Source organism: Coccinella septempunctata, chromosome X (genome assembly GCF_907165205.1).
Source record: "Coccinella septempunctata chromosome X, icCocSept1.1, whole genome shotgun sequence".
Classification (NCBI taxonomy): Eukaryota; Metazoa; Arthropoda; class Insecta; order Coleoptera; family Coccinellidae; genus Coccinella; species Coccinella septempunctata.
Genome location: NC_058198.1, coordinates 23036812 through 23108900, shown reverse-complemented (window position 1 = coordinate 23108900; position 72089 = coordinate 23036812). Strand labels below are relative to the sequence as shown.

At 38.9% G+C, this 72089-nt stretch overlaps 3 protein-coding genes and 1 long non-coding RNA gene across 4 annotated transcripts; 2 read left to right on the top strand and 2 right to left on the bottom strand.

Annotated features, from left to right (window-relative positions):
- Nucleotides 1-12070: 12070 nt before the first annotated feature.
- Nucleotides 12071-13970, bottom strand: LOC123321826. Its single transcript, XR_006538948.1, has 3 exons — nucleotides 13257-13970; nucleotides 12991-13162; nucleotides 12071-12131 (listed from the first exon to the last, which is right to left on the bottom strand). It is a non-coding gene; the product is annotated as an uncharacterized LOC123321826 (long non-coding RNA).
- Nucleotides 13971-31101: 17131 nt separating this feature from the next.
- LOC123322406 (M-phase inducer phosphatase-like) lies at nucleotides 31102-31890 on the bottom strand. The gene is made up of 2 exons (XM_044910353.1): nucleotides 31424-31890; nucleotides 31102-31345 (listed from the first exon to the last, which is right to left on the bottom strand). Exons 1-2 carry the CDS (start codon nucleotides 31888-31890, stop codon nucleotides 31102-31104), a joined length of 711 nt encoding a protein of 236 aa, XP_044766288.1.
- A 4924-nt stretch (nucleotides 31891-36814) lies between these two features.
- LOC123321605 lies at nucleotides 36815-38022 on the top strand. The gene is made up of 3 exons (XM_044909291.1): nucleotides 36815-37411; nucleotides 37513-37618; nucleotides 37701-38022. Exons 1-3 carry the CDS (start codon nucleotides 37355-37357, stop codon nucleotides 37973-37975), a joined length of 438 nt encoding a protein of 145 aa, XP_044765226.1. The 5' UTR covers nucleotides 36815-37354; the 3' UTR covers nucleotides 37976-38022.
- A 15026-nt stretch (nucleotides 38023-53048) lies between these two features.
- LOC123322203 lies at nucleotides 53049-65211 on the top strand. The gene is made up of 2 exons (XM_044910074.1): nucleotides 53049-53999; nucleotides 64574-65211. Exons 1-2 carry the CDS (start codon nucleotides 53846-53848, stop codon nucleotides 64948-64950), a joined length of 531 nt encoding a protein of 176 aa, XP_044766009.1. The 5' UTR covers nucleotides 53049-53845; the 3' UTR covers nucleotides 64951-65211.
- Nucleotides 65212-72089: the final 6878 nt, after the last annotated feature.

The following is a 72089-nucleotide window of genomic DNA, read 5'->3' as shown; positions in this document are numbered from 1 at the left end:
TTCTGTTATACACAGCGGATCTACCGCTTCTCCTGCAGTCTTCCTGTTCCCAGTTCGCAGATGACACTGTTGTGTTTCGTATCTCTTTATTCACTGTCCTCTTACATCAATCTACAATATCATTGAACTGGGGATCATGCGTATGATTGATCCCCACTACATCTTCCCTTTCTTAAAAACGAAAACAAAATTCGAATGAAAGTTATTCACATATATACATATCAGGTTTTTTAACAATTCGACCACTTCTTGTTACATTTTTATCGTTGGACAAAATACAAGTATTTTCTTGTTTCGATTTTTCATTTTCATCAGTAGTATCATTTTCCCTATCTGAATTAACATTATCAGAACTATTATCCTGCTATTCACAGTCCCTATATGAAGTAACATTGTATGAAAAATTATCCCGAAATTCACAATCATAATCGGATTCACAAATTCCAGTTAAACCTTTCAAAGCTTCTAAATTTTTACATATATTAGGAACATTCTGCTCACTTTCGAAAACAACTTTTTTATTTCTACAAATGTTGTCTGTATCATTATTGTGAGATTTGAATGAAGAATAAGCAGGTCTTAAAAATTTTCTATTTCTTACATATGTTCCTTTTCCCTCCACACTAACTCTATATCTTCTATCTTCTAATCTTTCCAATACTAACCCTGGCTGCCAAATTGATTTCGGTTGTAATTGAACCCAGACTCTTGTGTTTGGGGCTAAATCGGACAATTGTCTAACCCCATTTCTATTATTGAAATGACTTTGTTGACTATTAACATTATCATTCAAAAATTTTTCATATATTTTCTTTTCTATTAAATGTGAATTCAATTTATAAGTATTAGTAGGTAATAAAGGATTTCTTGTAGAACGAGACATCAAAATTTCTGCAGGTGAACTATTCCCGAATAATGGTACATTTCTCAATTGTAAAAGTGCAAGGTGAAAATCTTCATTATCTTCTATAGTTTTCTTTACCAATCTCTTTGCAGTTTGTACATGACGTTCAGCCATTCCATTGGATTGGCTGTACGTTGGAGATGTTAAAATATGTTCAAAATCCCATTGCCTCGCGAAACTCTTAAATTGTTCTGATGTGAATTGAGTTCCTCCATCACTAACAAAATACCTGGGGACACCGAAACGAGCGAAGATTTTCTTTAAACTTGTAATGACATTATTACTACTAATATTACGATTCAATTGTTCAACTTCGATAAATTTGGAGTAGTAATCTACTGCTATTAAATAATGTACCCCCTTCCATTCAAAAAGATCACAACCTATTTTGTACCAAGGAATAGAAGGAACATTATGAGATTTTAATGGTTCTGAGGGAAGAGAAGCTCGATATTTTTGACATACTGAACAATTATCAATCATTGATTTAATTTCATTTCTGATTGTAGGCCAAAATACGGATTGCTCTGCTAAACTTATAGATTTATTATATCCTAGGTGACTGTAATGTATTTTTTGTAAAATTTCGTTTCTCATTTTGATAGGTACAACAGCACTTGCATTACGATAAATAATTCCATCATCAGTCATAAGTTCATTTTTATATTTCAAATACGGTCTCAGATAGCTCACAATAGATTTATTATTATTGGGCCAGCCGTTCAATATATATGTTTTCAATTTTTGCAATTCAGTATCGGATTGGGTAGCAAATTTGATTTTTTTTAGACATTCATCGGAAATATTGGCCTCAGTGACTACGCAAATAACATCTTTCAAATCGATTTCGTCACTTGCTGTTGAACTGATACACGCTCTCGAAAGTGAATCAGCTAAAATAAGATCTTTGCCACGTTTATAGATTAATTTAAAATTATATCTTTGAAGATATAAAAATATACGCTGAAGGCGTGCGGGAATTTTATTCAGTGGCTTATTCATCAAAGAAATAAGTGGCTTGTGATCTGTTTCAACAATAACTTGCCTTCCAAAAACGAAATCATGAAACTTCGTGAGTCCAAAGTAAACAGCTTGCAGTTCTTTGGTAATTTGGGCTTGAGATGACTGGGAATCAGTTAAGCTTTTGGATGCGTAATAAACAGGTAAATTCTGTTGAAGCAAACAAGCTCCGAGACCATTCATACTAGCATCAACTGAAACAACAATTTCTAAATTAGATCTCGCATAAGCACACGGTTTACCTTCTTGCATCAACACGGCACCTAAACCAAATTGACTTGAATCAACTGACACTGTAACAGGTAATCTTGGATTGAAATATTGAAGTGTTGTGCCTTTTTTTATTTTTTCCTTCAGTTTATTGAAAGCTTTATCATGTTCCGAATTCCACTGAAATAGTACATTATGATTTGATTTAAACCAAAATTACATTTATTTAAGTTGAATTTGATGCCATGCCTACGCGCAGTCTCCAAAGCTTTCCTCAATCTCAAATCATGTTCATCTCTAGTACTTCCAAAAACACAGGCCAACAAAATGAAAAAAAAATTTGGTGCCGGAAATCTAACATTTGATTTTAGATGTTTTTAATGTGCTGATTTCAAAAATGCCACCAGATTTTTTCTATCAGCTCTAGTTTCTGAGATACACGTTACAGGTTAAATGGTATATTTTTTTCTGATAAAAGACAAAACGTAGTTTAAAATGTGTTCTTTTACATAACGGTTACAAATATGGCTCAATTGCTATTGGTCATTCTACCACCATGAAGGAAGAATATGAAACAATAGCATTATTTTTGAGAAAAATTAAATACGAAGAACATCAGTGGTCAATTTGTGTTGATTTAAAAATGATTAACTTCCTCCTTGGACAGAAGAGTGGTTATACAAAATATCCTTGTTTTTTGTGCCTTTGGGACAGCAGAGCTAAAAATGAGCACTGGGTTAACAAAAATTGGCCTTCAAGAGATGTCATGATTCAAGGAATACAAAACGTGATCAACGAACCTTTGGTTTCAAGAGAAAAAATCTTACTTCCGCCCTTGCATATCAAGCTAGGCCTAATGAAGCAATTTGTGAAGGCTTTAAATCGAGATGGAAATTGTTTTGTGTATTTGTCACGTAAATTTCCTGGCATTAGCACGGAAAAACTAAAAGCTGGTATATTTGATGGTCCTCAAATAAGGCAACTTGTTAAATATGCACAATTCGCCACATCAATGAACGAGACTGAATCTAACGCTTGGAGTTCATTTGTTCAAGTAGCACAAAATTTTCTTGTCAATCATAAAGCAGAGAATTACGTAGAATAAGTGGAAACTATGCTTTCAAATTTTAATATTCTCGGCTGTAACATGAGTATAAAAGTTCACTACCTCCACAGCCACCTAGATCGTTTTCCAGAAAACTTAGGTGATTGTAGTGAAGAACAGGGGGGAAAGATTCCATCAGGATATTAAAACTATGGAAGATCGTTATCAAGGACGATGGGGTAGCCACATGATGGCGGACTACTGCTGGAGCCTTCAGCGAGACTGCCCTAGTAAACTCCATTCTAGAAAATCGTATAAAAGGAAATTTTTATGTGATTAGTGACTAACCTAATTATGCAAATTAAGTTTTTGCAATAAATACTTAAATCCATATGTCTTTGTTTTTTTTAACTGTCAATAGTAATATTATATATTATAACAGTTATAACGTAAATTATATACACAATTTTTTTTTAAAATCTCAAAAACTAGATCTGATAGACAAAATCTGAGAACTTTTTTACATTCTGCATCCAAAAATTACTCAGGAACAGTTAAAAAATCGCAGGCACCAAAATGTGTGTTGGCCTGTGTGATGGGCTTTTTCTCTCACCCTGGACGCTCCTTACCTTTGCTCGGGCGCCAGTAGGGCAATCAGTGGAACCCCACGTCTCTCACAGAATCTCCAAAAATTAGAGAGCCCGGGTAGACTTGAATGATCAGTGGAGAAGGGTAGCAGTGAAAACTAGGGTGGTAGCGTCTTCTTTGTCTCTGCTTTCTGACGGTTTTTAATCGTTCAAAAAGAGTACCTACCTCTTCTGACGAAAACCTAGTTCTAACTGATTTAGGGAACTGTCTCTCACTGGCAAAAATAACTGGCATCAAAATAAATGTTAAGTCCTTTATTCCTACTGGATTAAATTATATACAGAAATGTACAAGTCTCAACAAATATTGATGTCAACCGGCGTCCTGGTCAGTGTGGGGGCGGCTGATGAAACACGGTCTCTCCAGGACAATACGGTTGAAATAGACGGTAGATACGGTTAAATTTTGTACGGTCACTCCAGAGGAGTCAATTGTGGGCAACTTGAAGTATTCCCTTTTAATTGATTTATTTAATTCCTGGGGATCTAAACATATACGCAAATTACCATTTTTTCTTTAACTCCTTCCACTGGTTCAATGATTTTTTGCATAACTAATTGTTCTGAAGTCTCTTTATATTTTGATTCAATCGCAAATGGAACTTTTCGAACAGGATGTATACATGGTACTGCATCGTCTTTCAATTCAATATGATAATGCTTATTTAGTTTTCCTATTCCTTTAAAAATATCCTCATATTCGTTAATTAAGTTTTTATATTCTTCATTATCTAAATTATTATTTTCAATAGCTTCAACCTTCTTAATCAAATTCAATTTTAAACAAGTGTCTAGGCCAATGATCGCTTGGTATTGATCACCCTTAACTACTAAAAATTCTGAATTGTACAATTCATTTCTATAATTTATATTAAGAAAACATTTACCAATAATAGGAATTTTGTTACCTGTATAAGAAATCAGTTTATTATCAGCCCTAACTATTTTTGTGTTTAGTTTTTTCTTCAGATCATCAAAATAAATGTTAAGTCCTTTATTCCTACTGGATTAAATTATATACAGAAATGTACAAGTCTCAACAAATATTGATGTCAACCGGCGTCCTGGTCAGTGTGGGGGCGGCTGATGAAACACGGTCTCTCCAGGAGAATACGGTTGAAATAGACGGTAAATACGGTTAAATTTTGTACGGTCACTCCAGAGGAGTACGGTGGAAATAGACGGTAGTTACGGTCTGTTGGGATCCTGGCAAGTCACTCCTTCTGTCGGCGGAAATCGGTACAGTGGCTGGTCTCAGTCGAATGGCAGTGCACCCTGTCTCTCTCTCCTTGTCTCTCTCTCTCTGTTACCCTCTGTCGGCGGAAATCGGTACCGTAGCTGGCCTCAGTCGAATGGCAGTGCTGTCTCTCTCTCTTTGTCTCTCTCTCTCTCTCTGTGGTCCTCAAAAAGGCTGCCAGTCAGACAACAGGTCGGAAGGAACTGTCAAACCTGTAACTTGATCGGTCGGAAATCGGCAATATATTAACAAAATAAGCACCAAAAATACGGTAGAAACTCCAAGTCCCACGGAGACCCCACGGCGGTCGCACGGACACAGATGGCCGGCACTCTACACAGTCTACGATCACTAGGTCAAGTTTAAACGGTAGGTAAGTATTCTCAGCCAGTCCAACAGACTAAAGAAAGCGGAAAATGGCTATTTTCAGGTATGCACTACGAAAGGAACAATAATGCTACAAGTGTGTAACGATACTTGATTGTTTTTAATAAAAATCAAGCCTCGTTTTATATATCCGTTTCCCTGTATTTTCCAGTTGAAACAATGCAACACCGTCTGATGGAGATTTCAGTTTCAATATAGTTATTCCGTTTCATTGTGGAAATATTTTTCAGAATCCTGATTAATAAATTCAAATTCCGTATAATTGAAATTTCCATCCTTAATCCGCCGTAAGAATCCAAAATAAAGAAAAAGTGTCTTTCTGCATTCGGCGTTGTTTTTCCGTCCACAAAAACACACCGAATTCAGTATAAAACAACGTGGATTGCAGATAACGACAGTTTCTTTTACCGATAAAGAGATAACCGCCACCGAGAATATTTCTTCTGGGGAGAATATTCGAGAATTCCGAATTTTGAGTGCAATTTTGATCACGTGACCGTCCACATGTTGGAGAGTTAATAAATAGGACCGCACCACCAGACGAGAATTAATTCATTATTATTCATTCGGTAGTCATTCGTTATTGAATTCATGATTATTCATTCGGTAGTCATTCTGCGATTCTGTTTTCAGTCTTGATTCGGTAGTGATTCTTTTCTTGATTCCTTCGTGATTCTTTAATTTTTCCGCTTTAATTAAGTCTGTCTTCGTATTGGAGTTTTCCTTTGCTTTTCTTTATTTTTTTCTGCTAAATGGTGGTGTGACCGTACCGGAACAAACTGTAAGTCTCTCCTTGATACCGCATACTTCGTGATTCAAAGTTGCATTCTTTTATTTGTTAAATTGTGTTAATCCTTGTTGTTAATCCTCCTGTTTAACGCAGACTTCTGTCGCCTGGTTCTCTGGTGAACCAAGACCAGTCGACGGAAATCTCGAAGTTTTTCTACTGGTAATGCTTGGCGTGTGACACCCAAGGTTGCCACAGAAAGACCACAGTAACCTATCCCGTCCTACCCCATTTGTGTTCCGTTTAGACTTCCCGTTTAACGCAGACTTCTGTCGCCTGGCTATCTGGTGACGGAAACCAATCGGCAGAGGTCTCGAAGTTTTTCTACTGGTAATGCTTGGCGTGTGACACCCAAGGTTGCCACAGAAAGACCGCAGTAACTTATACCGTACTACCCCTGTTGTGTTCCGTGTAGATTTCCCGTTTACCGCAGACTTCTCTCGCCTGGCTATCTGGTGACAGAAACCAATCGGCAGAAGTCTCGAAGTTTTTCTACTGGTAATGCTTGGCGTGTACACCCAAGGTTGCCACGGAGAGACCACGATAAACTACCCCGTTATCCTGTAAATTGTTGCATTGTGTTTCACCTGTATCAGCCCCGTCCCGTTTATTAAATAGTTTCAAATTCTGATTGGCCTGTACACTGAAAATCACTGGAAGTGCTCGGGATCAAACCCATTGCTAAATTAACCGATTACAGAGACTTGGATCTTTCTGAGACACCCGGTTGCTGTAAATTTTGTGTAAACCCCGTACATCCGTTATTGTCTCAGAAGGAATCAAAGTGACTGCTATGAATTGTTTGCTTTCTTTGATACCTGATAGTTTGACTGAATATAGTTGATTAGAATATTCTTTGATTCATTGATTTCACTTTCTGATCACCGTGACAAGTTATTACATTTCTGTTTTCCTTATTTTTGAACTTGGTCATCAGCTGAATATATTTCTTGACTTGGAAATAACTGTATAGTTCACTGTAATTTAGATTGTTGTAATAAATTCGGTTTTAAAGTACTTGTTATCGCTACCACCTTAGATAAACCCAACTCTGTCTCCGACTAGTAGGTACCTGGGTGGGTTTGCTATTTCTCCCTATTGAAAGAATAGCTGGCGCTCGAGATTAATCCTTTTCCCGACCAAACCCGTTACAAAATTGACGCCCGAGCGTTGGGACTCTTAAAACCGGGTTCAGTTTTGGAATAACTTTTTTTTTTTATCTAACCGAGGAGAATAGTTTTGAACGGTGAACCATACAAACCAATTTATTCAGCTGTTGACTTGCAAGAAATTTTATCCGGCTTATATTTCTGAAATATAATTTATTTAGATCAGTTCAGTGACCGATTTGCTGATTGCGTTGAGTTAACCTATCTTGAGTTATAATAGAACATCACTGGTAACCTATAAACAGAACCGAACAGTTAACCAGCTATTTCTGATAACCGCACAATATTGAATTGACTTATGATTTTCACACGCTTATGATTTTCACTTGAATAATAAAACTGACTGTGTTTTCTTTTCCCTTTCCCCCTTTGATTTATTTGCTGGTTGACAAGTGTTCATTATAACTCTGATAGTTTATTGTGATTATAACCGCATTGGACTTGTTGTTTCTCTGATTACTTTATTTTATTTGAAACCGTTGAGACACTGTTGGTGAATTATTCCCTTTGAATTAGGTGAGCTCGAACTGAAAATAGCTTCAGAAAGGTAAAACTGTAAGTGAACTTGAACCGAAATAATTTTCTTGGCTGTTAAAACCGATAGTGGACTTGGTCTGAAATATTTTGTTGACAGGTAACCTATTCCTTCGAACAAGTGTTAGGTTAACAGTGAGCTGTCAAGTGACCGATAAATAGTGAGTGATAGAATAATAGGTGCTTCCTCGATTGGACATTGATTATTAATCCGGGTTTCAGTGAATTTTGTTGAGTTAATGATTCATCCGGGCCTCAGCGAATTTTATTGAGTTAATTATCCATCCCGACTTTAGTATTCATCCGGACTTCAGTGAATTTTATTGAGTTAATTTTTCATCCGGGTTTCAGTGAATTTTATTGAATTAATTATCCATCCGGACTTTAGTAAATTTTTTTTTTTTTTAATTGATTATTCATCCGAGCTTAAGTGAATTTCATTGAGTTAGTTGTTCATCCGGGCTTTAGTGATAGTGATATTTAATCGGACTTAGTGATACTGAAACATTATAACCAGTGTTGAATTATTCCGTGTGTTAGCTTTGAACTTCAACTTTACATTATTTCATACCAGGCATCGAACTTATTGAGTGTGAGTTACTGGATCGTGAGTCGGGTGGCAAGATAGTTGAACGATATGTCATTGAACATGGATGTGAACAGGCTGCTCAGTGATGAATTGACTTATGAACTAGAACTGAGAGGACAGTCAATACCAAGCACTGTGATGACAAAGCGGAGTCTACTACGACAAGTGTTACAGTCAGACATACCGCTACAGCCTTGCACATCAATGAACCCCACACTGGATATCGACATTTGCCAAAATAAACTCACCGATCTAGTGGAAGCACTTCAGAATTTCAATCACGCTAATGCGACTAACGAATTTCCGCGAATATTCACAAGATTAACACACATTCAGGGAAGACTGAACTTTATTGTCACTTCCAATGAAGCACAGTTACAACTGATCGAACAACTGAAGGCGACTACAACTAAGGCCTTGGAGACGCTGGAGCAACTGAGTAGTAGCAACACCCGTGGACAGCCATCCAGTCAGCAGGAACGGTCCCTCTTGGATGTGGAGGTTCCCAGTTCACCTGGGATGTCCCCGATCCAACCGGAAAGAGCTGAAACATCCCTGATTGATCTTGGAGATGGGGTCAATCTTCCGATAGCTGCTGGTGTCTCACATCCTGGTACACCTGTAAGGAATAAAACATTAGAACATGTCATGAACGAGACAAGGCGGACATGTACAGCATTACTGCGGCAGATACCGGCATTACCTGTCACCCAGTCACAGGACTGTGGGACAGCATCACCTGAAGGTCCGACACCAAGAAGATGGATTAATTCTACCCGTAGAGTATCTTTTCCACACTTACCTGCATCTTGTGTGAGCTCTGGCAGGACCATGTCCAGAGAGAGAGTACCATTAGAGCCGGAACCTCGACCGTCACCGGTGCCAACCATTCCTGTCCACAAATGGAATATTTCATTTGGTGGCACAGGTAGTGTGAGCGGCTTCATCGAGGAGGTGGAGAGATTGGCCGAATCTCGTAAGGTGCCCCTAGAACAAGTGTTCGAGTCAGTTTATGAACTACTGCGGAAGGATGCCAGGGATTGGTTCATCCCCAGGAGGGGTACATTCAGGAACTGGCAGGATTTCAAGGAGCAACTTAAGGAAGCATTTTTACCGGTGAACTATGAGGAGAACCTGTTGGAAGAAATAAAAAGGAGAACGCAGGGCCCTGATGAAAAACTGCTGATGTACGTCACTCGAATGCAGAATTTGTTCCAGAAGTTAACATACAGTAGACCAACCGAAACGGAACAAATCCGAATCATCAGGCAGAGGCTGTTACCGACCCTACAACAGGCCTTAGCATTCCAGGAGACTAACACCTACGATGAGCTCCTGCGAAAAGGAAAGGTTTTCGAATTAGTACAGTGGCAAATGAGCCAGTACACCAGGCCACCGTCGAAACCAGGTCTTCTTGACGAGCCCCACCTGACGTATCGTCCATCCCAACAAAACCGGCAACAGGCCAGTTTCTCCTTGGACACCGAAAACATAGCAGGAAACTCAGAACCACCAGTACCAGTAGGTCACAACAGACCACAAACACCGCTGTCACCGCCTAGAAACACCCAGCCAAGACCGGATCGACCAACGGCACGAGTCGACAAGCAAAATACAGGTTCACCCGACCGAGCTCCATCACCTATACCAACACGACGATCAAACCAACAAGGAGACCGACAGGAAACACAGGGAAACGGGACTGATCCACCGACGAGGAAATTATCTTTCCAAACACAGTGCTTCCGATGTGGTGAATACGGCCACATGCGACGAGAATGTCGAGGACGACCGAGGTTGTTCTGTTCTCGTTGCCAGAGGAAAAACATTCTCTCACGAGATTGTCCCTGCCGTCCGGAAAACTAGACGGAGGTATGGAGAAGGAGTCGACCATATCTCCCAACACACTGACTCCCATGACATCGACTGCCTGGAATGATAACCGACCGCTTGTCAAAGTTAAGATAGCCGGAGAGCACTACAAAGCATTAGTTGACACTGGAGCCACGAAGAGTTTCGTAAGTCGGAAAGTGGCAAAACAATGTGAAAGCAAGGGAATCACCGGACAACATGTTGAGAATGGTTTCGTGGTGGTCGCAAATGGTCAACCCACGACAACACCCAAACTCTACACTACCGCCGTCCACCTGGCTGATTATTCCTTGACCGACATTAAATTTTTGTTGGTGCCTGATTTACCAGTAGACCTCATACTAGGAATGGACGTACTAGGAAGATTCAATTTTTCCATTAACCTCAGTACCGCCGACTGTTACCTGGAAGGTCGACTGATTGCCAAACCAACACCGGAAATTGGAAAAGCTGTTGAGGTACAGGGCCGGAGAAAATCCCTGAATACACCTGCTGACAGCCCGTCTCTCAAACCGTTACCGTCCGTAGATTCCGTATACCTGGCCAAAGTGGAAATTCATTGCCGATGGTACAACAGGAAACTACAGGAGGTTCAGAAGGACCCAAGAAATTTCCCAGATTATGCCATAATCGATGGGAAACTGTTCCGACATTTTTGGGATCCATCAGACTTCAAAGAAATTGGAACTGGACAACCCTGGAAATTATGCGTACCCACCGAACAGCGTTCCGAAGTACTGAAGGAGAATCATGATTCGGAACTAGCCGGACATATGGGGATCGCCAAGACAAGTTCCAGGATTGCCCGGAATTACTACTGGCCTGGTATGTTCCGAGACATTGCGAAATATGTTAGAAACTGCACTTCGTGCCAACGCTACAAAGTTTCGCAACAGAAAACTGCTGGGAAGATGCAACCACACAGGATGGCAGATGCACCATTCAGGGAAGTATCTACAGATATCGTCGGACCGTTACCCCGAAGTAAAAAAGGTAATTCTTACATTGTGGTCATGCAAGATCGCTTCACGAAGTGGATCGAGTGCCGCCCGTTGCGAAAAGCTACAGCCAAAACCGTTTATTCTGCGTTATACGAACAAATCATCCTGAAATATGGATGTCCGTCCGTTGTTATCTCCGATAATGGAGTACAGTATGATAGTAAGTTATTTAAAAACAGCCTTCAGGAACTGAATATAGCTCACAGATTTACCCCACCGTACTCACCCCAGTGTAGTCCGGTAGAAAGGGCAAATCGAACCCTGAAAACTATGATTGCACAATTTTGCGAAACCGATCAGAGAAACTGGGATGAAAAGTTAGGGGAATTAGTTTTTGCTATTAACACCGCTAAACAAGAGTCTACCGGGTTTACTCCGGCTTTTCTGAATTTTGGTAGGGAACTAAATGTCCCTAGGGCGATTTATTCGACAAAACCCCAAAATGAGGAAACCAGTAACCCAACCGAAGTAAATAGAGACATGACTCACCGTACAGAACAAATCCGGCACCTACAGGAAGCACATGAGTTTGTGCAAGCTCGGTTGTACAGGGCTTTTGAACAGCAGGCTCATCATTACAACCTACGCCGTAGAGAAGTTCGCTTCCATGTAGGTGACAAAGTTCTCCGTCGCACAAATCCGTTATCATCCGTTGTCAATATACTGTCATCTAAAAAGTTCGCCGGACCGTATACCGTTATTAAGGTAGTCTCTCCTGTAGTGTATGATCTGAAAGATGAAAAGGGTAAGAAGGTTACCAACATCCATATTAAAGATTTAAAACCGTTTCACTCAGGATAGATATTTTTACTGTTCACCCGTTAATCAAACATGATCCCCAGTCATGTGAAATTTCGTTTTATTACCGTTCCGTTAACCATCACACCGGTGATTTGAAAAACCCTTTGTCAATATCCTGACAGCAACCGTCACCGTATAAGATTTCATATCCTATTCACTTCACCGAACAAATCAGTATCTACCATGTCATCTAACTAGAAACAATACTTTCTTTCTACATTTTGTTCAGTGGATTGAATGGATTCATGATACCGTTCAAGCTTTGCAATTACAATTGGAAAACATTATCAAATGGTCAAATTCATCTAGATATAGACAATCCGTTCAGCAGCACCGACATGTCAATAATTGTCAACTGTCTGTGTTTCTGAAAGGTATGTCCTGTAGACAGAACAAAGCACAGCTTGAAATCCGTTAAATTATTCTGTGAATTCACAAGGTTCCGAGACAAACCATTGCTTTAAATATTGTATTCAGAGTAGTTAAGATGAATAACGATTAACAAATACTAACCGTACTACCTTAAAAACTGGATAGATAGTCTGAATTGTATCTAGTTCTCTACTACTGTTCTCCTGTGTAACTTTTTCTATGAAATTGTAACACCGATACTGGTGAAAGTGCATATCCGTGATCTGTTCAATTAATTCTACCCGAGAAAACTGGAAAAAGCTCTGTATACTGTCAATGTTCTACTGTTAAAACATAACCTATGTGGCAGTTAAGTCTGTTCTAGGATATCAATTACTCCAACAAGATTTAAATGAAAGTTCAGCTGCTAACCTACCTAACGGGGACTGTCGGATCAGAGAGCCTCCACCATTCCTCCGTCAGGGATTACGTTCCAACTCCGAACAATATTCTGGCACACAGTGAATGTCCACACCCACCTCCAGTGTTGTGAGAGGATCCAATTCACCTCCAACAACGAGTGATTTCAAGCTTGGGTACATTTCCACCTACAACGAGAACACAAGTTAGTGAATGGTTCTTCCCACTTGAAGTACTAATCGAAAGAACTTTGGTTTGATGAAGAGGTTATTCCAAACTCACCTGCTTGACCCATCTTCGTAGCCAAATGATGCACCGAACCAACATCCAAGAAGGAAACAGTGCCAACAAGTGGTCAACATCAAAGATGCCTCATCAGCCCATTTCATCGTGAATGATAGTTCCCTAAAATCCAACCGTTAATATGAAATGGAACAATCGATATGGAGTACTCACCGTTTTATGTTGCCATCGATTTCATTTCCCAATTCTGGAGTAATTTCATTCCACTAAAAGCACGTTGTTTCTGACAGATACCACCGAACCAACGACAGTCATAGAGTGCCACGGAATAGGTTATGTCAAACGTCTACCGACAATCGGATCAAAGATCACACGCACTTCGGTCCATAGCTAGGGACGACACCGATCACGGAGCGTAACGCAGAGCGCAGAGTATGGATCATGGATCATGGATAGGAGGGAGCCACTATACATGGAAGGAGCGCACACCGGACGATTACTGAACAACGCCTGTGAGCAGATCCGGATATCACTTCTATTGTACTGTTTAGATTAGGATGAGAACTCTGTAAGGGTGAGATAGCGAGCACTTAACCGATTTGAACTTCCGATTAATTTTATTTTTTTTTTTTTTTTTTTTGATGGGCCAGTTACCCCTTATTAAATTGAACTTGTGTCTTCAACGCAACTTCAATTTTTCCCAGGGGAGGGGGATGTAACGATACTTGATTGTTTTTAATAAAAATCAAGCCTCGTTTTATATATCCGTTTCCCTGTATTTTCCAGTTGAAACAATGCAACACCGTCTGATGGAGATTTCAGTTTCAATATAGTTATTCCGTTTCATTGTGGAAATATTTTTCAGAATCCTGATTAATAAATTCAAATTCCGTATAATTGAAATTTCCATCCTTAATCCGCCGTAAGAATCCAAAATAAAGAAAAAGTGTCTTTCTGCATTCGGCGTTGTTTTTCAGTCCACAAAAACACACCGAATTCAGTATAAAACAACGTGGATTGCAGATAACGACAGTTTCTTTTACCGATAAAGAGATAACCGCCACCGAGAATATTTCTTCTGGGGAGAATATTCGAGAATTCCGAATTTTGAGTGCAATTTTGATCACGTGACCGTCCACATGTTGGAGAGTTAATAAATAGGACCGCACCACCAGACGAGAATTAATTCATTATTATTCATTCGGTAGTCATTCGTTATTGAATTCATGATTATTCATTCGGTAGTCATTCTGCGATTCTGTTTTCAGTCTTGATTCGGTAGTGATTCTTTTCTTGATTCCTTCGTGATTCTTTAATTTTTCCGCTTTAATTAAGTCTGTCTTCGTATTGGAGTTTTCCTTTGCTTTTCTTTATTTTTTTCTGCTAAATGGTGGTGTGACCGTACCGGAACAAACTGTAAGTCTCTCCTTGATACCGCATACTTCGTGATTCAAAGTTGCATTCTTTTATTTGTTAAATTGTGTTAATCCTTGTTGTTAATCCTCCTGTTTAACGCAGACTTCTGTCGCCTGGTTCTCTGGTGAACCAAGACCAGTCGACGGAAATCTCGAAGTTTTTCTACTGGTAATGCTTGGCGTGTGACACCCAAGGTTGCCACAGAAAGACCACAGTAACCTATCCCGTCCTACCCCATTTGTGTTCCGTTTAGACTTCCCGTTTAACGCAGACTTCTGTCGCCTGGCTATCTGGTGACGGAAACCAATCGGCAGAGGTCTCGAAGTTTTTCTACTGGTAATGCTTGGCGTGTGACACCCAAGGTTGCCACAGAAAGACCGCAGTAACTTATACCGTACTACCCCTGTTGTGTTCCGTGTAGATTTCCCGTTTACCGCAGACTTCTCTCGCCTGGCTATCTGGTGACAGAAACCAATCGGCAGAAGTCTCGAAGTTTTTCTACTGGTAATGCTTGGCGTGTACACCCAAGGTTGCCACGGAGAGACCACGATAAACTACCCCGTTATCCTGTAAATTGTTGCATTGTGTTTCACCTGTATCAGCCCCGTCCCGTTTATTAAATAGTTTCAAATTCTGATTGGCCTGTACACTGAAAATCACTGGAAGTGCTCGGGATCAAACCCATTGCTAAATTAACCGATTACAGAGACTTGGATCTTTCTGAGACACCCGGTTGCTGTAAATTTTGTGTAAACCCCGTACATCCGTTATTGTCTCAGAAGGAATCAAAGTGACTGCTATTAATTGTTTGCTTTCTTTGATACCTGATAGTTTGACTGAATATAGTTGATTAGAATATTCTTTGATTCATTGATTTCACTTTCTGATCACCGTGACAAGTTATTACATTTCTGTTTTCCTTATTTTTGAACTTGGTCATCAGCTGAATATATTTCTTGACTTGGAAATAACTGTATAGTTCACTGTAATTTAGATTGTTGTAATAAATTCGGTTTTAAAGTACTTGTTATCGCTACCACCTTAGATAAACCCAACTCTGTCTCCGACTAGTAGGTACCTGGGTGGGTTTGCTATTTCTCCCTATTGAAAGAATAGCTGGCGCTCGAGATTAATCCTTTTCCCGACCAAACCCGTTACAAGTGACTTGCCTTAAACTTTCAAACTTCTTGACGTAATTTCCAACTCACGGCAATAACACCTTACGCACTTTCCTCGGCAGCTCGATCTCCACTGACCTCGCTCTTGACCTTCCGCGCAGGGCTCGAAGAAGTACCACTCCTCGGGAAAACTGTCCCCCACTATCGGTAACTCATTTCCCCATTGGCTGCACTCAAATTGTTCGGTCAATCAGCCGGCTCGGAAAGAAACAGAAACAACTGAAGAGAAGGAAAAAAACTGAACAAGTTGAAAGACCGCTCTCGATTCAGAAAATGTACGGTTGAACGGGAATAATTATAAAATATATGAATTCTGAAAACAAAAGACATATACGGTTTCCGCTACAAATATGGGACTGGTCGGTGGAAAACAATGACATAATATCAATCGGTAAAGACCCCCTATGATAACATAACGGTTTTCTTCGAAAATATTTCGGTTGATGGGTCTTATTATACAAGTATAGGTGAAGAAATTTTCTTTTAGTGGCGGGGCAAAATCTGCCTCATCACACCTGTGAAATCAATAAATTATCAATATAAACTTCAGTATCCTGACCGTCAAAAATTTCTTTAAATCTTTTCTGAAAAACTTCAGGGGCTGATTTAAGACCATACGGCATTCTCAAAAAACGGAAACGACCAAATGGGGTCCCAAATGTACACGATTCACTACTAGCTTCATCTAAGGGTATATTCCAAAAACCACTTGCTGCGTCTAACACCGAAAAGTAACATGCACCATTTAATTTCGAAATCAACTCGTCAATTGTGGGCAACTTGAAGTATTCCCTTTTAATTGATTTATTTAATTCCTGGGGATCTAAACATATACGCAAATTACCATTATTTCTTTTACTCCTTCTACTGGTTCAATGATTTTTTGCTTAACTAATTGTTCTGAAGTCTCTTTATATTTTGATTCAATCGCAAATGGAACTTTTCGAACAGGATGTATACATGGTACTGCATCGTCTTTCAATTCAATATGATGATGCTTATTTAGTTTTCCTATTCCTTTAAAAATATCCTCATATTCGTTAATTAAGTTTTTATATTCTTCATTATCTAAATTATTATTTTCAACAGCTTCAACCTTCTTAATCAAATTCAATTTTAAACAAGTGTCTAGGCCAATGATCGCTTGGTATTGATCACCCTTAACTACTAAAAATTCTGAATTGTACAATTCATTTCTATAATTTATATTAAGAAAACATTTACCAATAATAGGAATTTTGTTACCTGTATAAGAAATCAGTTTATTATCAGCCCTAACTATTTTTGTGTTTAGTTTTTTCTTCAGATCTAAAAAGTCTTTATAGTTAATTATATTTACACAAGCCCCCGTATCAATTTTAAGTTTAATTTTTATATTTTCCATTTGCAGTGTAATTGTCCAATTCTTATTATGATTATTATTTTGATGTAACTCATTAATACAATTTATAATAAAATCACCTTCTTGTACGTTGGAATCATCAATAAAATTTATATTTCTCATTTTACAGCAAGCAGCAAAATGATTCAATTCGCCACCCACATTTCGAACACTTTTTTTATATGCAAGGCGTTTATTTATCGGATGTGAATATCCACAACGAGTACAATTCTTTATGTTTTTATTCATACCGCTCTCATCTCGCTGGTATCGTCGGTGTTCTGAAAATTTCATCTGGGCCGCTGATTTGACCTTGGATGTCGATGCCTGCAGTCGATGTTTTCTGGAATTTTCACCAACATCATCAACTTTGGTGGAACCATCCTCGAAAAGGTTTCCATTCTTCATTAATTCGCACTGCGATTTGGCACTTTCATACACTGAGCACAATTCTACTACTTTATTTAATTTCAAGTCAATGTTTTGTTATAATTTCTCTCGTAACGATTCACTTTTCACACCGATCACCAGCATAGTTTTTATGAGTCCATCTTCATTTTCCGGATGAAATTCACAATTCTTAGCAGTATTTTTCAAAATGTTACAAATTGTTCAATTGTTTCGTGATGTTGTCGCAGGGTAAAAAACTTATATCGCTCAAAGTCGACTTTTTTCTTTGGTACGAAATACTGCTCGAATTTTGCAATTAGAGGTTCAATTTTATCTTTTTCGGAGTCAGTGAATGGGAACGTATTGTAAATTTCCAGGCCCTCATCACCAATGAAGTGAATCAGCTTGGCACATTGAACAGCTTCCGGTTTTTCCGATGCTTTTGTTGCTATCAGATAATTTAAAAATTTCTGTTTCCATACCATCCAATTATGTGATGAATTTCCCTTCATCGGAATTGGTTCTAATGCACGAGTGCATTGTGAATTGTTAATTTTCCTTGAGTCCACTTATTTATTTATTTATTTGCCGTAACAATATTCTCACTTATTTAGTTTCACTAAACTCTACACGGACTACACGACTGTGCCATGTTTTATAATTTATTGATTTGGTAGGTTCAGGTGAGAATATAAAAGACATCGATATCGACTGATTCATTCCCCCTTGCTAACCACGTATTCTGCACATGTATACATTAAGACAGACAAAACATAGAGCAATATACACTATTAGAACTAATGAATATACAACACTGGCCTGAACGGTAAGTGAAATAGAACATGAAATTTGTATCTCCTTATTAAAATTACCGACCGTACTTACCGCTTCTTCCGAAATTCCACCGTACACCCTGTTATCCCTCTGCTCAAGAATATCAGTGCACTAAGTGCTTTTGTCTCATTTTTATGCAACCTACAACTGCTGCCGATTCCAACGCCCTCGGAGAAGTTCACCACCGTCACAAGGGGAGTCAACGACGCCCATTGTTGTTCCAAACTACCCTGGTTGGATGATATTGGCAACTGTTAACCCCCATGGCATGTACCCGGAGACGGCTTTGCGAGGTCCACCCTAAAATGGTCCAGAAATAACACAACGAATGACAAATCGAAATGGTACTCACTTTGAAGATTTCATCCTGCACTGTTTTCACGATTTTCCGGCATTTCTTTCACCGATGGAAATGGAAATTGAAATTTGGAACCACCCGGCGGAACTTGACAATTGGAGGTTAGCTGATAGACTACAGAACTTCGTCACGTCACCGACTACCGACAGCACCACCGAAGCGGACACACGTCAACGCGGACCATAGAGTGGGGGCAACCGAGATAGCATTAGCCGAGTATACGCCACCTGGAGTAGATAAGATGAACTTGTTTAATGTAAATCCAATCTCAATCGTTTTGCCGTGAATAGTCAAACCGTTAACCGGACTTAGTAGATTTCATCGTGAAAAATTTAATCCCCTATTTCATCGTGGATTCAATTTTTATACCGAAGCCCAGGGATGTAACGAGAAGGTAGTTTTCAAACCTACCCCCTCATTTTAGAATAATTATTTTAGTTTTCATTTCTGAGTAATTTTGGTTTTGAATTAAATCAAAATCAAGCAGGACAGAAGAAATTCAACATAAACGAACTTCAATTTCAACGCCAATGTCGAAGATGTGGTCAGCAATATCAACGTGGGGAATATCCAGCATATAATGCTAAGTGTTATAATTTTAATAAACTAAATCATTTTTCTAAAATGTGTAAATCCAAAAATATTAATCTTTTATAAAAAAAAACTTTTTCAGGTTCTTTAGGGTAAATTTATCGTTTAACGCCCCCTCGGATTTTTGCATTAAAATTTTTTTCAATGGAAAATATGTGTTTTAGTATGATTCTTAGTAGTTTTCAATGATGGCAAATTAGTAATAATAATAATAATAACTGTATTTACGGCAATCGACCTAAGTCCTTCAGCCAGATAGGTTCATACTACAAATGAAGAATTGGTATTTTTGGAGTTTTTTTAACGGGATCAGGAAGTGAATAGGGGTTGAAATAATCGTTATCAATTTTTAACTGATTGCAGTCAAAAAAAAAATGAAAAAAATATTGAAGGTCAATGACCTCAATATTTCAAGGCTGTAACCTTAAAAAAATTGGAAATTTTCGAAAAAATATAAGAAAAATTTGAATTTTTCTCAAAAATTACCAAGAATTTGTGAGTTTTTGAATCCGATGTCCTTGGATTTGCTTTTATGTGTGGCGGAAATTGAATTTACTAATATGTGACCTTGGCGAAAAATGAAAAAAAGTTAAATATTAAATGAAGAAATATTATGAGCATGATTCCTTGAATTCGGTATCGTATCTTAAACGAAAATGAGAGAAAACAATGAAAACAAATATTGATGTCAATATGAATTTGTTGTGAATTTGAGAATAAACGACCCTGAAGCCAGGACTGGAAACAGGTGCGACAGGAGTTGGAAGTATGAGTAGACGCACAGTGTTGCCGATGTTGACATCATTTTCCTAGTCTGTTTGACGTTAAAATAATCAACCTTATATCTAAAAATCATATCTGTTTTTCGCAAGCATGAAGAGATTATTGAATTTACCCTATGCCAGAGGATGCTCTGGTGAGTGGATAGTTGCGGCCGCCTTCCAGAATATGTGCCTTCGACGACCGTAGCAAGGTTCCATCCGACGAAACAGAACATCAGATAGATAACCCCAAAGATGCTCTTGCCTGAATCCAGCCTTGGGAACATTGCGACGAACTTCAACACAGAGTCTCTCAATGGTCTGTGTGTAAGCACCAGTTTCTGGATCAACGAAGTTTAAAGAATGTTGCACGGTAAAATGGCGGAAACCCTTAGTCTCTACAGCATCATACCCCCTCCAACAATCGTTCATAATCGTTGTGCCGGGTTTCACATAACGTTTAATGATACCGATTAATGTTTCGGAGGAACGATCCTCTACAGGAACTAAAAATGCTTTGCCTTTTTCATCTTGCTCCCATCTTTCAACTCCACCAAGAACCCATTGCCTAGTCAACAAACGGCCTTGATTATATTTCCTTTTGCCCAACTCAGCTTCGTCTATCTCGACGATTTTCCCAACCCCCCAATGGATTGAGAATTTCGCGGGACATAGTCGGCAACTACTTCCCGGCAAAAGGAAAAACAAATAAACAACCGTATTAGGACTGCACTTCAGTTCAAACATGCTATCACTAACTTTCGCATTTCCGTTCGACAAAAATATGTCGACCAAAAAACATTTTTCCATCAAACTTCAATACGATCGCTCAAAAAACGTACCTTGAAAGACACCGCGTTAAGTTTCGCATTTCCTGTTAACTCTTCTTGCTTCAAAAACAATTTTGCGGCATTTATACTGATTTCTTTCAAAATCAGATCGAACTCTCGATCCGCACGTTTCACACAAAGAGTGACACGATAATGCCCCATGCTTTAAAAGGAATTCTCGTGCCAGCTCTTCATTCGAAATCATCCGAATAAACTCAATGTGCGCGAAGGAACACTCTTGGCAAACGTTATATCCACAACTCTGCATTATTGGATTGAGATCCTCCATGGCTGATGTTGGTACTGTTTTCTGTATTCTCAAAACTAGCTACACGTAAAAAAACAGATTCACAATCAAAAACACAATCACAAGAAATTTTCACCACAAGATATCCATTCTCAATAAATAATATCCGTAAAACACTTACGTTTCAATAAAATTCGAGCGATTCGGAGTAGCTTGGCTTAGTTGGCTTTCTATTTCGACGCTTGCTCTGTAATGCTCGAGCTACAGAAGCAACGAAGCGGACGGAAACGGAAGTTTCTAAGATGCGCATGTCATAGATAGACAGATGACCCATGTTGCCACATCAGTCGGTTATATTGATTGATACAATGAATAAATTTTTTTGAGGTTTAACAAAAATCGATATTAGCATTTAGTTTGTTAATAATAGTAATGATTAATATTATTGACTGATCTAGCCTAACATAACCTAACCCTCAGAACAAAGGGAGAACATCCCCCTGGCCGTTCCTATACGCATCGATATGGCTCTATCTAGTAGGTAGATCCATCATTTCCAGTGGATCTGCCTTCTCGCGTAATTCGGGCCTTCGGTCCTCAGCACTAAGGGAGAACATCCTCCTGGCCGTTCCTATACGCATCGATACGGCTCTATCTAGTATTCTAGTAGGTAGTAAAACGTTCTAAATTGGCCCCGAAGGCCTCCGAGGAAATGAGCTCAAAGCCTAAGTTCTTGAGTCCATGGAACGCCCTTTGCATAAAGCATGCATAATGGTAAGAAACGTCCAGATCGAAGCCCAGGAAGTCGCCTAAAATAATTAGGGCCTATTACAAAATTTTCGTAAGTTTGGCAACGCTCACCATTTACGCATATTGTCGTTCATGCTCGTTGGTCGAATGCAATTACAACTCGTAAGCTCATTCGGATATTTTCGGTGTTTCTCGCGATGGATGGACGTCAAATATCAGGTACGTATTCAAGAGAAATATTATGAAGTTGTGACTTTTATTTTAATGTTTCCTCCTAAACTAATGATTTGCCAGTGCTCAAATTTTAACTGTGGCATCACAACATCATGTAGAATCACCACGCAAAATATTTTGAAAATCGGTGAGAGGGCGTTAAACTATAAATTAACGCATACTACTGGAGCGAAAGGTGTTAATATATTACCATATCATGAATTTGAGAAATTGAAAAATGTCAAATTAAGAACATTTAATGAAAATATCAATACTTATGGAAACGAAACAGTAAAAATGTTGGGAATTTGTACTTTGAAAACAAAATACAGGGTGTCCCGTAAAGACCACGTCAAACGAAAACGGAGAGTAGATCAGAATGTGCTCTACCTGATGTGAAAAAATCGTTCATATGAAAGTCTCACAGTTTTCGAGATATTTGATGTTTTATGAAAATGTTGAATTTTTTCGCTTAAAATGCTTTGTCTCTTGCGGAAGCTACAATTAAATATTTTTCGTATCAGTTTTTTTTCCGTAAATTTTGCTGAATGATTACTTCAATTCATGCAATGAAAAATAACACAAAATATTATACAGGGATTGTGAAAATCAAAAATTGAAATTCATGTTCTGAAGGAAGTGTTTTTTTGTGCTGAATTCTATCTGACGTGGTACAAAAAAAAAAAACACTAGACCTTTTCTGCATAATACGTTGAAAAGTTGCCCATTTTGTGAGGATTCCGAAAAGGTAAAATATAGGTGAAAACCTTCTTCACGGAAAAAGATATTTGAATGTTTATCGAAAATGGAACAGATTTGTGAAAAACTGATTTTGTCACCCTTTCCACAAATTCTTTCATTTTGCAGATTCTGCTGTAACATATTGAATAATTCTCTTGAAAAATGTCAGTTAGTCCTTAAATTACTTATAAAATGAAATTATTCATTAATTGCAATGATATAATGTAATAACGCAAAGGACCTTCAACATCAACAAATCTATTGTGAAGAAACTTTATAAAAATATCAATAATAAAAATTCAGGATTATTATTAGAGCAAATGCTCAAAATAACCACCCCCTTCGCTAATACATGCCCTGCATCTATTGAGAAATAACATTTTCAAACCATACAAACTTCTCCCGCTATTTTGGCTGCTGAAATACGAAAGCGGTCCCTAACTTGTGCTTCATCTCTTATGGGATTCGAATAAATTTAATTTTTTAAAAAACCCCAATAAAAAAACTCCACAGGATTTAAGTCTGGTGAACGGGGAGGATATGTTTGGTGTAAATATTCCCTAACATGACGGGTGTAGTGTGCTGGGCACCCGTCTTGTTGAAACTATAGATTATGTCGCATTTCCAGTGGTATATCTTCTAAGAGTAAGGGTACACTGTTCCTTAGAAAATTCAAATAGTTGGTGCTGTTTAATGAATGCGGCAATTCTGTCGGACCGAATATTTTTCCAATGTATATTCCAGTCCATAAATTCACCGTGAAGTGGTTTGAAAAGGTCATTTCTCAATAGAGGCAGAGCATGTATTAGCGAAGGGGGTGGTCATTTTGAGCATTTACTCTTATAAGAATTCTGAATTTCTATTATTGATATTTTTATAAAGTTTCTTCACAATAGATTTGTTGATGTTGAAGGTCTTGTGCGTTATTATATTATATCATTGCAATTAAAGAATAATTCCATTTTATAAGTAATTTAAGGACCAACTGACATTTTTCAAGAGAATTATTCAATATGTTACAGCAGAATCTGCAAAATGAAAGAATTTGTAGAAAGGGTGACAAAATCAGTTTTTCACAAATTTGCTCCATTTTCGATAAACATTCAAATTTCTTTTTTCGTGAAGAAGGTTATCACCTATGTTTTACCTTTTTGGAATCCTCACAAAATGGGCAACTTTTCAACGTAATGTGCAGAAAAGATCTAGTGTCTTTTTTTTATACCACGTCAGATAGAATTCAGCACAAAAAAACACTTCCTTCAGAACATGAATTTTAATTTTTTTTTCCAGAATCCCTGTATAATATTTTGTGGTATTTTTCATTGCATGAATTGAAGTAATCATTCAACAAAATTTACGCAAAAAAACTGGTTCAAAAAGTATTAAATTGTAGCTTCCGAAAGAGAGAAAGCATTTTAAGCGAAAAAATTCAACATTTTCATAAAACATCAAATATCTCGAAAACTGTGAGACTTTCATATGAACGATTTTTTCACATCAGGTAGAGCACATTCTGATTTACTTTCCGTTTTCGTTTGACGTGGTCTTTACGGGACACCCTGTATAATGATTTGATCGAAAATGTAGAATCTCATATAATGAATACTGATAAATGTGCAATATAAGATTTACAAGAAATAATCAAATTCACAAAATATTGACTAAAAATAATGGAGACCATATTATTTCTGGAATATCGAATGAAAATTAGGCAAAATTTTTTTTCTAATTATAGTGATCTGTTCACAGGTATCGGATGTTTGAAAGATGAATATCACAAAGAAGTTGACCCAAATATAACTTAAATAATTCAACCACCGCGAAAAATTCCAGTTAAACTTCACAAAAACTAAAAGAAAAACTTCAGTAAGTTGAGGACGAAAATATTATAGAGAAAGGATCGGAGCCCAGCGATTGAGACTCAATCGAGCAAGGCTAATGTAAGTTTTTGGTCTACTCGCAGAGTGCTTGGTAAAAGATGGGGCTTCAAACCACACAGTATGCACTGGTTGTACACTATAGTGGTGAGGCCTATCCTTACCTACGCATCACTGGGGTGGTGGACTTTCATGGGGAAGAACTCCAGCCGCACCATTATGACTTTATAATAAAGCAACAACTTTTATTCAAATTGGAAATTCTAGATCTAGAAGTATTAAACCACGTCGAGAAGTGAGGCAAGGAGACCCGATGTTTCCTCTCCTGTTTAATATCACAATGAATAAAATACTCGAGAAATTACCTGCTGAGGTTGGATATGATCTGAATGGAGCGAAGATCTCTGCTCTAGCCTTTGCCGATGATCTGGTGATAGTGTCCAGCTCGGAGCTAGGCATGACAAAAGCCTTCCGAAGCTTGGTGAAGTCTGCCGATGAACTGGGTATGGCAGTGAACCCTAAAAAATGCTCAGTTCTGTCGATGAAACCTGCTGGAAAAGATAAGAAAATTAAGATTGTCACTGCACCTACCTTCAAGATCAGGAGAGACTATTTAGAACAAGTCAGCGTTCTAGGAAGGTGGCGTTACCTTGGTGTTAACTTTGACTCCAGGGGGACCGTGAAGGTGGAGAATGACTTGAATGAGGTGCTCAACAAGATCTCTAAAGCACCACTCGAACTACAACAACGCCTTGAAATCGTGAGAGCTTTCATAGTCCCGAAGCTATATCATGGGCTGGTGCTTGGCTCGGTGACGCTGGGAAGGCTGAAAAATATGGACTAACAAATCAGGAAGTACATAAGAACTTGGCTACGCTTACCTGATGATACTGCACTCGGCTTCTTCCATGCTGCTGTACGGGATGGTGGACTTGGGATACCATCCACGACCATCTTAATTTCTAGACTGATGTATGGTAGGTTGACAAGGCTTGAAGATTCCATCTACGATGCAGCTAAAAAGGTGTCAACAATGCAAGTCACTAAGAGGAAAATCTTATGGGCTAAAAGAATATTTGGCGGTATGTGCTGGGCTGAGTTCACGCTATTTGAGGAAATGCGTGCTCTTGGGGTGATTGTTTCGTCCCACTGCTAGGGTCGGACTCATCAGGTAGGTTAATGAACCCTAGCAGCTACCTACTACAATCGCCGAAGCAGCGTAGTTTGTGCCTGCTATAAACGCCGGTTACGTCGAGGGTATAGAGTGTTGCGTCGCCGGTGGCGCCATCGTTTGGCGTATGCTGCACCGCAATAGACGTATAATCTACCCTGTGATCGCAACCGTCGTGCGCAGTGATGCCATCGTTTGGCTACCCTTGGTACCATCATGGTGAGATGAAGTATTCCTCTACCATGGGTACAACTACGCCGCCACAAATACTTACCAAGAACGGTATTGAAACCTCCAGCAAACCACAACCCTCACGTAGGTACTGGGCAAAACGCTTATATGACTCCTCTGATGGCAAAGAACTGAAAGAAGCCTCAAAATCCATCCTAACAACAAGATGGGTAAGGAAAGATGCAGATATGATACCTGGTAGAGATTACATACAGCCTATACAAACCAGAATAAATTGTCTGCCCACCAGAATAAGAACGTCTAGGGGAACCAGAAGAGCCATAAGAGAGATCAACTGCAGGGCAGGCTGTAGAATGACCGAAACAGCTGCTTATGTCATCCAAGGTTGCTTCAGGACACATGGGGAACGCATCAAGAGACACGACGCCTATGTGAGAACAGTTTCTGAAAAGCTGAAAAAGAAAGGATGGTCTGTTGAATGCGAGAAAGTCTATGAGACTGGCGTAGGGAACAGAAAGCCTGACCTGATAGCCTGGAAGGATGATGTCACACACGTCCTTAATGCCCAAATCGTCTCGCTAGCTGGAGACCTGAAAAGAAGTCATACTTCAAAACTTGACTACTACAAGAAGAACAAAGACCTGCACACGAAAATCAAAGAAAGAACAAACACAAATGATTCAAAATTCTCCTCCATAACACTAACCTGGAGAGGAGTATGGTGCTCCCAATCTCATGAACATCTGAATGAAATGGGCCTTACCAACAGAGTCCTGGCGAAACTGACTACAAAGGTGCTGCAGGGTTCTCATACCAACTGGACAAGGTTCAACCAGATGACGACGATGGCGACGTCGGCGTGGCTGGACCAAAGGTGCCAATGAAAAATTATTTTGGATCCCACACTGAACCACTATAGGGTTCCGAGGCCTGTTTCTATTGTTTGCACCAATAAAATACGGGGACATGGGCTGGTAATCCATGCTCCCAAAAACCCTCTGCCGATTAGGGTACTACCATCCTATCTATGGTCGGTCAGAGGAATATGGGGGGGCTGCCCCCCTTCCAGTAGGACCCTGAGGGACGCAGTGTTCATCCATGGGGTTGCGGCTCAATGGCACTGGCCTTAGTCCTGTATTTTCCTTACTAACATGGTTACAGGACTCGTTAGTAGGTAGATCCGTCATAGTGTAACGCCTTTTTCTCCGGTATCTCGAGCGCCAGCTATTCTTTAAAGGGAAAATAGCAAACCTACCCTGGTAGCTTCAAGCCGAAGACAAGGTTCGGTGTTATCTGGGGTGTTATCGATAACCAATGAAAGTCAGAATAGGATTTCACAATTTTATTCGTTATCTCGTGGTAAGAAAAACAATCGGCACAATTATTATCGTTTCGGTCGAGCGAAAATCGTAATACAATAGAATAAGAATCTACTTTACAACACTAAGGAGGTTTCTCTCGGAATCATATACAAGTACACAAAATGGTGGATTCGCGGAATGAAACGGACGGAAAGAAAGAAAAAGGGAGGATCCGATCTCAAACGTATCGCGGATGTTATAGACTCGGTCGCCAGCCAGAACCAAAGATCCCTGAGCAGGCAAGGTAACTAGGGCTCAGTTCCAAACTACGGGACTGTAAGAAACTTACAGCATCGATAAAGAGAAAGGGTACGAGCTGGGTGACCACGCGGGTTTAATCCAGAGATTTCCCCCAACGCGGAGAAAGAAAACCGGGTAAAGGGTGTACACCGAATGACCACGCTAGTTTCCGCCTCTGACGGAGTCAGACGGCCAGAAACTTCCCCCAATGCAGAGGAAGGGTAGAGGGGTGCACAAACTGGTTACCACGTTGGTTTCCGCTTCTGACGTGTTCGCACGCCGGCCAGAAACTTCCCCCAACGCAGTGAAGGGGAAAAGGGTAATGTTAGACAACGGGTTGGAACTGTGGTTCCCAAATAAAATACAGAAGGCTATCTTACCTCTGAACTCGGTAACGGATGATGGTTTTGGATGGTCTGTCGACACTAAAAACTGTACGGCGGATATTCAAGAAGCAAAAAAAAAGATTAATCTATCAGTCGGCGTTACACTATTCGGCGGCGAAGAAAACTGCACACGCATTCAACTCGCTGCGAATCGTACCAATTTTCACTCAGGCGGCGAACTATATCAATTCAATTCAAGCGGCGGACTATGCGAAATTAATTACGAACTTATTTCATTCAACGAATTATACCAATTAATTGACCAGCGGGGGCACATCTGATTTTATATCGGCCGGGGGGGGTGCAGTAACGGGATGTGCCTCAGATGTCAAAATCGGTAATATTCGCGTCGATAAAGATCTGTTTATCGGTGCCGGCAGAAAAAACTCGGCTATCTCTCTATTCAGGAGGTTTTTCACGGTCCGACATCGTTTTTTGTAACTTAAAACGGTGCGGACTGTATACAGTTCCGAACGATGTCGGAATCCTGAATCGAGAATTGAAATTGATTAAAAATTATTCAAAACAAAAGAATTTCTGTAAGACAGAGGTGCATTTTTCATTAACAAAATGCTTCTTCGTCACTCTCCTCTCACGTGCGACAGAAAAATTCAATCCACGAAGAAAGTGGAGTGAATTTTTCAATTTAGAAACTACTAACTCCGGTCCGGGATTCTAATAGTAACGGCAAGACGATTGAGATCGGATTTACAATAAACCAGTTAACCTAACCTACGCCTATGTGTCGGTGCGATTGTCGGATTTATTCCGCGTACACCGTGGTAGAAGTCCTCCTCTCTATGATCCCACGCGCATCTCCATCGGTGGTGCTACTTCTGTGAAGTTATCCACGGGTTTCCAGCCACGGATTATGACGAGCGGTGCGATAAAGGTGGGATAGAGGCGATTCGGCCGGCGGCGATGCCACACCTTTCCGGCCTTCTGATCACCAGGAATTTGTGTTGATCTCTGAATTCCTGAATTGAACAAGTATACTGGAGCAAAAAAAATGATATGTATTTTTTGTAATCACAACTTAAATCATTGACCAACAAAAATTTATTATTTTAATAAACATTTCACAAAACATTATGGAGTATTGTTCCGACTTATAGATAGACGACAGAAACGTTTATAACTCCGAAAATAATTCGTGCTCCAAGAAAATTCTTTTAGTGGAGTATTTGTATTAATGTGCTCTATCAGAATATATCATAAAATGAATTTAGCCCGCCGTCCATAATAATGAAAAATCGTATTTTTCACCCAGCAACGATTTTCTCAAAGAGAGAAATGTTTATAACTCCGAAAATGATTCGTGCTCCAAAAAAATTCTTTCAGTGGAGTATTTGTATCGATGTGCTCTATCAGAATATATCATAAAATGAATTTAGCCCGCCGTCCATAATAGTGAAAAATCGTATTTTTGACCCAGACACGGTTTTCCCAAAGAGAGAAATGTTTATAACTCTGAAAATAATTCGTGCTCCAAGAAAATTCTGTCAGTGGAGTATTTGTATCAATGTGCTCCATCAGAATATATCATAAAATGAATTTAGCCCGCCGTCCATAATAATGAAAAATCGTATTTTTGACCCAGCCACGGTTTTCTCAAAGAGAGAAATGTTTATAACTCTGAAAATAATTCGTGCTCCATGAAAATTCTTTCAGTGGAGTATTTGTATTAATGTGCTCCATCAGAATATATCATAAAAATGAATTTAGCCCGCCGTCCATAATTATGAAAAATCGTATTTTTGACCCAGCCACGGTTTTCTCAAAGAGAGAAATGTTTATAACTCTGAAAATAATTCGTGCTCCAAGAAAATTCTTTCAGTGGAGTATTTGTATTAATGTGCTCCATCAGAATATATCATAAAAATGAATTTAGCCCGCCGTCCATAATAATGAAAAATCGTATTTTTGACCCAGCCACGGTTTTCTCAAAGAGAGAAATGTTTATAACTCTGAAAATAATTCGTGCTCCAAGAAAATTCTGTCAGTGGAGTATTTGTATTAATGTGCTCCATCAGAATATATCATAAAATGAATTTAGCCCGCCGTCCATAATAATGAAAAATCGTATTTTTGACCCAGCCACGGTTTTCTCAAAGAGAGAAATGTTTATAACTCTGAAAATAATTCGTGCTCCAAGAAAATTCTTTCAGTGGAGTATTTGTATTTATGTGCTCCATCAGAATATATCATAAAAATGAATTTAGCCCGCCGTCCATAATAATGAAAAATCGTATTTTTGACCCAGCCACGGTTTTCTCAAAGAGAGAAATGTTTATAACTCCGAAAATAATTCGTGCTCCAAGAAAATTCTTTCAGTGGAGTATTTGTATTAATGTGCTCTATCAGAATATATCATAAAATAAATTTAGCCCGCCGTCCATAATAGTGAAAAATCGAACATTTTCCTCTACTCAGCCGTTATCCTTTAATGCATGTTGCGGAAAATCAACTTCCATCAAAAGATAACGTTGCCCAGCAAGAACCACGTGGAGGTGTAGAGGTATCTCTTGCCCGGGAATGGGAATAAAGGAAAAATTATCATGAATTTCAGATAAAGGAGGGAACTCTATAGGAGAATATGGGATAAAGGATAATATTCACCAACGATTATTTATACCTTTCATATAACTGCAATGTGTTCAGGGAATATGTAAAAAATACACTTATTCACGAAAATTGAATAATCATGATGAAATAGACTGTTCGAAATCACAAGGAATCATAATGGTCAGAATAGTAGATATCGAATCGCATTGGTGATGTAAAGTATTTGTATTAATGTGCCCTATCAGAAAAGATCATATACTTATTTTTAAATGTAATATCACCCCCAGAAAGCTCGGTACACATTTTTGATTATTATTTATTACTGAGCTTAAATTAAGAGGTAATAATGAAGATTTCCAAATAAAAACCATGAGCTCCAAACAAAATTCTATTTACACTTTTTTACCGTTTTTCATTTATTTCGTGTTTGTCTCTATTCCACATCTCCGATTGCATTTTATAATGTTGCAGCTCCTCAGCGTATTCCGGCTGCAACATTTCTATATAATTTTGAGGACTGCACATCCCCGCGTACTCCCTGAAGAATTTATTATGTCCACCCTCCAAGAGATAAAGCTCTGGGTAATCTAATGCAGGGTATGCAGTCCCGTTTTTTTTTCTATCTATCTCCCGTAGATATCTGCAACTGGAAAAAATGAGATAAGTATTTTCTTAGCTTCAGGTTGCTATAGAAAATTAATGGAAGGGACGTTTGAGTATTTACAGGTTAGGTCCACGTTCACTTGAAAATTCACAGTGGAAAATCAAAAATTTAATTTTTTCTCTTTTCTTGTATGATTTATTGAGAAATCCAGAGATTTGCTGTCTCATATAAAGATTCACGGCACCACTTATATGGCCGCCATTAAACTCATAGGGATACCGGCAATCAATTATTTTGAATTCCACATTTATAATTCTGCCTGTAATTAGGTCGGCCACAGTTGAGGCAGTTATGGACTTTAGGTCCTGATGCCTCCCTTTCGTAATAGGCAGGGTATAGGGCCTGCTGAAGTCCCCTATAAGTTCCTCCTCAGTTGACCTTTGCACGGCAGTTATTACTTCGTCTCCAGAGAAGGCGGGTTCAAGTACAGGCTCTTTATTATTCGCAAGCTTAATCCTCTTAGTCTTCACCGGACTGGTGTCGATTGGCCGCTTGATCAAATTTTTCTCAATTTCCTGGTGCGACATCTTTCTTATTTCGTTCTGATGAATGTAATCCTTAAAAATGCAATTTCAACATAAAGTATATTTCTTTTCATCAGCTCTTAATTCATCAGCAGATGAAAGCTCTGGAAAATTGCTTCAAAACAAATTCGAATGAAGAGAGTTATTATGTTCGATATTCAACGGAAATTAGTTTACTGTGGTGACTTGCTGATTTATGATCAGAATGCAAAAAAATTAAAATTTTTCACACTGAACATCATACTGAGGATGGGGAAGCGGGTGAATATCCTTAAAGTGTAGAAAATGATTCGGTAATTAAAATCAGACATTCTGCTCTTTGGTTTTTCAGAAAAAGTCTGCCGTTGACTACGAGAGAAAATCCCACCACAAAGAAAATATCATGGAACATGAAAAGATGCTCAGAATTATGTTTTCATCTTTAGTAAGGAGCAGCACAGAATAATTTAAGACAACCGCGATGTTATATTATACGGGGTGTTTCATTGGGAAAAGGAAATACTTAACAGGCGGAAACGTGGCACCGAGGTGGTTCTGGAGATACCATTTTTATTGGTCTTACTGTCTTCGTAGTCGAGATACAGGATGTTTTATGAATTTAGCTCATTTCTTCCTGAGAACCACCCGGTATATTTTCTTCATATCTTCATAGTAGATATTTGCTTAAATATATTCAATAAGAATAAAAATGAGTTTCAAGTTTTCCCAACTTTACAAGGCACAAGAATATTCTTACATGGTTTTGGTGAAAACCACCCTTCACTTTCAAATGTAGAGTTCAAGAAAGATGTTTTAATATTTCCAACACTTCAAAATTACTCCGATAAAATGGATCGCTCCAGTTTCCATCATTTTTGTTTGGCTGTTGTTAATATAAAATCTAAAAGCTTTTGTTTTCTAAATCCATATGGCAGCACAATAGAAGAATCTTCATTATATCTAGGTAATTTCCTTAAATATGTAGAATTTCATAAAACAAATATTTGTACAAATGTTGATGAGTGGACCATCGAACTGAAGCAACATGATAAACAAGACGACAGCTATAATTGCGGAGTTTATATTCTATATTATTTTGATAAATTAGTCAATGGAGAACGTTTGAACAATAATGTCAATATTAAAAATTATAGGGTAAATTTGAAAGATGACATTATTAATTCTTCAGATAATATGTCCGAGATATGCTTATTTTGCGGAAATAACGTATTGTTTTCATGTCAGTCAGTGCGATGCGGTAGTTGTTGTAGGCATTTTCATGAAAGATGTATATCTGAAACCATTTCAGATACTTCATTTACAGTCTGTCAGTTGTGTGCGATAAATTAATTGTTGAGAGATTCTTTTAATTAAATTTTATATTTCTAATATATTTTATTTAGGAACATTGTGAAACACATTATCTTTGATGTAATCGATAAATGCATGTCTGTATTATTTTTTCACTGTAAGTCGAAATATGAATTTTGGATAGTTTAATTTTTTGATTTAGCGATATGATGAACGTATTTTTTTAAGCGAGTTTCTTCACCTTAAGATAAATAGTAAATTGTGATCTTGTTCTTGGGATGAATAATTATGTTTGTTCGGATATTATGCTCTGTTAGATATATTTCAATTAGTTATTTTCTGTTAAATGTTTTTGTTCACAAACGAATCCCCTTGAATTTTATAAATGAGACAATATATATGGTGATGATATGTTCTTTAATATAAATAAATCCAGTGTGAGGTCATGATTTATTGGGATCGATACATATTTTTATTTTCTCAATTATCTGATAATAATTTCATTTTAGCAATGTCCCTTATATGTTTATTCTATTGTATATGCTCATTTAAAGGTACTGTGCATAATTTGTTACATTTTAAAAGAGATGTAGGATTTAATTTGATTTTACATGGATAGTCTTTTTATGTTTATATTTATTTCTGATTTCTTCTTTACATCACCAATGCGATTCGATATCTACTATTCTGACCGATATGATTCCTTGTGATTTGGAACAGTCTATTTCATCATGATTATTCAATTTTCGTGAATAAGTGTATTTTTTGAGATTTATTTCATATTCCCTTAACACATTGCAGTTATATGAAAGGTATAAATAATAGTTGGTAAATATTATCCTTTATTCCATATTCTCCTATAGAGTTCCCTCCTTTATCTGAAATTCCTGATAATTTTTCCTTTACTCCCATTCCTTGGCAAGAGATACCTCTACACCTCCACGTGGTTCTTGCTGGGCAACGTTATCTTTTGATGGAAGTTGATTTTCCGCAACATGCATTAAAGGATAAAGGCTGAGCACGAATTATTTTCGGAGTTATAAACATTTCTCTCTTTGAGAAAATCGTGGCTGGGTCAAAAATACGATTTTTCATTATTATGGACGGCGGGCTAAATTCATTTTATGATATATTCTGATAGAGCACATCAATACAAATACTCCACTGAAAAAATTTTTTGGAGCACGAATTATTTTCGGAGTTATAAACATTTCTCTCTTTGAGAAAATCGTGGCTGGGTCAAAAATACGATTTTTCATTATTATGGACGGCGAGCTAAATTCATTTTATGATATATTCTGATAGAGCACATCAATACAAATGCTCCACTGAAAAAATTTTCTGGAGCACGAATTATTTTCGGAGTTATAAACATTTCTCTCTTTGAGAAAATCGTGGCTGGGTCAAAAATACGATTTTTCATTATTATGGACGGCGAGCTAAATTCATTTTATGATATATTCTGATAGAGCACATCAATACAAATACTCCACTGAAAGAATTTTCTCGGAGCACGAATTATTTTCGGAGTTATAAACATTTCTCTCTTCGAGAAAACCGTGGATGGGTCAAAAATACGATTTTTCACTATTATGGACGGCGGGCTGAATTCATTTTATGATATATTCTGATAGAGCACATTAATACAAATACTCCACTGACAGAATTTTCTTGGAGCACGAATTATTTTCGGAGTTATAAACATTTCTCTCTTTGGAAAAACCGTGGCTGGGTCAAAAATACGATTTTTCACTATTACGGACGGCGGGCTAAATTCATTTTATGATATATTCTGATAGAGCACATCAATACAAATACTCCACTGAAAGAATTTTCTCGGAGCACGAATTATTTTCGGAGTTATAAACGTTTCTTTCTTCTATCTATAAGTCGGAACAATACTCCATAATGTTTTGTGAAATGTTTATCAATAATAAATTTTTATTGGTCAATGATTTAAGTTGTGATTACAAAAAATACATATCATTTTTTTTGCTCCAGTATACTTGTTCAATTCAGGAATTCAGAGATCAACACAAATTCCTGGTGATCAGAAGTCCGGAAAGGTGTGGCAACGCCGCCGGCCGAATCGCCTCTATCCCACCTTTATCGCACCACTCGTCATAATCCGTGGCTGGAAACCCGTGGATAACTTCACAGAAGTGGTGGTGCTGACATTGACAAAGTTCGGTGGTCCATGGTTGACCTCCAAATGTCCAATTGAACCGGGCACCGGGCAGTTCTTCTTGACCTCTAATTTCCAACTTCATCGGCGAAAAGGAACGTTGGAAAGTCGTGTAAACAGCGTAGGGTGGAATCTTCAAAGTGAGTACCATCTCAATTTTCCATTCGTTGTGTTATTTCTGGCCATTTTAGGGTGGATGTTGCAAAGCAAACCCCGGATACGTGCCGCCGGCGCAGCCGCTCTTAAAGGGGCAGTCTGAAACATCTTTGGAGACCCCTCACGTGGCGGTGATGGACCCCCTCCGAGTGTGTTGTCATCGGCAGCAGTTGGAGGTTCCAAGAAATAAAACTGAAAAAACTTTAGTGTACTGAAATCATGGAACAACTGAATAATCGGACTTTCAATATGTTTACGGTGGAAATTCGGAAACATAGGTAGGTACAGGCGGTCAGTTCAATAAAGAGATACAAATATAATGCTCTATTTCACTTACCGTTCAGTCCAGCTTACTCTGGTGTTAGAACCCTATTGTTATTTTCTTTTCGGTTAGGAATATTGTTGTTAATAGTAACCGAGGAGTGAAATAGAGACAGATAGAACGGATGTATCTTATTTATTGTTTCTTTCTTGTCTAATATTATTATAAAATAACGGTAACGGTTCAATTTAGTTGTGTGTTCCTAACGGGGTTTCCTTTTGCAGGTCTTTGTCACGTAGTGACACCTTGGGCAGGCCTGGGACGCCACCGGTTTCCTGGACGTCTTCCTGGGTAGCGATATTTTCTTCAGGGCTGATGAAGTTCGGAATTGTTCTGGTGCTGGGTTTCTACTCAGTGCACCCTTAGAATGGCACGTACAATCCCGGGAGAGGGTACCCAACAAGCCACAGTGACTCCAAATTGCACTTGCATCCCAGTACAGGCTGCTCTAGTATGCTCCCCATGGCCACATCTCCAACACATACCAGGTCTTATCTCGAGATACACGTTGTGGCCCATGGTCCCTACAGTTCGCACCGACGGAGGTGAGTATTTGTTCTGAGTTGGCTGTAGTAGTTGTCGTCTCTGGTTCAATTCCCTGTTGTGCAAGTAACGTTTATTGATTTTTGTCTCTTCCCAGGATGCCACTTCCATAGGTTGAGTTCTCTCTTGGGGCGGTGTCCTCCCCTGGGGTTCGATTCCATGCGCTGCGTAAAGTATACGAGCCGCGGCGCATGGATGAGGGCGCATAGAACCCATTGGATCTATTCTCGAAACCATCGGCAACGTATACGTTACGGAAATGGGCGACTCGCACGATACATTTTGGCAACATCGCAAAATTGTGGGTTGTTCTGAATTGAATGAAGGTGCGCATGTCGCTCAGGTTATATTTTGAATTAAAAATGGTTCAGTTCAAGCTAAGAAAACTTTTGGGAAGAATAAGAGCAAAATCATTTTAATTACTTCCCGTCACGTGTATTGCTGAGAATTTCTGAATATTACATTCTAAGGTGAGAATAGTTAGAATTATTTGTGTACTGTGTAGTGAAGGGTGAACAAGTACGATTTTAAAATGACGACTCCATTACGCACAGGTTAAATAAGCGAGCAGCAGAAAGCGGCTCTTATCGATTACATCACACAAAATGAGCAATTAAAGAGTGGTAAATTCACTCAAGAATTCACGTATAAAAAAGCTCAAAATTGCTGGAAGGAACTGGCGATAATACTCAATGCAATTCCTGGTGGTGCTGAAAAAGATTGGCGCCAATGGAGGAAGGTGAGAAGAGAAACACAATGTTTCACATATAGATATTTAGTTGTAGATCAGATTCATATGTGTATGAAAGAAATTATTAATTTACATATTCACACTATTCTAAACATGGCATGATTTGCGAACGAAAACAAAATCTAAAAGTGCTGCTATAAAGGCTCACAGAGAGGGCACAGGAGGCGGTGAAACTTTCAAAGAATGTCTCACTGCAACGGAGGAGAAAATTGTGGAATTGATGTGCCCCACTTCCATTGCGGGCCTTCAGGACACTTCAGAGTCGGAGGTGGTAAATGTAAGTATATTTGAACATTGTGTATACAAATTGTCACAGTATTTTATGAATCTTAATCAATTCGGTGTGTGTTAGCATTATATTTATTTCAAATCATACAGATTTCAGTCGACCCTGATGTGCTTACAATTTCACATGGGGATTGCGGCATTAATAGTGAAACAACTATTAGTGTGGAGACGGAAGATAATAGCAGTTTTGACTCAGGTATTCATACTTTCGAAACAATAGTGCTGATTATATAATAAAATTGATCAATTATTATTTCATTCATTTTTATATTTTTCAGTTACCAGAAAAACCAGGAGGGAGAGAAAAAATTTGAGAGCTAGTGTGGAGGCCACCAAAAACTTAATTCAGATTGGCCAAGACCAAGCCAAAATGCAGCAGTGGTTCTATGAGAAAACTGTTGAAATCATGGAACGACAGACAAGTATCATGGAACGACAGACAACTGCCATGAAACAGATGGGAGCAGACATGGCAAAAATGGGAACCAGCATCGAACAACTCGGAGCTAGCATCGAAAACATTGCTGCCTCTGTTGAGCAACGTCTCAAATAAAATAAATAACATTTAAAAATAAAGTTTTTTTATTTCTTTTTCCATATTAATAATTAATTTTATAATAACACTGCCTATTAATTATTGACTCTGCTTTTAATGCTGGAAGCATTAAAAATGTTCAATGTGAGCTTGTGAACTTTGCAGATGACACCAATATCTTGCTGAAGTCGGTAGAAGTTAACCTTTTGACAGACCTAATGGAAAGATGCATGCAAAACATTAAAGAGTGGATAGCAGGAAATGGACTAATTTTAAATGAAGACAAGACCAATGTTATATATTTCAAGACATCCAGATCGAGGCAACAAACACCAACAACAGTGACAATCGACAACAAGGAAATCAAAACAGCCAAACAAGTAAAATTCCTTGGACTTATGCTAGATGAACATCTTAACTGGGAATCACACATCGACATGATTACTGGAAAACTAAATAGTACATGGTATTCAATGAGAATAATAAAAAAATACGTTGACATCAAAACTATAAAAAATGTATACCATGCTGGCTTTGAGTCTGTCCTCAGATACGGTGTGATCTTTTGGGGTCAGAGCACAGATGTCGAGAGGGTTTTCAGAATACAAAAGGGAGTCCTCAGAACCATCCTAGGGTTGAACCGAATATGCAGCTGCAGAGGACATTTCAGGAGTAACAATATCATGACGCTCTGCGGACTTTATATATATGAGCTCCTAATTTTCATGTTCAAAAACAGCGATTTATTTGAAGATCTTAAAACAAAAAGCCTAAGAAATGAAAATTACATATACCCAAGACACCGATTAACTATATATGAAAAAGGATGTTTTTACACTTGCATAACTGTTTTCAACGCACTGCCAGCAGAATTACAACAAGTGAAGTACTTCAGAAGCTTCAAAAGCAAAATACATGATTTTCTGATTAGATTAGAACCTTATACAATACAGGAATATTTAGAAAGGAGACGATAGATCCAATTCAATTTGATATTGACAATTCCATATTTAGCATTAATTGTACAATTGATGTAATTTATGGGAAATAAATATTACTACTATTACTACTAAATAATTTCTAATTAGTTGCTGTTGCAGTCGACGGCCTGTTACTAAATCAGGATTCACCCTACTATTTGAATTGATATTTTGAGTCCCACCGATACTCAACCCAAAATAAATATCTTCATCGGAATCTTCTAACTCTGGCTCTGGAATATTGCTTTCTATACACATATTGTGCAACACAGCACAAGCGTTTATGATTTTTGAAGCTACTCTTGGTTCATAATGTAGAACCCGATGCTTCAGTAAACATCGAAATCTCATTTTCAACAGACCGTTACATCTAGGCAATATAAATTTTCGTTCCCAAAAATTTTACTTGCTGTACAATTCTGGGTGAAGGAACCAATAAAACTTTTTGTTCCAAAGCGACGTTTCGATGAATTTTATCATCTTCTTCAGGCTAAGAACACTTGACAGCTGATGAATTCAGACTCGTTAAACTTTTCATTATTTAAAAGAACATCAAAATAAACAATCAACAGTGTATAGGGAGGCAACATCGATGATATACATTCTTTAGTTTGTCAAGCATACAATTGAAACTCAGTTTCAGAATATTCGTATACTCCAGAATAGCTATTTGTGAATTCTGTGCGTTACGCCGTCGCAAGCGTATACGTTGTCGAGTCGCCTGATTCGAGAATTGCTCGCCAGACGGTGGGTAAGGTATGTGGTAATTCAAACGGTTGTCATACAGTATACTTACTATGGGTCTGACGGATGAAACAGTTTTAAATATTTCACATGAATGTTGGTGATTCTCTTACCACTGTCCTCTTTCAGGTCATAAACAACGGGTGAAATTACTTTCACAACGGTATACGGACCGGAGAATTTTGGAGCCAACTTGGCTGCAAAGCTATCAACGGCAGATGACAACGGATTAGCACGGCGCAGAACTCTATCACCGACATGGAAACGAACTTCTCTTCGACGGAGGTTGTAATGGTGAGCCTGTTGTTCAAATGCACGGTACAACCTGGTATTGACAAACTCATAGGCCTCCTGCAGATGACGGATTTGTTCTGTACGGTGAGTAAGATTTACTCTACTTTCTTCAGGGCTTCTGTTTGTCTCCTCTGTATCTTTGTCTTGGGTGTTGGTAGAATAGATTGCTTTTGGAACTGTTAATTCTCTTCCATAGTTCAGAGATGCCGGTGTGAATCCTGTAGATTCACACCGGCTGTAGAGAAGGGTACACAGAACTGTTCCTGGTACGACCGGAAAATAGAGGAAGTCCGACAGCAACCAGAAAACTATCCAGAATATGCGGTCCGAGAAAGAAGACTTTTTCGTCATTTCTGGGACTCTAGCGACTTAAAAGAAGAGGAAGATGCGGAACCCTGGAAATTGTGTGTACCGACCTATCAACGGGAAGCTGTCTTGAACGAAAACCATGATCAACCGACGGCAATACACCTAGGGATCGCTAAGACCGCCGCTCGCATAGCCCGCCACTACTACTGGCCCAATAAGTATCGAGAAATCAGCAAGTACGTCCGGAACTGCCCCACCTGTCAGGCGTATAAACTACTGCAACAACAACCACCAGGAAATATGCAGCCGAGCCCAGTCTCCCAACCATGGGAAACTGTGAGCACAGATCTGATAGGACCGCTACCCCGATCATCTAAAGGAAATGTTTACCTGGTTATGTTCCACGACCGTTTTACTAAATGGACTGCCTGCCGACCTATTCGCCGGGCCACCGCAGCGGCCGTAACCAAAGCATTCCATGAAGAGATCATCACTCGCTACGGATGCCCTAAAACAGTCATCTCCGATAATGGATCACAATACACCGGCAAACTTTTTCGTGGAATGATGGACGAAATGGGTATTGAAAATCGAGTCACACCAGTTTATACACCCCAATGTAAGCCCGTAGAGAGGAGAAACCGAACCTTGAAGCCCATGATGGCGCAGTTTTGCGAGAACAATCATAAGCATTGGGACAGCCATCTGCATGAACTCACTTTCGCCCTCAATAGCTGTAAGAAGTGCTCGTCGAGTGGGACTGGTTCTGGCAATGTTGATGTAGCTAAAAGGCTCGACAAAATTGTGTCAGATTTGGCTGTTATCACGAGTCAACAGGCAGAATTCATGAAATCGCTCAATTTTTATGGTAGTAAAATAGATGACTTTGAGTCTAAATTGGTTGCATTGGAAAATATGAATATCAAAGTAAATAAATTTGAAAGCCGTGTCCTGGCCTTGGAAGGTGAAAATACTGAGCTTAGGCAGGAGATTAATAAAGTTCAACAGCAATTAAAGTCAAGCAACTTGGACATTATAGGAGTTCCTGAGAGGGTGAATGAGAATGTGTTGAGCATTGTAGAGAAAATTGCACAGAAGCTCGGTGTTCCTGATATAAAGGAATTTATTCAGGGGTGCCACAGAATTCATTTCATGCCAAGGAAAGATAATAAAAGCAGGCCTATAGTAATAGATTTCAAAAACAAGTATTATCGTGATAAATTTTTGCGAGTATACAAGGATAATAAGGGTAGAATTGTGGCTAGCGATCTTGGTTTTGAAGGAGCCGAAAGTACTATTTACGTTAATGAGAGTCTTTCCTTGAATAACCGAAGGCTATTGAACGCAGCAAAGCAATTCTGCAAGGACAATAACTTCAAGTACTGTTGGGTTCAGGATGGAAGGGTCCTGGTAAGGATGAGCGATGCCTCCAAAATCTTTCGCATCTCTGCCGAGGGAGATCTAACCAGACTGCATGGACAATGATTGGTGTAGTTTTTTCTTTGTTTTCATTTGTGAGTAAAAAGTTTTTTTTTATGGCGACTTCCCTTAGCATGTACTACCAAAATTGTCGAGGTTTACGAACCAAGACGACTGACTTTTTGACATCTTCATTGAACAGTAATGCAGATGTGATATGTGTGACGGAGTCGTGGCTTAAATCAACGGTGGCAACTTCGGAATTTATGTGTGGAAGATACTGTGTTTTTCGTAGGGACCGTTCCGATAATGAAGGTTGCAAGAAGGATGGAGGTGGTGTTTTTGTTGGCGTCTCAAAGCATCTGGATTGTGCCCTGGTTTCCGGTTGTCGTCACTCCACCCGAGTTGAGGACATATGGATCAGGATTGCGCTCAGTGGGTCAAAGAATCTTTTTGTTGGCGTTTGTTATGTCCCACCCGGTATATCTTCGGGTGAATATGCGGGTTATTTTGAGGCAGTGACGGCTCTAATTGACAATCACGGCGGTGGAGACTTCATTCTGGTTGGAGATTTCAACCTTCCAGGTTTTTCTTGGTCTGCGACCGACAGTGGAAATGTGGTTTGCGATATGATACAAGGCGACTCGTACACTGCATTCAGAGACTTCACATCCTACAACGCCCTTAAACAGTTCAACTGCAACCTTAATGCTAATGGTAAGGTTTTGGATTTAATTTTGGCATCTGGTATTGATGTCGTCTCTACGCGAGCAGACTTTCCTTTTGTTGGCGAGGATAGTCATCATCCCGCCTTGGATGTTTTGATACAGGTCTCACGGGAAAGAAACAAATCTAAAAAATTAAGATCAATGTACAAGTTTTTCAATGCGGATTATTGTGCCATAACCGATGAACTTTTACGCGTGAATTGGAAGGTGTCTTTGGGGGATGATGATGTGAATGTTAACGTGGAGACTTTTTATAATATAGTCAATTGTATAATTGAAAGGTATGTACCAACTAGAGCTGTTAAGGGTGCTGGATTTCCAACATGGTTTTCTCGCGAGACGAGATCACTTGTGGATCAAAAGGCCAAGATTCACAACATATTTAAAAAGTTCCGGAGAGTTGACGATTATAATCAGTTTTCATTTTTGCGTAAGCGTTGTAAAGAGTTAATTCGCAAAGACTACTCGGACTATATTGCACGCGTCGAAAATAATATTGTAAAGAATCCCCGGAATTTCTGGTCATATGTTTCGGACAATCGAAGTGGTGATAATCTACCTAATCTGATGACTCATAATGGTATCGAGTATGATGTGGCTCAGAATGTTGCGAATGCATTCGGTGAATTTTTCGCAGATGTTTTCGAAGACACATTTAAGCCAGTCATCGACAAATCTAACGTGAGTGATATCTCAACATGTGTTCGTATAGATTATATTAGTTCAGAGGAAATTCTCGAAAAGGTCAATAACCTGAAGGAAAGTAAGGGTCCAGGTCCGGATTTGATACCGCCGGTATTCATTAAATCATCGTCTGCTGGGCTCGTTTTACCCCTTCATATAATTTTCAATCAGTCCTTGCGTGATGGTGTCTTCCCTGACCGTTGGAAGATAGCGAAGATTACCCCGATACACAAGGGTGGAAAAAATAACGATGTGTCTAATTATCGACCAGTTTCTATTCTGAGCCATTTCGGAAAATTGTTCGAGGCAATTATAACCGACTTTCTATTTAGGTCGTTGAAATCCACGATATGTGTTCGACAGCATGGTTTCTTTAAGGGTAGATCGGTCCTAACGAATTTATCACCCTACATTAATTTTGTATCTCAACATCTGGATCGGAGTACTCAGGTGGATGCCGTTTACACGGATTTTTCCAAGGCTTTCGACAAGGTTCATCACGCGACTCTTCTGAAGGTTTTGTCCGAGTACGGTGTGGGGGGTAATCTGTTAACGTGGATTGGGTCTTATTTGTCTGATCGGTGTCAGTATGTAATTGTAGGCGACGCTCATTCTCCTCCTCGTGTCATAACGTCTGGAGTACCTCAGGGTTCACACTTGGGACCGGTTCTCTTTTTGTTGTACATAAATGATATTTTCAAGTGTTTTAAGCATGTATTGTTCGAACTTTATGCGGATGACCTTAAAATGTACCTGGCGGTGGAGAGTGTGGAGGACGCGCGGAAGTTTCAGGACGATCTTGACAGACTATCTAATTTCTGTGACAATCGCTACCTATCTCTCAATGCTAAAAAGTGTAAACATATTATATTCACCAGGAATTTCAACGTTCTGAGGAGTCCACTCTCGCTGAACGGTTTGATTATCGAGGAAGTAAATACCATTAGGGACCTCGGAATTTTGCTCGACTCGAAGCTTTCATTTCAGAATCATATAGATGATGTTGTTTCCAGGGGTTTTAGAATGCTCGGGTTTATTTTGAGGATTTCACGGCCGTTCAGCAACTCTGAGACCTTGAAAACTCTCTTTTTTTCGTTGGTGCGCAGTATCCTTGAATACGCCACACCGATTTGGACTCCTTTTTACCATAAATATATTGATCAGATAGAGAGAGTCCAAAGAAAGTTCACTAAGACCTTGTATTATAGATTTGGCAATCGTCAGGTTGAGTGCCCTTACGGCGCTAGACTCAGATTATATATTCAATTGTGTGTCGTATGTCTGGCGAGTACACACGCGTCTTGGTTGTTTCTTCGATTTCGTCTTAATTTGCAGTGAAATATTGGTGAAAAGAACTTTTTTCGATTTTCTAATACGTTAACAAGATATTAGAAGTCATCCTGAGGCCCCAACAACTGAAAATTGCAATTTCAAGACCTGCATTTGATTTCGATTTAGGGGTCAGCATACATAACACGATAAATATGTCTAATACTTGCAAGTTGTGTAGCGACAACTTTATTGTCAACACAAAGTCTATAAAGTGCAGTTCCTGTCGACTTGATTTCCATCCAAAGTGCGTTCAAATAAAGGATACCGTCCTGAAAGCTTTGGCCGAGTCTGTAAACATCTGCTTTTTTTGTTTTGATTGTTTGGATCGTGTGAAGGCCAAACTGGAACACGAGCCTGAGAACGTTCATGGCATGGGAAGTGATGGAGACTTATTGAGCGCTTTGATAGAGAAACACACCAAAGCTATAGTAGAAGACTGCCAGATAAAGTTTAATAGCCTTAAGGAAGAAATTGTGGCTCTGAAGGATAGTAATAAGGATTTAGTTCGATTAATGAAAACAGGGAAAACATTTTTTTTATCTCCCACAGACAGATTTGAAATAGAAACGATAATGGAAACGTTAAAGGAAAGAAAAGCTCCTGGGCACGACGGTATTAGGACCGAGATCCTTATTGAAATGAAAAAGGAAATTTCGGAACCCTTAACACATATCATAAACCATTGTTTCGTCACTGGATGTTTTCCGGACATATTGAAGTTGGGAGTTATCAAACCCTTATACAAGAACGGAGATAAGCTTGAAATGGTCAATTATAGACCCATCTCATTGATATCCAACTTTGCGAAAATAATGGAAAAAATAATATACAAACGCATGATGCAATTCCTTCTCGAAAATAAAATAATACATGAAAACCAGTATGGATTCATGAGCGGTAGATCTACTGAGGATGCTATCAGAAAATTAACAACCAATATTTATGAATATCTAGACAAACAAATTCCTTCTCCTTGCATCTTCGTAGATCTTGCTAAAGCATTTGATACCGTCTCACATGAAATTCTGTTGGATAAACTTGATAGATGCGGATTCCGGGGTAAGATTCATGAGTTATTAAAGAGTTACCTATCGAATCGTAAACAAGTTGTTGAGATCGATGGAAAAAGAAGCGAAGAGAAGTGTGTCACTTACGGTGTTCCGCAGGGTACGGTGTTGGGGCCACTCTTATTTCTAATATATATTAACGACTTGTTTAAGGTTCCCTGCAACGGAAATATTCTCGGTTTTGCAGACGACACCGTGATCATATTTCAAGCAAACTCCTGGGATGAACTGAAGAGTAAAACGAAGAACAACTTTATGCTAGTGAAAAATTGGTTGCAGTATAATAAACTTACTCTGAATGTGGATAAAACAAAATATGTTCCGTTTGCATCATATGAGAGTGGCTTGCCAAAGTATGGAAACATCGACATAGACACAAATACAAGTATACCAGCAGCAAAAAGTGCAAATTACCTTGGTGTGATAATTGATAGTCATTTGAGATGGGATAAACATGTGGAAAACTTGACCAGAAAATTGAGAGGAATAATTTATAAATTCAAAGCTTTAAAAAAAGTCTGCATGCAAGAAAAGTATTTGATAATGATCTACAATGCTCTTGTTGAAACACTAATTGGTTACGGGATAGTGGGATGGGGCGGAATTTACGATTGTCATTTAGAAAGTCTGAATAAAGTTCAAAAATGGATACTAAGAATCATATATAGTAAAAGAATAACATACCCTAGTGAGCCTCTATTCCAAAAATCCAAAATACTCAACATCAGGAAATTATTCATTCTAAAAATGGCCGTAAGCGTGTTCAAGGGAAAGATACCATTAAATAACGTAGATTATGAATACGAAACAAGAAATAAAGATAGAACCTACTATACCTCAAAATGTTTTAAGCGAATAGGACAGAGATCAGCTCAATTCCTTGTTTCTAAAGTATATGCAGTGATCCCAATTCAGTTGAAAAAAATTAGAAATTATAAGAAATTTAAGAGGACAACCAGGGAATGGCTAGTTCAGTTGAACATAAGAGAAGCAAATGATTTAATTAATAAATTCAATGAATGAAACAAAATACATCAGAACATCCAACTATAATACCAAATACTCACCGATTATGACGAAACATTCTCACCGATTAGGACAAATATACTCACCGATTAGGACAAACTACTCACCGATTATGACAGGATAATTTCACCAATTTGAGCAACGTAAAACCCGGTTTGGACTTTTGAATAAGAGCCAGGAGTGCCTTCACAGTGAAGTGAATGTTAGGAAAGATTTATTTATGTTTGAAATTATATATTATAGAATTAAATTAAGTTATAATTAATAGTTACACACAGATTATACTATATCTGGTATGATCTCTGTAACGTAAACCATGTTTATAGATGAATAAACATTATTATTATTATTATTATTATTATTAATGTCATCCAATGAATACAATAACGCTGGGACATCCAGATCAAAGGAAATTACTATAGTCGAGAAAGACTCATCATCCAAATTGCTGTCGGTACCATCAGATCTGAAGCAGAAAACAAGCAATAAACGAGGTGTCCTCCAGTCTGACAAAAAGGAAAGAGTGGCGACTTTGGATCCTGTGAAAGAGGTCTTGGAACATCCTAAGCCTTCCTATCCAAGGAAGACATTCACAAGAGATCCGGCAATCCATGCAAAAGGAAAACCCGATGTCAATATTAAACCAGCTCCGAAGGGTAGAAGGTGGATATGGATTGGTGGTCTATCAAGAGAAACTTCGCCGTCCAACATATTATCATATATGACTGAGAGATGGCCGAAAAACGATCTTTTATGTTTCGACTTGAAGTCTAAAAATAGCAAAAAATCCTTTAAGGTAGGTAGCAAAGATCTAGATTTGGAGGAGTTACTTAATCCAGAAGCATGGCCTGAGGGTATACTAATCAGACCATTCCAGAACATCTAGCTAAGAGTAACCCAATCTGACAATGAAGCTGTGTACCAAGGAAGTTATTGTGAGGTGAACGATATTAGTTGTAGTGCTAGTTCAAACTTACCTCAGAATATTTGTTTATATTGCTATTACCAAAATGTCAGAGGGTTACGTACAAAGATAACTAATCTTGCTGTATCAATAATTAGTTCAGATTATGATGTTATATTTTTAACTGAAACTTGGTTGTGTAAAGACATCTCAAATTCAGAATTAGGTATTAATAATTTCGATATTTACCGCAAAGATAGAGATTCCGTAATTAGCTGTAAATCAAGGGGAGGTGGTGTCATGATAGCCATAAAGAAATCGATTTCTTCAAGAATTATATCAAGCTCACATAATGATATAGAAGTTATATTTGTTTTAGTTCATACTGAGCGCGGAGATATATTATTGTCAAATGTATATTTCCCTCCAAATAGCGACGTTTCTCTTTACGAGAGGTTTTGCGAAGAATTAGAAGATATATCTGATCGATATTCTGACGCAAACCTTATATGCTGTGGAGACTTTAATCTCCCGGGTATCAGTTGGAAAACCGAGTCTAATAAAAACTCAGTAAAGATAACAAAAACTCAAGCGGTAATCGCACAGTCGATAGCATTGTTAAATATGGTGCAATTGAACGAAATCTCAAACATGAACAATGTGATATTAGATTTAATATTTTCATCATTCGATAACACGACGGTTTCTTTAGCGGCTGATATCTTGCTTCCTTGTGATGTACATCATCCGGCATTATGTTTCTACATTGATTCCGGATGTTCGATAAGGGAAGAACAAAATTACACATTCCTGGATTTTAAGAACGCCAATTACAATGATTTATTAGATTACTTTTCGACAATAAACTGGAACGAAATTATTTTTGAAAGGGATGTTCAAAAGTCCATTTCAAACTTTTACTATATTGTTGATTCAGCAGTTGAATTATATGTTCCTAAAAGAATATCAAAAAAATATAAATTCCCAAATTGGTTTTCACCTCACCTAAAAGGTCTAATTTATTCGAAAAAAGCGGCACATAGATCATATAAGATATCTAATAGCTTAGAAACATATACACAGTTTGCTGAATTGAGACAGGAGTGTAAAATTGAGTCGGAAAATTGCTTTCGTGAATATATAAGTTCTGTCGAAAACTCTATAGAAATTAACCCAAAGTATTTTTGGAAATTTGTGAACGATTCCAAGTTGAATAAGAGTCTTCCCTCAACTATGTATTTCCAAGATGAAATTTCAGAAAATCCACAAGAAATAGCCGAATTTTTTAGTTCCTATTTTTCCAAAGTTTATAAAGCGAGCAAACCAAAACACTTGAATACACCGCAGGATAATCTAGTCGATATAGGAAATGTATATTTTACGCCAGATGAAGTACTTAAAGAGTTGTTAACTTTGAATGACTCTAATGACTCGGGTGCTGATAATATTGGGGCGATATTTTTGAAGCGCTGCGGTGATATATTAGCTGAACCTTTATGCCTTATATTCAATAGCTCGATTAATTGCGGAAGTTATCCAAAGATCTGGAAAGATAACTTTGTTATTCCTGTACACAAGTCTGGAGATGAAAAAGATGTAAAAAATTATAGACCAGTATTGAAATATTCTCACATCCCTAAAATTTTCGATAAGCTTGTCAACATCAAGATTTCGCCCTGCCTTTCACATGTTTTTCTATCAGAACAACACGGATTCATTAGCAAGAGATCGGTAACAACTAATCTTGTTTCGTACATAGACATCATTTCAAATGCAATGAAAGAAAAATTTCAGGTTGATAGCATTTACACCGACTTTCAAAAAGCTTTTGACACGGTTCCACATTCGTTACTTGTTGAAAAACTTGAAGGGATCGGTATCGGCCCTCCGTTATTGGACTGGTTGTCTGATCGTCTGCGTGATGGTACCTTAAGGGTTAAGCTTAGAGATAATATTATCTCCGAGCAGTTTCTCGTTCTTTCTGGGGTTGGTCAGGGTTCACCCCTTTCTACGCTACTCTTCCTATGTTTTATAAATGATATAGGAAAATATATTAGAGGAAGTCTATTTCTACTGTTCGCTGACGATCTTAAATTGTTTAGGGTCATACGGAGTATTCAAGATTGTCTTTCACTACAAGAAGATCTTATCAATGTTGAAAGGTGGTGTGTTGACAATGAAATGCAATTCAATATCGGTAAATGTAGTGTAATGAGATTTTACAAAATTAAATCACCTATCCAGTACGATTATAAGTTGAACAATGTCAAACTGAGCTCAAGCCTAATTGTTAAAGATCTAGGAATACACCTCGACCACCAACTGAATTTGATTCAGCATATTTTCATCATAACTCAAAAAGCTATGAGGATGCTTGGATTTATTAAGAGAAAACTCAAAGATTTTAATAATATCTCTGCCTTAAAAAGTGTTTATTTTGCGAATGTCCGAAGTATATTGGAATATTCAACTGTAGTTTGGTCTCCTTATTATGAAGTACACAAAAATAATATTGAGCGCGTGCAACGAAAATTTTTAAGATGGGTTGCTTACAAAATGAGTATTCCCAAGGCCTCAATAAACTACGACCATCTACATGTGTCTTTATCAATGAAACCACTATCTATAAGAAGGAATAATTTTGATGTAATGTTTGTATATAAACTAATCAATAATTACATTGATTGTGAATACTTAGTATCTAAGATAAAACTTAATGCGAAAAATGTATTCCTTAGACATAGAGATCTCTTATACATCGAATATAACCCCACTAATTATGCCATGAATAATCCGATTGCACGAGCGATAAAAGGGGCAAATGCATCGGAGATTGATCTTTTTCAGATATCTATTTTCAGTCTTAAAAGATATTTTGAAGCTGTTTGAACTTGTCAACTGTTCTTGTTGTTTTTCCTATGATGTTTTTTTTTGTAGATTTCAATATTTTTTGTTTGTTTTCTTGTTAATTTTTGGAATATTGTATATCTTATGGGAAAATTGGCTTTGCTGTTTGTAATTAATGATAATAATTCGTAAATTGGCATGTCCGTTAAGATAAATAAATAAATAAATAAATATAAGATGATAAGCCTGGAGCATAGGAGAATAATTTTTGACCAAACTTTATTGTACCGAATTGTAAATGGCCACTTCGATTTTCCACTGATCAGCGAAATCTTATTCAATGTCTCTGTTTTTTCTGGTCGTCGCAGAAACCTCTTTTTTCTACCTAGAGCACGTACATCTTTGTTTTACCAATCGGTTTTTTTGAGGTTGATGCGATTTTATAACTGGCACCTTCAGAGCGTTGATATATTCAGTACATCGTTGTCCGTTTTTAGGATGAAATTGTATGAATATTTATGTAGGAATTATTGAGTGTAATTTTGCTTTTTTTTTCCTTTTGTCGAGATTTTGTAAATATGTAGTTGTTAGGATTAAGTTCAATGTGGATTGTTAGAATTAAGTTCACATAATTTTTTCTAATGTACCTATTATTTAGTGAATCCCTGTAATTGGGTTCTCCTGTTGGGATTCCTGATTGATGAAATAAATAAATAAATAAATAAATAAATAAATAGCTCCCGCCAGGAATCCACAGGCTTTACTCCCGCCTTCTTGAACTTCGGCCGAGAATTGGAAGCACCAAAGACGATCTACCGCGAGGCCACCAAGGACTACAGAGAAACCGATGACGCAGACCCTAGTCCGACCACCATACAAGAACGCACCAACCGCTTGGGTAGACTACAAGAAATCTTCGCTCTAGTACGTCGGCACTTGGCCCAGGCTTTTGACAAACAGAAAAAGCACTACGGCCTACGCCACCGCGGTTGGAGATGCCATATCGGTGATAGAGTGATGAAGCGGGGGCATCCTCTTTAGCGCTCCGTTAACGATTTTACCGATAAATTAGCCCCTACTTTCACCGGACCGTTTACTGTTTGCCGGGTGCTGTCACGCGTAGTTTATGATTTGCGGGATGAGCGCGGAAAGTTAGTCAGGCAGATCCACGTCAAGGATCTCAAACCCTACAATGAACCCCTCAACTGTTTTCCAGAAAACATGCCCAAGTCAACGAAACCGCTGGAGATGAGACCACCACAAAGGAAAAGGGAATGGAAACCGCTGTTCCCAGACCTTGTGGTGGTCAGGCCGATAAGCCCGCTACCTCCGACTCCTCCGCCGCCTCCGCCTACCAGGAAAGAATTAATGGCTGAATTCGGCCATGTACTGTCCCAGACGGCCCCCGGGAGAGGCGAACTGGACGCCGTACATGAAAACCCTGGCCAGGAACCTGCGCCCGGTAGATTGGCCGGAGAACAAATATTACCGACTGAAGCTGCTGGTGGGAGGACAACATCGGTGGATCAAGATCCCGGCCAATATTTAGCTTCTACTTTATTTTTTTTGTTTTGTTTGTTCCGCCGAATTAAAATTAATTTGCAGACTGCCTTTTCTTTGCTTTTGTAGACCTTTATCCCGTGTGCTTCCAGATTATTCGATATGGGAGATGCGAATGTACTGGTGCTGCAGGAGGAGGTAGACCTGGAGAAAGGATTGACATCGCCGGTTCCGGACCCCCAGGAGAAGGCCCCAGTTTATCTGCCGGTAGCCAAGTACCCTCCGCTGATGTTCTGCTCCAGGTGTGGACTAGTGGGAGTACGGTCCAGTGACTCCCGAAGGGAGCCACCGAAAGGCCCAGGAAGAAGGACGCTGCGGTGCAGTGCGAGTTAATTCGGGTGACCGCATCCGGGGCTCCAGCCTGGTCACCCGGAAAGTGACCGTTCTTTTTGTTTTTTGAATTTTAGAATAAATTTTATTTTGTTATAGAAAATACAAAAAAGTTTCTCTTTTTTTAGCGGAAGAAGGAGGGGGATGTAACAAAGCAAATTTTCAATTAGTTTTGTTTCCGAATTATTCATTTTCATGTTTTCGTAACGTGAATTGATTAAGTCGACCGGATTCAGGCCGCGCGGATCCATGTGTTCCCGGATCGCGAATTTCGGAACACCTTGGATTCCGAGGGCGGGTGTGTTCGTCGTCCTTGTTCCGTGGTTTAGTTTTTCCTTCGGTCCACCAAAGTATACCGGCAAACCGCCGTCAGTCTTAACAGCAGTCTCGCTTATAATAACCGACTTTGCCAATGTTACTACTCGCCGCTTGTACGCAAAGTAGAGTTAACTTGCACTGTTTTCACTTACGCTCTTGCTTCATTCTAACTCCGACCGCTTCATCCCGCATTCTTATTTTGCTCACTCATCATGCTTTCATTCATCCGTCTCTAACAGAGTTTCTACATTAAAAGCACGTTACATCCCGCTTCTGCTTCTGCACCGCTTATTCACCCTACACCCATTACGACATCAGTATGTATATAAAAGGTATTGAATAGAAGTTTTATGTTTATTGTGTGTGTTATTTTTCTCCCGAGTAGAGTTTCTAAGATATTTCAGAGATAGGGGACTTTCCGAATTTCATGAACATCTGACCCCTGGACATAAACTTCTCTGACTGTAGCTCCTGGTCACCTGTAGGATACCGCCTACAGGTTCCGAAAAAAGAAAAAAGACTAGAGATGTACAATGAGCAATAGAAAAGAGCGGAATTCCCTGAAATATGGAAGGAGGCAGAACTAGTGTTAATGAGGGAGCCAGGGAAGACGGACACGGAACCAAGCAGCTTCAGGCCCATATATCTACTGAGCGTCGTTCGTACAGCTGTACGAACAACTCATAAGAGGACGGCTGCAAAGGAACTTGAAGATAAATGCACAATTGCAGATAACCAGCATGGCTTTAGGGAAGCGAGATCGACAAAAACGGTCATAGAAGAGGTAGTACGCACAGAACGCGACGTGTAACCATTCTGACAGCATCCGTCGTAAAAAATGCCTTCAACTCCGCTGGATGGGCAGAGAATGAAAATGAAGGGCATATCCTACAAAACACTATCAAAAAGGTAAGACTTACGAGTGGGTTGCTGCAAGGTTCTGTTCTAGGCCCCACGTTATGAATCATCCTGTACGACGGAGTACCAAAACTGGCAAACGACGACCCGGACGTTAATCTAGTGGCGTATGCAGATGACCTGGCCATGATTACAACTGGGAAAACAGAACCAGAAGCACGGCAGAAAACTGAGGAAATGGCAGCGAAGCTTATAGAATGGCTAAGGAGTAGGGGACTGCAGCTGGCGCCACACAAAACAGAAATATTCCCGATCACACGGAGGAGACCAATAAAGAAGACCAGGGCAACGATCAAAGGAGTGGAAGTGGGGACGAAGGCATAACTAAAGTATCTTGGGTGATACTAGACAAAGACCTCAACTTCGTCAGACACGTCGAATACGCTGTAGAGAGAACCAGAGAGACAACAAACACCTTAAGGAAGATAATGCCGAGAGTAGATGGTCTGGCGACAAAAAAAAGAAGGGTTCTCGTAGCAGCAGCGATGTCTGGACTACTGTATGGAGCTGAAATATGGGCAAAGAGTTTAAGCACATACAAAACCGGCAGAGACAAAATCAGAAAGGCACAAAGGAGTAGTGGTAAGTTGTATCAGAGCCTATAAATCTGCCAATATCAACTGGCATTTTCCCATCTTCACTCAAGACGAGCACTGTTATTCCTGTACATAAAAGTAATGATGTAAATGAAATGTTCAACTACAGACCAATATCAATCCTTAGTTCTATTTCCAAAGTGATTGAAAAATTGGCATTAAAGCGCATGGTAGAGTATTTAGATAAATTTAATATTATCACAAGTAGCCAACATGGATTCAGAGCCGGTTGCTCAACTGAGACGGCTGCTGTTTCATTTGTTGAAAGTACTTATAGGTGGTTGGATGATGGTCTATGTGTCGCTGGTCTGTTTTTCGACCTATCCCGCGCATTCGATTGCTTGTCTATACCATTTATAATGAATGAGTTATATAACTTAGGATTCAGAGGAATTTTCTTGGAGTGGTTACATAGCTTCCTGGTGGAAAGATCAATGGTCGTCAAAGTGGGTGACTCATATTCGAGCAAATTTAATATCGATATTGGTGTCCCTCAGGGATCGGTATTAGGCCCACTCCTGTTCATATTGTTCGTAAATGATTTGCCTGAACATCTCAATCTCTATGAATTAATAAAATTGATTTTATTTGCCGATGATACATCTATTGCCATTGCATCTAAAAATATTAATGAACTTCTTTCTTGCTGCAACATACTGATAAGGGGCTTCATGGACTGGTGTAGTGGTAATGCGCTCATAGTGAATGTGGAAAAAACCAAGTTTATTTATTTCAGTATCAGGGACACTGTTCCATTGACCCTCCAGCTGGGAGATGTCAAAATTTCTTCTTCGAAAAAAGTGAAGTTCTTGGGTGTTCATCTTGACAGTACTTTGAGATGGTGTGAAGACATTGAAGTATTGAGTAAAAAGTTGAATGCATCCTATTATGCTATAAATAAATTAAAAGGGTGTTGTAATAAATAGGAATATTGACGAGATATATATATGCTTATAGAATATTGGGCAAGGAAATTCTTTCTCGGGATCTCAGCGTCCCAGATAATTAATTGCATGAGAATAAAGGTTTTGATGACAAGCGTATGAATGATATTTTTCCAGTTAGAAGATAAGTGCCAAAGAAGTAGAGTTTCATGTCGGACTTGAGGCTGATTTTAAGTTAAAAGGAAAACGGTTTAGTTTAGACAATAACTCGCCCATAAGAGCTTATATATCAATTCAATATTCGAAGATAATTGATTCGGCGTTGTAAGAATTAGCAGGCTCTTGAGTTTCAACCGGCTAATTCAATTAGTTCAGAAAAATGCAAGGTTAGCGCGTCGTAGAATAATTCTGGATACACCCACGAGAGGTGTAGAGGAAATTTGGGTTTTTGGTCTAAGAAGGGGAATGATAAAAAGGAACCAAAAAAAAGGGAAGGGAGTTAGTGGGGAGTTGGTCGAAGAAAATACACGTCTGGAAAGCGGAAGTAGAATCCGGGATTCTAATAGAGTAGATTTGGAAGTCCGAAAGTAAGTTCGGCAGTCCGAGAAATTTAGAAGTATTTTTTCGGAGTTAGGTCTCAAAAAGGAAGACGGGTACAAGCTATTCGGGGAATAGTGTAAGAGATTTAGTACCGTGGTTAAAGTCAGTCAGGGCGTAATAATTGCTTTTATTTGTGATATAGATCGGATATAGGATTTTAGGAATTTTGGATAGAGTCGAAACGAATAGCGTTAATCGTTGACGACGGAAAAGTGCGGGAAGTGCGGTTGAGTGTAAAGAATTCGCCGTACTGTGCGAGGAAAGTCTGGTGATCGAAAAGTTCACCAGCAACCCCAGGCGAACGACGGTCGCTGGTCGCAGAAAAAGGTAGAAGGTTCCAATTTTTGTTTGTCCAGAGTCCTGAAAGCTCCTCTAAAATTCATCTGATTTTTGATCATATTCTTATTGTTGTTGTGAAATTGAGAAAAGAGAATTTTTAATCCAAGATTTTTATTGATGAAATTTTAATGATTATTGCTTTGCGCACTTTGCATGTGTGAAAGAAATTGAGATTTTATTGTGGTCGTTATCGACCAAATACGTGCTTGTATTTAAATTTCTGCAATAGATTTATTCGTTAAATTTAACAGATTTTCATTTAAATTTTCTCCCCAGAAAATATAGAAAAACATCAAAGACCTGTCCTTCGCGCGACGGGCCGAATCCACCATTTTTGCCCTTAAAGGGGCCTTCAATTTTGTGTAGTTAACATCTTAAAAATAATCACCCCTTGTTCAGTGGAAAGCCGCTCTTCCATTGATTCCAGGTAAGGGGTGTTTTATTTCACTGGTGACAGCGGTGGGATGATGTTAGTTGATTTTTCTGGGGTGGAATACAAAATTCTATTATATGAGAAGTTTGATTTTCAAAGTTTTGGTTGTTTTTGGAGCGAGTTAAATTGAATCTAATAATTTGGTAGGCGTCATCGTAGAAGTGAAACGTATGGGGGGAATTGCGTTTTTAGAATTTTTTGTTGTTGATTTATTAAGGGTTTTCGAGAGAATATATGATGTTTTGATCACATCAATGAATTTGAGGAGGACTTTCAGATGGAGGAACTGTGAGTTATTTTATTGCCAAGGATAATTTAAGTTTTCGTCGGTTTCAGTTCATTTTAAGAGGAATTTAGTGAAAAGTTAAAGGTACAGTTGCCAACAGGATTTTTTTTTCTCTCTTTAAAGTTTAGCTGCGGAGATATTAGGGAAAGTTGAGCAGAGTTGGAAAAAGTTATTTACTCTTCAGTGAGTTGGATAAGAATTTTATTTGTGAATCGGAGGTATTTATCAAGTTTTCAATCGGGCTATAATTCAAAATTTTATTTGCGAAAAGCATTGGTGTTCAATAATTTTGAAAGATTTGATTGATGGAAACCTTAAAAAGATTTAATAGTAGTTGATTAATATTGAAGATTGAAATTTAATTTTTCGCAAGAATTTTATTGTTCGAGGGTGCATTCTTGGCTGATGGTGAAAGATATATTTTTTTTTCAGGATATTTTTATATGACTGTGTGTTATTGAAATTTTGAATTTGTAGTTGTTTGATGGTTTTGAAGTGAATATTTCGGAAAAATTTTTTTGTTGGTGTTGAGTATCAAATACGTAGGATTTAGAACGTAGAGTTGATTGATCGGTTATTTTTTTTAACAGAAAGCGGAATCGCAAATTAGTTTGTTTCTTTCAAAAAATTTTTGCGAAATTATGATTTTAGTTAACGCGAATATAGAAAATTAAGAATTTTTTTTTGTGTTGTTTTGTCAGAAGTTGAACACGGAATTAAGAGTGAAATTCTTTCAATTAAATATTTTCATTTTTCCAATTTGGACGTTAGAATACTTTGGAATTTCGGTCATTTTAATTTAATTGTTTAAAATTAAGTGAATGTCAGGATACTTTGGAATTTTAAGTCAGTTTGATTTAATTTTTCTAATTGATTTTATAAACAGAATAATTTGAAATTTAGGACAAGATAGGGTTGCAGGATTTTTTTTTTCAGGATCAGGAATTGTTTATTGAATATTATTTTCTGTTGAGATATAATTTTTTTTTTCAGGGCGCTATTAATTTTTCGAGATATTAGTTACGGTCAGGATATTTTTTTTGTGATATTATATTTTTTTTCCAGGACGTTTCCATTGAAGGTTTTTCTTGAATAGTGAGATTATTTGGTGTGTAGAGTTTGACTAAATCTATCGTGTGTGCGCAGCATATTTTGATTTCGAAAAAGGGAAACTTGATTTTCAATATCTTTGCGGAATTTAAAGATAGTTTTCAAATTAAATTTTTATTGAGGTTAGGTTTCGAAAATGTTGCCGGCGGCTACTGCTAGTAACACCACCCCTAGTGTGGCGGCAAAAAGTTCTGTGCAACTCCCTTTCATGTATTCGTTGGGGATGATCGCGACCACTCTTGATGGGTTTTCCGGTAAAGATGTGAATAGATATTTTGATAAATTAGAATTACGCGCAAAATTAGATGATTGGAGTGAGGAAGAAACCCTCATCTTACTAAAACTTAAGCTTGTGGGTGATGCCTACAATTTTTTCAAATCGGATCCTACCTTCAATTCTTTAACTTATACTGATTTGAAAAATAGATTCATACAAAAATTTACTATAGATAGATTGCCGGGCGAATACCAATGGAACCTAAGTCGTTGTTTCCAAAGACAGGACGAGGATGTGTCCTTGTTTTGTACTAGATTGCGCACAATAGGGGCTAATTTGTTGATCGAGGATCTGGCCGGAGCAAAGGAAGAGGAGGAACCTGGAATACGGAAGAAAAATAAGGATTTAATTTTAAATCAATTCAAAATTGGTCTCAGGAAGGATGTCATGAAAGAAACCGGAATTTTATTGTTGAAGGAAAAGGATTTGGATTTGGAAAAGGCCGAAGAATTAGTGCGGTTGCAGGAAACAACCAATAGGATGTTGCAGGGGAGGTTAACAAATATGGGGATATCAACAGTTGACACTGGAACGGTGTGTCAATTGTGCGAAAAGGAGGGACATTCGGCGAAGGAATGTATAAGTACCTGGCGAGGTCAGGGTAACCCAGAGAAAAGTAACGGAAGGAAGTGCTTTTCTTGCGGCCAAACGGGACATTTTGCGAGGGAATGCCGGAATAGCAGGAAAATGGGACAACGGACACAAGGATCGTGTTATTACTGTAATCAACAGGGACATTGGGCAAGGGACTGTCTCAAGAAAAATTCGTTTGAAAGACGAGAACAAAGACAGAATTGTGGAAATGGGTCATGGAGGAGAGAGGAAGTAAGTACACCTGGTGGGCGACGTATGAGCGGGGATAGGGATACAAGGTATTCCAGCAGTAGGGAAACACTTCAATTATCAGGAATTAATATTTCTACCGGCGCGATTTCGAAGCAGTCGCGATCGCCGTCTAGTTTTCTATTGGAAAATTCAAAGGAGGATGGGCAAAATCCAGTTTTACAGGTCGACGGACATGTAAAGAAACTGTATCAGGTCGAGGAAAATATACGGAAGGGTATTAACAATATTAGAATAGTGGTACCAGGTATATATGGTCGAACGTCGGGAGATATCCCTAATATTGTAAAGCTGAGGGTAAATGGTATTATTATTTATTGCATGGTAGATACGGGGGCCGCAGTGACGCTGATAGGAAAGGGGTTGGTATCGAAGGAGGATATAGACTGTGAAGAAATGGATAATTATCAGTTGACGAGTATAACAGGGCAACTTTTGAGAACATGGGGTGTGGCCGAGGTGGCCATAGGACCCGAAAATGGATCATGGGGAACGGCCTGGAGGGCCGTGGTGTGTGATAATTCCACATTAGGGGATGTTCAGGTGATTTTGGGAAGAGATTTCATGTATGCTAACCAGGTGCATATCGATTATGTTCATGGCCCCTTCATAACAATTAGAGGACAAATTTTCAAGTTATTATCGAGAGAGATGATTGATAACTTAGAGAATCCGGACCTAGCAGGGGTAGGTCACATGGATGGTGATGGGTCGGCGAACCTAGAGTCGTTGGTAGAAATTCCGATAAGAGAAAGGGATAGCGCGGTTAAGAAGGAAATTAAGGAGAATAGCGTCGAAAGGGAAATCGCTATGGAACAGCGCGAAGAAAAGATTTCGAAGGATAAAGTAGCAGTTGTGAATCACAGTACACAAACGAGTTTCACGGTAGGAGCTGTTGAAGGAATTCGAAATAAATTAAAAATTAGTGCTTGTGATACTAGGACTAAACTGAGAGATGATAACAAGAAACAGGGAAAAGGGGACACACAAAGGTTTAATGAAATAAGCAGTTCAAGAATATACAGGAATGAAGAGGGGTATCAAGGTGATAATAGACCCAGGGGGCCGAAGTCGACTAAACGGGTGTCATGGGACATCGATGCAGAGGAATGTCGGATGGCAAAGTTTAAGTTAAGGGACCTGGTATATTTAGAGGAGGTATCTGAAAAATTGGGTAAAAATTGGTTAGGGCCGTACAGGATAATTGAAGTCTTTGATTCGGTAACCTGTAGGATACGAAAATGTGGAGGTTGGGAGGAACGAATTGTCGATGTAAATAGGCTGAAACCTTATGTTGCTAAGGTTCGGCAAAAGCGCTCTGAAGAATATCTGCCAGGAAGGAAGGAAAGACTTAGGGACTTCAGTGAATCAGATTCGGAAATGGAGAAACCTAGGAGGCCTCATCCGATGTTGGTACCACAGGGGTATCAGACACATAATTCAAACATGGAATTAGAGAGCAGTGATGAAGACAGGGTAGAACCAGAAAGGATTGCAAGTAGGTCTACCCGAATAAGGCATCCCACTAATATGTGGAGTAACCTAATTGGATAGGAGTCAGAGTACAGGTTTAGGGTAGCGACAGGAAAATATGTAAGATTGACCTGTCAGGAGAGTTGAATCGACTCCTGCCCTTTCGCAGATTCCAGGGGCTCTCACTGACCCGGAGAGCCACAACCTGAATAGGGTCCGTTTTTTTGGGTAGTGGCAGGACCTTTTGGCTGACAGTCCTGAAAAAGGAATAATCGACCTTTCCCAGTCCACAGATTATAGGTAGAAGAACAAGTAGGTCCGGTAATAATGAGTCATAGTGAGGGAACTATGACCGGTATAAAGAAGGGTTTCTTAATATTTTTTTTTTTTTTTTTTGCTTCAGATGGGCGCTAGGGCTGAGTAATCTCCGGAGAAACCCTTAGTCATTATATAGAAGTCAGTTTATTTTCATTCAGATTGAAATCATTTAGGTAGCGGTCTTTGCTTTATTTCAAGAATGGTAGTTTTGGGAGGAATGTTGTAAATTAGACGTATTTTGAGGCTGGACCTAAAGTCATTATGAGGGGATAGCAATGTACTATGTGTTTCTTTTAGGGGATTCATGTTGGAAGTTAAATTAACGATAAGGGGTTAATTTTGATTAGCTTACTAATGATATTGAGTAATAATGAAGTAGGTACATATATCGGAAAGAGATAGATTGTCTGATAGAAATAATCCTGGTCGGAAAAAGATTATGAAGAAGCGTTGTGGTCGCCTTTCAATGTGAGCACAACGTTCTGCATGCCATTTAAGATAAGATTTGAGTTTCGCTGAAATAGTTATGATAGGTCTTTTATGATGATTGTTGTCACCAGGATTGTATTGCATGCTTATGGGACATGAGTCGTCGTTATTTGTTTTTGCATGTGTTTTTGTTGTTGTTGTTATTTCTTGTGATTAGTCGATAGGTTGGTTTGGTTTTCATCCAAAACAAGTAATATTTGAAGACATCCCAGGGCAGGTTTTAAACTAGAAGGTCGATAATCATCAGGTCATCATCAGTGGAATAACCTCTGAATGGTGGTTGACCTTAGTTACCAGGTGGCAACGATGATAGTGTACCAAAGTGCGGCTAATAGATCGGAAATTACGGCAATTTCATTCGCAATGTTGAGAAACTTTAAGAACTCGAAAAAGGTTTGCGCCTATCAACTAGAAAGTTTGGAAATTTTTCGTAAGAATGGGACTGACATTCAATTTAATATATGGACTTGTGCCTACAACGGTACTCTGAACTGATCTAGTGCGGAAAATGGGACGATGTCGGTCCGTATATAAGCCTCGAAACTCATGACCCTGAGATGGTAATTGTGATTATCAGGACGACGATGGTTCAGCCCAGAAGGAAGAATCTTCGAGAGATAGAATAGAAGGTATCCAGAAGAGAATTCGATAAGGGACGACGGGGCATTAAATGTCCACTATATACCTTGGGGATCAAGAAGGAATGGAGTAAGCTTAGTGTACTGCGAGTAATCCCATACATCACTCAGTTGAGAGTTTTACCAAGGGGAGTAAGTGCGAGCAAATCCAACTTCGAAAGTACGATGCCAAAAACGTTGAAGAAGAACCATCTCCAGGGTTACGTCCATTTTACCCATGGTGATACCACACTGGACTGAAAGACATAGCCGGTAAACGAGGTGCCAAGTAATATGCCGCGTAAAGAATTCTGAACTGAACAGAAGAGTGTATGCTCAGATGATCATACGAAATGGACACTAGCACGGGTTTAACAGTGGCGTTTCGTGTGAAGAAACTTTTTCCACCTGAGGTAACTTTTGGTTTTTCCACCTGAAGAGTTATTCCATATGATTTCAAGGATATCTGTGGTTGTATGAGAATGATCGCGATAGTGAATTTGAAATCCGATAAGTGGACCTTAAAGACTCCATGCTGGAGAAGTGAAGAGGTGGATTCTAAGAACTTGATTGATGAACTTTGAATTTTGCTGTTTTAACATGTCATGTTTTCAAATCCTAATGATACTAATGTTTGATTTTGATTGATTTTGTTTATGTTGAGTAGATAAGTTCCATAGTTGTAAAGGAAATTTTTTTTTGCTTGTGAATTATGCTTAAACGCTTGGCACATTTAGTATAGGATGTTTGAGCCTTTTGGTTGGGAGACGATGGACTAGTGGACAAGTGAAAGCCATGATAGGAATAGGGAAAAGTTATGGCATCCAATGCCAAAACTTTTTTAAGGGGGGAGTATTGTAATAAATAGGAATATTGACGAGATATATATATGCTTATAGAATATTGGGCAAGGAAATTCTTTCTCGGGATCTCAGCGTCCCAGATAATTAATTGCATGAGAATAAAGGTTTTGATGACAAGCGTATGAATGATATTTTTCCAGTTAGAAGATAAGTGCCAAAGAAGTAGAGTTCCATGTCGGACTTGAGGCTGATTTTAAGTTAAAAGGAAAACGGTTTAGTTTAGACAATAACTCGCCCATAAGAGCTTATATATCAATTCAATATTCGAAGATAATTGATTCGGCGTTGTAAGAATTAGCAGGCTCTTGAGTTTTAACCGGCTAATTCAATTAGTTCAGAAAAATGCAAGGTTAGCGCGTCGTAGAATAATTCTGGATACACCCACGAGAGGTGTAGAGGAAATTTGGGTTTTTGGTCTAAGAAGGGGAATGATAAAAAGGAACCAAAAAAAAGGGAAGGGAGTTAGTGGGGAGTTGGTCGAAGAAAATACACGTCTGGAAAGCGGAAGTAGAATCCGGGATTCTAATAGACTAGATTTGGAAGTCCGAAAGTAAGTTCGGCAGTCCGAGAAATTTAGAAGTATTTTTTCGGAGTTAGGTCTCAAAAAGGGAGACGGGTACAAGCTATTCGGGGAATAGTGTAAGAGATTTAGTACCGTGGTTAAAGTCAGTCAGGGCGTAATAATTGCTTTTATTTGTGATATAGATCGGATATAGGATTTTAGGAATTTTGGATAGAGTCGAAACAAATAGCGTTAATCGTTGACGACGGAAAAGTGCGGGAAGTGCGGTTGAGTGTAAAGAATTCGCCGTACTGTGCGAGGAAAGTCTGGTGATCGAAAAGTTCACCAGCAACCCCAGGCGAACGACGGTCGCTGGTCGCAGAAAAAGGTAGAAGGTTCCAATTTTTGTTTGTCCAGAGTCCTGAAAGCTCCTCTAAAATTCATCTGATTTTTTATCATATTCTTATTGTTGTTGTGAAATTGAGAAAAGAGAATTTTTAATCCAAGATTTTTATTGATGAAATTTTAATGATTATTGCTTTGCGCACTTTGCATGTGTGAAAGAAATTGAGATTTTATTGTGGTCGTTATCGACCAAATACGTGCTTGTATTTAAATTTCTGCAATAGATTTATTCGTTAAATTTAACAGATTTTCATTTAAATTTTCTCCCCAGAAAATATAGAAAAACATCAAAGACCTGTCCTTCGCGCGACGGGCCGAATCCACCATTTTTGCCCTTAAAGGGGCCTTCAATTTTGTGTAGTTAACATCTTAAAAATAATCACCCCTTGTTCAGTGGAAAGCCGCTCTTCCATTGATTCCAGGTAAGGGGTGTTTTATTTCAGTGTTTACCATCTAAGTCAATTTTAGATGTGTACTACAGTTTGGTATACAGTCATTTACAATTCAACATCTTGTTATGGGGAGCTTCAGTTGAAGCAAATAGGATATTTTTGACCCGAAAAAAGATAGTTCGTCTGATATTCAATATCGGCCCAGTTTCCTCCTGTAGACCTCTCTTCATCAGGCATCACATTTTGACGGTCCCTTGTATTTATATATATACAAATGTCTGTTGTTTATCAAACGTAATATTGGAAGTTTTATTGGACTGTCGAAATATCACAACTATTTTACGAGAAACTCGGGGACACTGTATCTGCCTCAACATAGGACAACGAAATTGGAACTTTCCCCATCTTATAAGGGCATTAAAATTTTCAATAACTTACCAGATGAAATCAAGAGATTAAATGAGTTAAAATTCAAAAAAACTATCAAATGCATATTGATTGAGAAATCTTATTATAGTATAGCGGAATACTTTGCAGATGACCATTTCGCATAAATTTTGTTTGGCTTATTTTGTATAACTAGTGTATCATATTTATTTTGATAAGTTGTATTCATTTTCCTTTACTAGGAACTCATCTCATTTGACCTGTCCTATACATTCTCATTTTGTAATGTCGAAGGGATTAATAAAGAATTATTATTATATTATTATTATAAAAATGTTTCAGGGATAGCCGCATTCCTCATTGCCGGAATGCTGCCAGAAAACCTGCTGGCAGAAGAAAGGAGAGAAATATACCGAGACCAGACTAACGAAAAAGAAGCTAGGGAAATGACAAGGCAGAAATGGATGGTAGAAGTACACAACCATAGGGGAGGTGAATGGACGAAGAAGCTTATAAAGGTTCCCCTGAAAGGGATGGACCGAAACCACTGCGACCTAGAGTACGAAACAATACAATTCCTGAGCGGAGATGGATGTTTCGAAACTCACAGGAAAAAAAAGGGAAGAGCAACAGCGCCCAATGCTGAAATTGCCAAGGATTGGACAAGCCAGATCATATTTTCTTCTGCACGAAATGGAAGGAAACAAGAAAAGAATTAGCAGAGGCAAAAGAAGGAAACCCAGACTTTCAATATAGCAGACACAAAATTGTGGAGAAGATGCTAGAAAGTGAAGAGCAGTGGAATTTGATCAAGGAACGGATAAGGAACGTGATGAAAGCGGAAGCGGAGGAAGAAAAAAAAAAGAAACAAATGGAAGGTATAACTAAGCACAACACAACATAGGTGGAGTGTGTTTTAGGACACGGATACCATAAGAAAGAAGACAACAAAGATGAAAGAAAACAACGGAGAAGACTAAGAAGGACAGACAAGGAGTAGCTATGACTCTCTTGTGTAGTGTACGCAATGTTGAAAATAGGTATTTGTTAATACTGCGAATGCAGCATTTTCTTAATATTGCGAATGCAGCATTTTCCCATTGTTATATATATGGTGATAGATAGAAAGGAGGGCAATCTGTAAGTCAATCAGTCAATCAGTCAATCGTTCAATAAATATAGTTATAGTTCAGTGTTATATATTAAATCCGTAAAGACCCAGTTACTACACTTGGCCCTTCGAATCTACGGACTCGGGGCAAACCCAAAAAGTAACGTTAGTACTCCACACAAAACCGAAACTTACAGAGGAGTAAATAGGACTTACTTGGCCATTGGAGTCTAAGGACCCTGAGTAGACCCAAGGAGTAATGTTGGCGAATCACATTACGATATCCTAAATACCCATCCCATGTAAATCAAAGGGCTAAAGTCTAGGCGTGCAATGCGCCGAAGACAGAGCTAGCGAGTAAAGGCTTCGGATGGTTCGTATGAGGAAGCGGTGTGGTTAACTATGGCTGCCTGGCCCCCCTAGTCCTCGGGCAAGAGGTAGGTCCAAGAAGTAACGTTAGTACCACCTGCGAGAAGCAAATATGACTTACTTATTCCTCCAGGTCCAAGGAGCTGGGGTAGACCCAAGGAGTAATGTTACAGCTTCAGAATGAGAGAAACTACAACCTGCCTACCCCCAACGGGAATCCGAGTGCGGACGCCAGGAGTACGCCTCACTTTCCCCCCTCTCGGAACCAAGGGCTTGGCATAGATCCAAGGGGCACAGATCTTAGTGACACCACAGTGACTATGACTCATTCGGCCCTCTGAATCCCTGGATTCAGAGACCGAGGAGTACCGTTAATGTCTGACAGATACCGCAACCTCAAAGTGCAATCTCCGAGGGACCAGGACCAATAGGGATCGGAAAACTATGTCTATGTCTATGTCGCATGTCTTTCTGGTCGGAGAGCCAGGTCAAGACCTTTCGAGGATCTACCCCGGTCAGCTCGAGTTCCGTAACCAGAGTCAGGGGGACATACACGGAACCACTAAAGCCAGTCACAAAATTCTTGTGCGGCTGCAAACTGTGAGAGCTTAAGGCAAGGTCTTAACTCTTCCCCCCTGTCCCAACTGCCAAGAGAGGCAAGGAGGGAAGTGCATTCTTGCTGGCAGACACCGTGAATACCAATCGGATTGGGAGACACGGTTTACACCAACAAGAAAACAACAATAGTTGCACGAATCAGTGTCCTTGAGATTCTGACTATGTTGTTGAGGAGGGGGTTTTGGTGGGTGAGAGCCCCACACGAATCCGCAGTATTGGACCGCCCGCTGCGGAGGAGCCAGTATCGGTTCCTCCCTAACTCATGGGCACAAAAATAGGTTAGGTTAGGTTCCCTCACGAGGACAACACCTTGACGGGGTGTGAGGGCTTAAGTAACTGCGATGACTCCGACGCTATTAGGTTTATCGAGAGCTAGGAGGTGTCCCTTACTTACTTTCACCTTATCCTTTCAGAGAAGAAAAACTCTTGGAAACTCTCTGGCTTAAGGTGTGACTCGACCCGGGCTGAGTTCCGTAATCATAGCTACTCAAACTAATCACAAGCCCTCTGTGAGGTGTTTAACCTGAAGCGCCTCAGAGCAAAAACCCGTACCAAGTTTATCACGGAACTTCAATATGCAGACCACAGTTCACTTATCGCTAGCAGCTCAAAGGATCTACAGATAATGTTGGACACCTATAAACATATATACGAAGCTTTGGGCCTTAGACTCAATATCGACAAAACCAAAATCCTGGTTAGTCCGCCAGAAAGCCTTCCAACAGATATCAGCCTGGAGAATGAAACTCTAGAACAGGTCGAGCAGTTCAAATACTTGGAAAGCTTCAAAAATACTAGGGCTAATCTAGACACGGAAATACAAAACCGTATCAATTCGGCATCACGGGCATTCTGGAAACTAAAGGACAGCGTGTTTCAGAAGCACGACCTCAGTCTGAAAACCCAGACAGCTGTTTACAAAGCAGTGGTCCTCCCAACGCTTCTTTACGGAAGCGAAAGCTGGACGCCTTACAGGCGACATATTAAACAGCTTGAACAAACGCAACAACGTCATCTAAGACAGATAATGCACATCAGATGGTTCCACAAAGTTTCGAATGCAGAGGTCTTGCAACGCGCGAGTTGTACAACAATTGAGACTCAAGTAACGAGGGCCCGACTCAGATGGAGCGGCCACATTCTGAGGATGCAAGACACAAGACTCCACAAAATAGCTCTATACGGCGAATTCACTGAGGGAGCCCGGAAACCAAGAGGCCAGTAAAAGCGGTTTAAGGATACACTACATCAATCCCTAAAATCAATTAATAATAATAATAATAATAATAAAAATAATAAAAGGCAAAAATACAAAGATCTTGTTATCGAGCTTGGAACTATGTACCCAGGTCATAAAGTCAGGATGGTTGTACTAATCATAGGATGTCTCGGAGGAATGAGAGCCAACTACGTGGAAGAATTGAAGATTATTCCGGCCTGCAGATCTTGGGCCGAGATACTAGCGCACAGAATGCAGAAGGCGGTGTTGCTTGGGTCACTGCATATCATCAGATCCCATGAACTCTAGATGCCACTTGCAGCTCATCTCTTTTGTTAAGGGACGCTGCAAGGGCCGGACGAAGAACTTCTCCGTCGAAAGTGTGAGGGGTTTTTAGTGAGTAGCCAAACAAGATCTCGGAGTCTCACACAACCTAGAGTGCGGACCCTCTGGGCGCCCATAAAGGGTTTTCCCCTCACACGAAGGAAAAAACAAACAAAAAAATAATAATATTTATTTGTTACTAAAATTTCACAGATAGCAAACAAATAATTAACACCGTCAAAACTTTACACGGTTTGTCACAAAAAGCAAAATATACAACTATAAACAGTGAAAAGTCTTGAAAACACTTCCATACTTTGGAACCATATATTTATATCATACAGGTGACATGTTTCGGCCTTTTTCGGCCATTATCAAACCATGAATATCTAAAATGTAAAGAACAATGGAAAATTAAAAAGACGCAAATAGAAATGTAAATATAAAATTTGTAGGTTACACATTGGAATGAATAAATAAACAAATGAACAAATGAATAAAAAAACAACAAAACGAATAAGACCTTACGATTTTGGTTCCAAAATTGTCACGATAGTCAGTCATCCAAGTAAAAATATATAAGCTCTTAGTTTCAAGTAAAGTTACAATTAAACATAGTTACTCATAAACAGTAAAACAACAAAGACACATCAGGTCGACTGTCAAAAGTTAAAAAGGTGACACATCAATGTCAGACAGACGGGTGGAATACGAAACTAAATCTTCCGAACACGGACACAAAAATATACAACGAATTTATCACACCGACAAGCAAGACGAACAATCATTATCAAAAATTCAATCAGTTCAGGAATTCATCAATGCTATACATTGTCTTTTCTAATAAGAGGTCTTTCACTTTTTTATGAAACCCAATTTCACTCAAGTTCTTTAGATGTTCAGGTAGTCTATTATATAACTTCAGGCAGGTGTAGTTTAAACCCTGTTGTGTGTTTTTCAGTCTTGAGTATGGAAGCGCGAAGTGTTCTTTCTCTCTTGTGTTATAATTGTGGAAGTGGGAGTTTGTAGGAAATTAATGCCAATCATAAGTGGGAACAACTAGCGTTAGACAGGTCACAGTGGAGGTCTTTGTTACACAGTTATAATGGAGACTTGAGAAGGATACAGCGGCAGCCAGATCTGGTTGGTGACTATCCATGCCCTGAGTGTGGAAGGATCTGCAGGTCACGGTTGGGTCTCTTTAGTCACAGGAGGGCACACTGTCGCAACTAGCCCTAAGAAATTACAAGTCTGTTCGCAATTTATTTTTTTTTTCTTTTTGTAGATTTATTCCCGGTAACGGGATACAGCAATGAATGAATGAGTGAGGGCAGAAGACCGTAGGACCGAGGATTGAGGCGAAAGCTTCCCCGTACATCCCCAACATCCAAGTAAGTAAGTTTTTTTTTTGGTGTAGCAAGGGGAAAATCTGCAAATCAGATGAACTAACCTCTCCTGAGGGGGAACAAGTGTGGGGTTTCTCACTCTTCTGAGCTCGAGACCCACTAAAAACCCTTAACTGCTTCTTGAATTTTGGTTCCGGGCATTTGCCTATAAACCGTTCGTCTCTTAGTCGGTTTTCTTCTCGCACATTATCGTGCTGGGATTTATGTGTTTATCCTTTATTGGATCAGGAAAAACAATATTGTGGTCACTGGCTTAAGTCTGAACGGTTCTGATGTTGTTAACTCCACTATGCAGAAGCTGAATGAGCTCCTTCAGACTAGTTTGAAACTGGAGGACTTTAATAATATATATAGATTGGGAAGATCCAAAACCGCCCCAATTAAAGTGGAGTTCACTTCTTATATAGTAAAATCTGAAGTGAAGTCTAGAAAATCTAAACTCAAGGGAACTGATATTTTTATTAACGATGATTTATGCTTAGAGGACCGGCTTCGAGAGAGGATTCTGGTCAACAATTTAAAGGAGGCAAGGAGTAGGAAATATGAGGCATATAGAAAGGGCTGGGATATATATGTGAACGGAGAAAAGTATGCCTTGGATGATTTGACACACTTTTTGGAGGAGACTACTCAGGATACAGCAGATGATGAAAATGCAGAGATAGAACGGAGGAGTGCTCCAGGTTCTCCATTTCCTATGACTAGAGGACAGCAACTAATGAGGGAGAATACACACATCCAATTCCACATAATTCTAAAATTCGTGAGGAGGTAACCGACTTGGAGAGGGTATTGAAGAGTACAAAGGATATAGATCAGAAATGGAAGACAAGACTAAACTCTTCAGATAAGGGGTCCAAGACACCCACCAACAGGGTCACAACAACATCGAAGGGTTCTGCTGGTAAGAAGGCGGCAAAGTGAAGATATCACACTGTAAATAATTTTACAAATTATAACTTTTTTTTTCATTTGTTTTTGTTTTTTTTTGTGTAGTTTTGTCAGTATGGATCCTTTTATTAGAGATTACAGTAGTTCAGTGGTGGATACCATGGTCGCCGAGGATGTCTCACAGCTCAGTGGCATCATTGGAGGGCCTAACCAGTTCAGAATAGTTCGTGTAAACATAAGAAGCTTGAATAAAAATTATGACGAGCTGATGTGCTTTCTTCGGCTGTTGCCCGGGAGGTTTGATGTGATTGTTTTGAGTGAGACAAACCGAATAAACGATGTTGGCCTATCTGATCTAGAACATTATTGCTGCATCTATAATGAAGGAGAAGTGAACAAATGCGATGGAGTTCTCGTATACGTTAGAGATGATTTGATGTTTTCGCAAAATATAGTTAACTTGGGCCCAATTAGATGCATAGAGGTGGAGTTGGTGCAGGGAGCAGGGAAGTTGCTGATTACCTGTGTCTACCGATCACCCAGTCTCAATCCGCAGACATTCAATAGAGATTTGTACCAATACTTGGAGAGTAAATTAAAGACTAAAAATCACATCATAGTGGGAGATATAAACGTAGATCTGTTGTCGGAGGATCCTATGTCAACAAGTATACGAGGACCCGTAGCAAAACATGCCTGGACCATTTTCATGTAAAAATAACACAACAGTCCACATTCAGTAAGATGAAATCCATCATTTTAAGATATGACATAACGGATCATTCACCGATAGCTCTGCTGTTTGATATGAATGGTGAAAAGACAATGCGACACGATATAAAACGAGAGGACATAAGAATTTTAATAGACCAATCAAAACTTAAAACTGATTTATGCCTGGAAAGTTGGGATTGTGTGTATGGTTCAGAAGATGTGAATATCGCTGCTACAAGATTTATGGAAAAGTTGAAGCAGCATTTGGAGAATAATTCAAGAAGGGTCAGGAGAAACAGGAAGAACACAGCCATAAAAGAGTGGATATCACCATCTATACTGAGATGTGTAAATGAGAAAAATCGAATGTTCGCACGGATACGAAAAAATCCGGAATCAGATATATTAAGAGAGAATTATAGAAAATATAAGTCAGTACTTACTAGACTTATAAGAAATTCTAAGCGAGAGTACATATTGAGGAGTATTGAGGAGAACAAAAATGAGTCCAGAGGACTGTGGGAGTGTGTCAATAAAATTTGTGGCAAGAGTAAACCGAGAACAACTATAAGCAGTATTGAGGTGGATGGCGGTGGGATGTTGACTGAGGGAGAAGCCATAGCAACTAAAATGAATGAATTTTTCGCTCAAATTGGTCGGAAAAGTGCAGGGGAGTCGGGCAGATTGGGTGTATGCGGGGAGAGGAGGTCCTTGTGTGACAAATCATTGTTCTTGTTGCCTACCAGTCAAAGTGAAGTGTTGTCCATCATCAAGCAATTAAGAACAAATAAGAGTGAAGGGGATGATGGTTTGAAATCGGAAACCCTGAAGGCGATAGCAGAGGAAATATGTCCCACTAGTGTCCACATCGTTAATTTATGTTTCGTACAAGGGGAGTTTCCGAACATCTGGAAAAAGGGGATTATAAAACCGGTGCATAAGGGAGGATTAGAAAGAGACATGAATAATTATAGGCCTATTACATTAATTTCGAATGTGTCAAAGATCCTTGATAGGATCATCAAGAATAGATTGGTTAAGTTTTTAAACGAGCACAACATAAGGCGAATTTTGGCGCTAGTGGTTAACTATGGTTAGGTTGTAGTTACTTGGGTAACAACATTTTGGCGAAGATAACCATGTAACTATGACGTTTTAATGACGTCACACGAAGTTAACCACGTAACCTTCCTCTTGAGTAGGGTT

Bases quoted from the DNA above. Each gene is read 5' to 3' on its own strand.
- LOC123322406 (XM_044910353.1), bottom strand. From the start codon at position 31,890: ATGTCGCACCAGGAAATTGAGAAAAATTTGATCAAGCGGCCAATCGAC. The intron at 31,346-31,423 runs GTAAATACTCAA...CATTTTTTCCAG, and splicing joins AGTGAACGTGGACCTAACCT to TTGCAGATATCTACGGGAGA.
- LOC123321605 (XM_044909291.1), top strand. From the start codon at position 37,355: ATGTGCCCCACTTCCATTGCGGGCCTTCAGGACACTTCAGAGTCGGAG. The intron at 37,412-37,512 runs GTAAGTATATTT...CAAATCATACAG, and splicing joins CAGAGTCGGAGGTGGTAAAT to ATTTCAGTCGACCCTGATGT. The intron at 37,619-37,700 runs GTATTCATACTT...TATATTTTTCAG, and splicing joins TAATAGCAGTTTTGACTCAG to TTACCAGAAAAACCAGGAGG.
- LOC123322203 (XM_044910074.1), top strand. From the start codon at position 53,846: ATGCCGAGAGTAGATGGTCTGGCGACAAAAAAAAGAAGGGTTCTCGTA. The intron at 54,000-64,573 runs GTAAGTTGTATC...AAAATGTTTCAG, and splicing joins AAAGGCACAAAGGAGTAGTG to GGATAGCCGCATTCCTCATT.